The sequence below is a fragment of the Bufo gargarizans genome, chromosome 2, assembly GCF_014858855.1.
Source record: "Bufo gargarizans isolate SCDJY-AF-19 chromosome 2, ASM1485885v1, whole genome shotgun sequence".
Classification (NCBI taxonomy): domain Eukaryota; kingdom Metazoa; phylum Chordata; class Amphibia; order Anura; family Bufonidae; genus Bufo; species Bufo gargarizans.
In genome coordinates this window covers 707792016-707864104 of record NC_058081.1, presented here as the reverse complement: position 1 = coordinate 707864104, position 72089 = coordinate 707792016, and the positions used below count along the sequence as shown (strand labels likewise).

Sequence of the window (72089 nt, the reverse complement as noted above, 5' to 3'; positions counted from 1 at the left end):
GTATATATATATATATATATATATATATATATACATATATAGATGGAACATTCTTCACCAAGCTAAGTGATGGATTCCCACAGGAAAGACTTGTTCCAAGTCCTTCCCATTTAAGATATGGTCTAGCAAAGATTCTAGATCCCTGTTATTTGTCTTAATATTCTTACCAAAGTCATATGTGTGAAAATAGTCCAGGATGGGACGGAAGGATATAGTTATCTCTTCTAAGTTATATCCTTGAATGGATTTGCCCATTCTGGAAGTCATGTGATATGTAGTAGGTTAGAAGGGGCCAGAACGCATTTAGCATTCTATATTGATGGGATTAGACATGCCCATCTTGATATAATGAGGTTTTCTCTGAACAGAAGTAATGTATCTTCCTATTTTGATATCCTAACCTAATAATAGCTTGGTTTTAATGTGACAAGTTATTTCCACTCACATGTATTGTTAAGCTTGTAATGCTTTATATTAATGCTATATATATTCATTTGCATGTATCATTGTGTTTATTTACTTATGTATGTTTATAACCTTGTAACCAATAAATCTGCATATTTTTATAATACCTGTGTATTATTGTATAATGTAGGACTACATTTTTATCATTAACGTCATCTCACGTCAAAAGAACTTATTTATCTGAGCAAATAGTCGGACTCAGATGTGAATTGTATCGATTAGTTTGTCTACAATTCACCAGGTCATGATTTTAAGAATTTATTAAAATTTTTATAATTTTTTATATTTTTTATGGTTAATTACTTTTATGACCATAATTAATAATTCTTGATTGAATTATTATCACCCGACAATATCTGGGCATAACGACAGTGAGGGAGGCACATATCTGGGCATAACAACTGTGAGGGAGGCACATATCTGGGCATAACTACTGTCAGGGCCACATATCTGGGCATAACAACTGTGAGGGGGCACATGTCTGGGCATAACTACTGTGAGGGAGGCACATATCTGGGCATAACTACTGTGAGGGGCACATATGTAGTGTCCCACTAGGTAAATGTGGGCACTACACAAGGGTCAATTGGGCCACATTGTTCTCCAACTACTGAGGAACAGTGGCATTGTATTTTACAGTCCATTTTAATGTATATTGCTATGCTTTTATGTGTATTTTTCCCTGTTATGTGTGTATCAGGCCTGTTAGAGTGTAGTTCCTCCTCCTAGACAGTAGAGGGAGCTAGGGAACCCCTAGTATAAATATTCAGGTCCTGTTCAGGGAAGGGTGTTGTGTAGTCAGGAGTCTGTGCAGAGCCAGATGAGTGTGTGCACTTTAGCCAGAGAGGAGCTGAAGGCCACCTCCTGACTTGCAGCTAGACAGCCCAGGCTTCTAGTTGCCACCAGGAGAAGAAGTTGCCTCCTGAGAGAAACCTGAAGTCCCCATAACCTGTAATGCACCGAGCTGTTTTGCGAGGATCTCAACTGCGGAAGCGATTTGCATTAACCAGTGCACAAGACCCAGAACGAGAGTGAGGGTATAGATCAGGTTCAGTGGTGGATTCCCAGGCGGTTTTTGGGGTTCTGCTCCAATGCCTATGGGAAAAGGCTTCCGTAGGAGCATGCACGGCGCACACTCCAAATTAGTGGAACGCCGAGCATAGCTCCCTCGGCGCTTATATCGGGTTGCTCCACCCTGTGGGAGGAGCCCCTGACGTCATCGCGCACGCTGCGTTCCAGCCTGGAACGCAAACGCCGCTGTGTGATGTTCGGAGCTGGTGCTGCGCTCCAGATGGAACGCAACCTGCCGATCCCTTACAGCACCCCCCTCCCAAGGGAACCCCTCCGGGGTACCCTAGAAGGGGAGGGCCGGTCGGGGAACCTGCAGTGAAACTCCCTTTGCAATTTTGGAGCGTGGACAACATCGGCCTCCTCCCAGGAATCATCTTGGGGACCGTAACCCTTCCATCGTATGAGGTACTGGAGTCTCCCCCTCCTCCTTCTTGAATCCAACAGCTCCTCAACCTCGAACTCTTCATACCCTTGGACGATGACCGGAGGTGACGGAGCAGGGTTCCCGCCCGGGAAAGGGTTAGGACGAAAAGGCTTCAGCAGGGATACGTGAAAAGTGGGGTGTACCTGAAATCGAGGAGGTAGAATGAGTTTCATCGTGTTGGGGTTGACGACCTTCTCGATTCGGAATGGTCCCAGGAACTGTTTCCCCAATTTTTTAGAGGGAGTACCCAAGCGGAGGTTTTTGGTGGACAGCCAGACAGAGTCCTCTGCTTGATATGGGGGATTCGGCCTTCTGCGTCGATCATAATAAAATTTTTGTCGAACTCTAGCTCGGAAAAGGTTTTCTTTAAGCTCCTTGAGGGTCTTCTGTAATGTGGAGATGTAATCTTCAGTAGCTGGCACGTTAGTAGGGATACTCATCGGAGTGAGAGGAGAAGGGTGAAATCCGTAGTTCGAAAAGAATGGAGAGTGAAGAGTGGAGGCACTTTTGGAATTGTTATAGGAGAATTCCGCGAGAGGAAGCAGGCGCTCCCAGTCGTCCTGGCGATATGAGCAGTGACAGCGAAGGTACTGCTCGAGGCATTGGTTTACTCTCTCGGTTTGTCCGTTTGTCTGCGGGTGGTATGCACTGGACATCCGATGGTCTATCTGGAGTTTCCCACATAGAGCCTTCCAGAACTTGGAGTTAAATTGTGAGCCTCTGTCCGATATCAGTTTAGGAGGCACTCCATGTAGATGGACGATGTTTGTCACGAAAACCTCAGCAGTCTCCTTCGAGGATGGTAATTTTTTCAGGGCCACAAAATGTGCCATTTTTGTTAGTAGATCAACAACAACAAGTACTGTATTATGACTATGTGAGGGGGGAAGATCAACTATAAAATCCAGTGATACCCACTCCCAGGGTCTGGAGGGTATCGGGAGATTCATTAGTAGGCCGTAAGGTCGCTTACGATCATGTTTGCAGGTGGCACAAATCTCGCATGAGGCGACGTAGTCCTCAATTTCCTGTATCATGTTGGGCCACCAGTAATATCTGCAGACTAAGTCCAACGGTTTTGGAGGTGCCCGGATGACCCGACATGGGAGTATCATGGCATAGTTGAATTACTTGTGTTGTAACGTTTGGTGGTATGTATAGATGATTCTCCTTATAATAGAACCCTTCATCATCCTTACGGAGTCCTGGAGGTCGATCCTTTTCATTTAGGGTTAAACTGTCCTTGAGTCTTTGTCGTAGAGCTACAGTGGCGATAATTTTTTCAGGTGGAATAACCCATGAAGGAAATTCTGCCCCTGGATGGGGTTCATTCAAACGAGATAGCGCGTCTGCTTTTCCGTTTTTTGAGCCTGGTCTGTATGTGATTTGAAAATCGAAGCGGTCGAAGAAAAAACTCCACCTTACTTGGCGAGAGGATAATGTCTTACCGGTCTTTAGATATTGGAGGTTGCGGTGGTCTGAGTATATGGTGATTGGGTGTTTCGAGCCTTCCAATATATGTCTCCAATTTTCCAACGCGTTTTTTATTGCCAGAAGTTCCTTTTCCCCTATGGGGTAGTTAACCTCGGCTGGATTGAGTGTCCGGGAGAAAAACCCTACCGGGTGTAGGGGTGTCATTAATGATGAACGTTGAGATAAGACAGCTCCTACAGCATTTTGGGATGCATCCACTTCGAGGACGTACAAGTTGTTAGGGTCAGGTATGGTGAGAATGGGAGCGGATGTGAACCTGTCCTTCAGTAGTTGGAATGCTTCCTGAGCTTCTCCATTCCATATGAACCTCGTGTTGATGCTTGTAAGTCTGGTAAGCGGTTTTGTAGTCGCAGAATAATTCTTGATGAATTTCCTATAGAAGTTAGCGAACCCCAAAAACCTTTGAAGTGCCTTCCTGGATCTTGGAGTGGGCCAATTTTGTATACATTCAATCTTTGTCTGGTCCATCTGAATCCCCTCGGGGGAGATGATGTAACCCAGGAACGGTAGGGTAGTCGTATCAAATACGCATTTCTCGAATTTTGCGTACAGGCAATGGGCTCTCAAACGTGCTAATACCCAACGCACATGTCTTCTATGGTCTTGGATGTTGTCTGAATATACCAATATGTCATCGAGGTAGACAATGACACAAACATCCAGTAGATCTCGAAAAATATCATTTATGAAATTTTGGAATGTTGCAGGTGCATTGCACAGTCCGAACGGCATCACTTGGTACTCAAAGAGTCCGTAGCGGGTGCGAAAGGCGGTCTTCCACTCGTCTCCTTTTCTGATCCTTATCAAGTTATAAGCTCCTCTAAGGTCCAGTTTGGTATAGACAGTGGCAGTGCTGAGGCGTTCAATCAGTTCGTTAATGAGAGGCAGTGGGTACCTGTTCTTTACCGTCACTTTATTTAAGGCTCTATAGTCGATGATAGGACGGAGGCTGGAATCCTTGTTCCGAACAAATAACATTCCCGATCCTGCGGGTGAAGTAGAGGCCCTAATGAATCCCTTTTTCAGGTTTTCCTCTAGATACTGTTTGAGGTGGTCTAGCTCAGGTTTCGCCAATGGGTAGATCCTCCCCGTGGGTATTTCACTTCCTGGAAGTAGGTCTATGGGACAGTCGTATGTCCTGTGGGGCGGAAGCATCTCCGCATTCTTTAAGCTGAACACGTCGGCAAAGTCCTGGTAGTGGTCTGGTATCTGGGTGCCCCCAACCAGTAATATGGAGTTTGTAGGATAGCAGGTTTCCTGGCAATACCCCGAATCTAACCCTACCCTCCCTTGGTCCCATAGTAGTGTTGGTCTATGTAGTTTTAACCAAGGTAGTCCTAGTATGATAGGAAATAAAGGGGAGGGTATAATATCAAAGGACATGAATTCGGTGTGGTTGTTTTCACACGTTACCATTATAGGTAGGGTTTGGTTTTGAACTGGGCCTGAGGCCGAAGTAGTGCCGTCAATAAAACTCACGGACAGCGGGGAATTCTTTTTGATCAATGGAATTTTATTTCGCTTAATCAACAGCGTATCGATAAAATTCCCGCAGGATCCTGTATCCACCATTGCGTCAACGGTAAGTCGATTTTGGTCCCACTGTAGAGTAAGAGAGGTGTATAAGTAACCCGGGGTTCTGATCTGGGGAACTACGATTTTACATAGAGAGCATCGCTTACCTTCGGACTTCTTCCGTATTACCGGGCAATCTTCTACCCCATGGCCTTCAGAAGAGCAATATAGGCAGAGATTCAGGTTGCGTCTTCTGGTTTTCTCTCTCTCTTTTAGAGGGCCCCTGAGGGCACCTATCTCCATCTTTTCTTCAGGGGGGTGCATCTCGGTTTGTCTACTGGGGGGTACATATCCATAGCACCGCTCTGCTCTGCGTTCACGGAGACGCCTGTCGAGGATGGTGACACGTTGCATTAGATCTTCAAGGGTGAGGGGCATGTCTCCTCTTGCCAACTCATCCTTCAGTGCTTCGGATAGGCCGAGACGAAACTGGTTTCTGAGACTGAGATCGTTCCACTCAGTCTCCCGAGCCCACCGCGTATATTCAGCAATAAAATCCTCAACAGGCCGTCTGCCTTGTTTTATGCTCCTGATGGCGCATTCCGCCGTCAGCTGCTTGCTGTGGTCTTCATACAAGAGGGCCATGACTGTAAGGAATTGGTGGTAGTTGTCTAGGACGGGGTCCTCCCTCTCCAAATAGGTATTTGCCCAGGCTCTGGGCTCCCCCCTAAGAAAGGAGATCATTGTGAGGACTTTTATCCGGTCTGTAGGGTAAGTCCTAGGACGAAGCTCAAACATTAATTTGGAGGCATTAATGAAATCTCGGAACTGTTTACGATCCCCTGAGAATAGTTCCGGAGGACTGACATTTGGCTCAGGTCCCTCCCTTGGGGGGTTCGTGTTCTGTGCGACAAGGTCTCGCAATGTCTGGTTCTCTAGTTGCAGGTTCTGAACATCCTCTGAGAGGTTCTCAACCTTCTGTGAGAGGATGACGATGTGTCCTGCTAAGTCCGCTGGATCCATTGGGGTTCCACTAATATGTAATGCACCGAGGATCTCAACTGCGAGGATCTCAACTGCGGAAGCGATTTGCATTAACCAGTGCACAAGACCCAGAACGAGAGTGAGGGTATAGATAGGTTCAGTGGTGGATTCCCAGGCGGTTTTTGGGGTTCTGCTCCAATGCCAATGGGAAAAGGCTTCCGTAGGAGCATGCACGGCGCACACTCCAAATTAGTGGAACGCCGAGCATAGCTCCCTCGGCGCTTATATCGGGTTGCTCCACCCTGTGGGAGGAGCCCCTGACGTCATCGCGCACGCTGCGTTCCAGCCTGGAACGCAAACGCCGCTGTGTGATGTTCGGAGCTGGTGCTGCGCTCCAGATGGAACGCAACCTGCCGATCCCTTACATAACCAGAGCAGAGCACAGCAGAGGCAAAGTGTTTCCAGCCAACCTGAGAGCTGAAGGGCAGAAGGATTTTACTTAAAGCAAGGAGATATATACCTGAGGAAGTTTACCTTAACCAAGGATAAAGCCAGCTATAGGGCATACGGGCCTTGGGATAAAGACAGACAGGATTCTGAGGAAAAGTTCAACCTGATCTGTAAGTGTTTAACCCTCTGAGTATCTTGCAAGAACAGTATGCCTGACATTTGTATAAGCCTGCTTGTGACTGCTGCTGACATATGGAACTTTGCCAAAAGACTGTAAATAGTTAACTGTTTCCAGTAAAAGGAAGTTTTGGTTCACCACAACATCGTGTTCCTCAATTATTCCTACCATAAATCAGTGTGCCACCGTTACCGGCACTGGCGTCACAAATTTAAAAGGATCCTGCCACCGGCACCTTAAAAACACCTGCAACATCCAGGGTACCTCATCTACCATCAGGCCTGGTCCCTATACACAGAGAGTGCCCCAGAGGACGCCTGTGCCAGCCGCTCCATCACTGCTGTACGTCTGCCCAGGGTATATAAAAGACTGTGAGTACTATAACTACCCTCGGTTAGTAACTACCCCTGTGACCTCACCATTTGCCTCACCCTGCAGGGCGGCTTACTGCACATACCTGGGCATTACTGTGAGGGGCACATATCTGGGCATAACGACTGTGAGGGGGCACATATCTGGGCATAATGACTGTGAGGGGGCACATATCTGGGCATAACGACTGTGAGGGAGGCACATATCTGGGCATAACTACTGTGAAGGGCACATATCTGGGCATAACTACTGTGAAGGGCACATATCTGGGCATAACTACTGTGAGGGAGGCACATATCTTGGCATAACTACTGTGAAGGGCACATATCTGGGCATAACGACTGTGAGGGGGCACATATCTGGGTATAACTACTGTGAGGGGCACATATCTGGGTATAACTACTGTGAGGGGCACATATCTGGGCATAACGACTTTGAGGGGGCACATATCTGGCATAACGACTGTGAGTAAGGCACATATTTGGGCATAATTACTGTGAGGGAGTCACATATCTGGGCATAATGACTGTGAGGGGGCACATATCTGGACATAACGACTGTGAGGGGGCACATATCTGGACATAACTACTGTGAGGGAGGCCCATATCTGGGCATAACTACTGTGAGGGGCACATATCTGGGCATAATGACTGCGATGGGGCACATATCTGGGTATAACTGCTGTGTGGGGCCACAAGGAGGACATAACTATTTTGACGGGTTAATTACTGTGAGGGGCCACAATGTGGGCATTAGTACTATATGGTAGCACTAGATTACCCTGCTATACATTGGGATGGCTCAGTCTTACAGGCCAGCACAGCGTCCCCTGCTGGCGATTTCACAGGGGCAGTCACCATCCCTTCCTTATGTGATTATTCTTTTTCTCTATCACCACAGGGACCTTGTTCTGGATCCAGTGGACGTCACGCCAATGCCAGCGACACCTTGGATGAGGTAGGACCAGATTTTATTAGGACTGGGTGAGTGTAGCCATGCATTGGGCTTAGGGCTCTTTCACACAAGCGGATGCCGTGCGGGTAATCCACTGCGTGAAAGAGAGCCAAGCCCCACTCCGGACAGCAGAGACACGGAGCATTAACATGATTGATAGTGCTCCGTGCCTCTCTGTGATCCTTTTACTACAAAATCTCAGTGACACTGTATGTTTTGTATTGCTATAAGTAATGTTAGGATGGAATTGGTTATTTTGAGAACTTGGCTTGGAGGGGAGGGGGCCCAGGCACATTCTTTGCATAGGGGCCCTCTGCTGTCTGTGTCCGCCCCTGGTTGTTCCCTGTGGTTGTCTTTCCTTCCCCGTACTGCCCGTGACATTATTAGCCGCCGAATACCGTTACTGTTTCCCCTGCTCCTTGTTGTCATGGATCCTGTCTCTGCACTGGTGGATCGCATGCAGGGGTTGTCGCTGGAGGTAGCAGACCTCTGTGAAACTGTTGCAAGATGCCAGGCATCTGTCTCCGCCAGTGGGGTCCAGACCTGCTCTGAACCTAAGATCTCCCTCCCGGACCGATTTGCCAGAGGAAGTGACAACTTTGTTCGGTTCAGGAAGTCATGTAAACTTTATTTTCTCTTACGCCTTCACTCCTCTGGTGACGAGAGTCAAAAGATGGGCATCGTTATTTCTCTATTGAAAGGTGACCCTCAATCTTGGGTCCTTTCTTTGCCGACGGGATCTCAATCCCTCCGGTCGGTGGATAGTTTTTTCAGAGCCCTGGGACTTATTTATGATGACCCAGATCCAGTTTCTCTGGCTGAATCTATGTTGCGCGGCTTGCATCAGGAAAATCGGTCTGCTGAGTCCTACTGCTCTGAATTCAGGAGGTGGGCAACTGATTCTGAGTGGAATGACCCTGCCCTCCGGAATCAGTTCTGTCAGGGGCTTTCTGAGAGACTAAAAGATGCCTTAGCACTCCATGAAAATCCTGTTTCATTAGAGGCTGTCATGTCTTTTGCGGTACGAATTGATAGACATCTGAGGGAAAGGTGCAAGACTCCATTCTCTCAAGACGTATTACCTAAAGGGAGGTCGGTCCCCTCTGACACTCGGGGTACTGAGACACCTGAGCCCATGTCTGGAGATAAACCTATGGAATTGGGACGGGTCTCTCCAGACCTTGGTGATAAGAACTTCAGGGCTAGAAAAAGACTCCGTTTTTTTGTGGTAACGGGGGTCATTTTGTTAATGTTTGTCCCTATGTAAATATGTAGGCGAGAATAAAATAAAAGAAGGAGTTACCAAAAATTTTGTTTTCCGACTCTTGGCAGAGTAGTTGGGGAACCTGAGAACATGCTCTTGTCTTTTACCGGTAGTACCCGTTTTCTTCTGCCTGCCTGGGTGGCGCTAGATTCCAAAAATATTGATGTGGAGGTATTTTTGGACAGCAGGGCAGGGGTTAACCTTGTGGATTACCAGTTTGTCCTGATGCATGGTTTTAAATCTAATGCACTGGACAAAGAGATCTCAGTGTTCGCTATTGATTCTGCCCCCCTTTCTCAAAAATCTTTGACTCACATGGTGCAGGATATCCAGTTAAGGGTGGGGGATTTTAATGTTGAGGGTATTTCTTGTTTTATCATGAAGGGTCTGCCGGCCCCTCTGGTGCTAGGGTTGCCATGGTTGTCCAAACATAATCCTGTCATTAATTGGCAAGCGAGACAGATCAAGGGCTGGAGTGATTACTGTATGGACATCTGTCTCGTCACATCTCTTACTGGGATATCCACAAAGATGTTGCTCTCATTTCTCTCTGTCTCTCTGATGTGTTTGCTGAGGGTGTGGATCAGGAGTTACCCCCTCATAGAGAATATGATTGCCCTGTCAATCTGATTCCCGGAACTAAGTTGCCAAAGTCTCGGTTGTATAACCTGTCTGAACCCGAAAGAGTTGCTATGCGAAAGAATATTACTGAAAGTTTGGAAAAGGGACACATCAGACCATCTAAGTCACCTATGGCGGCAGTGTTCTTTTTTGTAAAGAAAAAAGATGGGACATTGAGACCGTGTCTAGATTTCCGAGAGTTGAATTGCATCACTAGCCGTGATCCTTATCCCCTTCCCCTGATCCCAGATTTGTTCAACCAGATTGTTGGAGCTAAGGTGTTTTCTAAATTAGACCTAAAAGGGGCATATAATCTAGTCAGGATCAAGGAAGGGGATAAATGGAAGACTGCGTTTAATACCCTAGTGTCATGGAACCATGAACCAGACGTACAACAAGAGATAAGTGGAAATAAGAAGGCTTTATTGAAAATCAAGCTGTAAGCAAAAGTCCAAACGGATGGCTAAACCGAGGCAGGGTCTTGCGTAGACAGAGGTCAGGAACCAGGAGGGTGGTCAGACGAAGCCTGGATCAGGAACCAGCAGGGTAGTCAGATGAAGCCAGGATCAGGAACCAACGGGGTAGTCAGACGAGGCCAGGATCAGGAACCAGAAGCAGCAGCAGTCTTAGAAGCATGTGAACACAGGAGGACCAAGCAAGGAACTGAAGCCACAGACCTCCTATATATATGAGCTAGGCATCCAGCTCCTCCCAGTGGGAAGGAGAAGCCGCAGGGTGGGAGGCTACAAGAAACCCAGAAACCAAGATGGCCGCCAGCACATGTCAAACGAAGGAGAACAGTAAGAAGGTAAGACCATGACAGTACCTCCCCCTCAAGGGCCCCTCCTCCGCGGAGTAAGGAACGGTTTCTGAGGGAAGCGTGCGTGGAAGGCTCGGAGCAAAGCAGGAGCATGGACATCTGCGGAGGGAACCCAGGAACGCTCCTCTGGACCATAACCACGCCAATGGACCAAAAACTGCAACCGACCGCGGACCAGGCGTGAGTCCAGGATATTGCTCACCTCATATTCCTCACGATTGCCCACTTGGACCGGACGGGGCCGAGGAACCGAGGAAGTGAAACGATTACACACCAATGGCTTCAACAGGGAGACATGAAACACGTTGGAGATCCGCATGCCAGGAGGAAGCGCAAGGGCATAGGCTACCGGGTTTACCCTGCGAAGCACTCGGAAGGGACCAACAAAGCGAGGCGCCAGCTTGGGAGTGGGCACTCGAAGGTTGAGGTTGCGGGTGGACAACCATACACGGTCTCCGACCTGGTAGGAAGGAGCGGGCGCTCGTCTGCGATCAGCCTGGAGTCTCTGGCGCTGCGCAGAGACCTCAAGGGACCTCTGGATCTGTACCCAAGAAGCACGTAGGACGGAAAGGTGATCCTCCACAGCCGGAATATCCTGGGGAGAGAATAACTCCGGTAACACGGCAGGTTGGAACCCATAATTGGCCATGAAGGGAGACGTCCCAGAGGAAGAGTTCACCGCCGTGTTCCTGGCAAACTCAGCCCAAGGCAGGAGGTCAACCCAATTGTCTTGGTGATCGGAGACATAGCAACGAAGGAATTGCTCCAAGGCCTGATTGGATCGTTCTGCGGCCCCATTGGAGTGAGGGTGGTAGGCCGAGGAGAAAGAGAGATGAATCCCCAACTGGGAGCAAAAGGCGCGCCAGAACCTGGACACAAACTGACTACCCCGATCCGACACAATCTCCTTGGGCAAACCGTGCAACCGGAAGACCTCCCTGGCGAAAATCGTGGCCAACTCTTGTGCAGAGGGTAACTTCTTGAGAGGAACACAGTGGCACATTTTGGAAAACCGATCCACAATCATGAGAATGACCGTATGGCCTCGGGATGCAGGGAGGTCCACAATGAAATCCATCCCCAGGTGTGACCATGGGCGCTCCCCGGTGGCTATGGGTTGCAAAAGGCCCAACGGAAGGTGCCGAGGGGACTTACTCTGGGCACAAACGGAGCATGCCGCTACATATGCGGCGATGTCGGAACGTAGAGAAGGCCACCAGAACAGACGTGAAACAGCCCAGGACAGCTGATTCTTTCCAGGATGCCCCGCGGCCTTGGAGTTATGGTAGGTTCGCAACAACCGCGTGCGCAACTCCTCAGGCACAAAACACCTGCCGTTGGGTCTCCCAGAGGGAGCACCAGATTGAGCCGCCAAAATCTGCTCACCCAGGGGAGAGGTCAGGCTGGTGCGAATGGCGGCCAGGATCTGATTCGGAGGTATGACCGAAGTCGGAATCGACTCCTCCCCGGACAGCTCGGAGTACTGCCGTGATAAGGCATCCGCTCTGATGTTCTTGGAACCGGGTAGGTAGGAGACCACGTAATTAAAACGTGACAAGAACAGAGCCCATCTGGCCTGATGTGGTGTCAATCTCTTGGCCTCAGAAAGGTAGGTCAGATTCTTGTGGTCCGTCAGGATGAGAACCGGAACCACCGAACCCTCGAGCAAGTGCCTCCATTCTTTAAGGGCCTGCACGATGGCCAATAACTCCCTGTCACCAATCTGATAGTTGCACTCCGCGGAAGACAGTCTCCGGGAGTAAAACCCACAAGGAAGCAGAGGACCCTCTGGTGTTCTATGCTGAGACAGAAGGGCGCCTACTCCCGTCTCAGACGCGTCCACCTCGAGGACAAAGGGCAACCCAGGGTTGGGATGCGACAGAATCGGAGCCGACACAAAGGCGGACTTTAGAGCCTCAAAAGCTCGGATGGCCTCGAGCGGCCAGACCTGGAAATTACTGCCCTTCCTGGTCAGATCCGTGAGAGGCTTGGCTAGCATAGAAAAGTCCCTGATGAACTTCCGATAATAATTGGCGAAGCCCAAAAAGCGCTGCAGGGCACGGAGACCACTGGGCTGGGGCCACTGTAAGACAGCCGAAACCTTCTCAGGATCCATGGAGAACCCCTCAGCGGAAATGATGTAACCTAAGAAGGTTACCTGGGATCGGTGAAATTCGCATTTCTCAAGCTTACCGAACAGCCTGTTCTCTCGTAACCGTTGCAACACTCGTCTGACATCCATAATGTGGGCCTCCATGGATTCAGAATATACCAAGATGTCATGCAAATAGACCACCACACACTGCTGCAACAGGTCACAGAAAACATCGTTGATGAATTCCTGGAAGACTGCGGGCGCATTGCACAACCCAAAGGGCATAACCAAGGATTCATAATGACCGGTCCTGGTGTTAAACGCGGTCTTCCACTCATCGCCCGCCTTGATCCTTACCAGGTTATATGCCGCCCTCAGGTCGAGTTTGGTAAAGACCGTGGCCCCTTTGAGGCGATCGAACAGCTCGGAAATCAAGGGTATCGGGTAAGCGTTCTTGATCGTGATGCGATTGAGACCCCTGTAATCGATGCAAGGCCTCAACTCACCGCCCTTCTTTTTCACAAAGAAAAATCCAGCCCCTGCCGGGGACGAGGATTTGCGAATGTGTCCGTTTGAAAGCGCCTCCCTCACGTACTCCTCCATGGCCTCATTCTCCGCTACCGACAGTGGATAGACTTTGCCACGAGGAGGAACGGCACCAGATTGTAACTATATGGCACAATCGTATGGACGGTGCGGAGGTAGGGCAACCGCGCGCACCTTATCGAATACATCCCGGTACTCTTCGTATTCAGGAGGCAACAGAGAGTCCGAGGAAGTACACAGCAACTTGACAGGCCCATGGATGCAACTAGCCCCACACTGCGGTGACCACGAGAGGATCTCGGCCGATCTCCAATCGAAAGTCGGATTATGCTTCTGGAGCCAGGGGTACCCCAAGACCACCGAGTAGTGTGGAGACGAAATCACCTGGAGACAGACCGACTCTCTGTGAACGGCACCAATGGCTATCCCCACTGGAAGGGTCTCATGAGTCACGTGTGGCGGCAGAAGGGGTCTGCCGTCTATCGCCTCAAGAGCCAGTGGGGAACCTCGAGGCTGCAGAGGAATGGAATTGGCGGCAGCGAACACACTATCAATGAACAAACCACCAGCACCAGAGTCCACCAACGCCTGGGTCGTCACCGAGCCCCCGACCCAGGAGAGGACAACAGTGATCAGTGGTTTGTCAACACGGGAAACCGGGGACGAAGAGACTCCACCCAAGATCTGCCCCCGACAGGATCTCAGGTGCGAGCGTTTCCCGGACGGTTCGGACATGCCAACCGAAAATGCCCACCGAGACCACAGTACATGCATCGGCCCTCGCGTCTCCGGAGTACCCTCTCCCCCTCGGACAGGCGAGCAAACCCCAGCTGCATGGGTTCACCCCCAGACAAGTCATCCCCAGGAGGCGTGGGAGGAGAGGGAGGCACGGGTGGGACAGCAAACGTAGGCGCCAATCTGTTAGAAGACCTCCGCAGGCTCTCCTTAAAGGAAGGTCTCTCCCTGAGTCTGGTGTCAATCAAAATCAGGAAAGAAATAAGAGACTCGAGCTCCACTGGTAGGTCCTTAGCTGCAACCTCATCCTTCAAGGCATCCGAGAGACCATGAGAGAAAGCAGCGACCAGAGCCTCATTATTCCAGCCCACCTCTGCTGCCAGGGTACGAAACTCAATGGTGTATTCAGCTACGGATCGTGAACCCTGTCTGATGGACATAAGGAGCTTCGCAGCAGAGGCAGCACGAGCCGGCACATCGAATACCTTCCGAAGAGAAGCAACAAAACCGGAAAACTCGGCAACCACCGGATTGTTGTACTCCCATAAAGGGCTGGCCCAGGCCAAGGCCTTGTCCGAGAGCAGCGAGATCAAGAAGCCCACCTTTGATCTCTCAGTAGGAAAGGCATGTGGCAGCAACTCAAAATAAATGCCCACCTGGTTAAGGAAACCTCGGCACTGAGTTGGCTCTCCCCCAAAGCGCTGTGGAAGGGGGGCAGAACCGGTCATACCCCGAGACACCGCAGGCGCAGCAACAGGTGTCGGGGTAGACTCTGGCGCAACAACCGGAGCGGCAGTAGGAGCGGGCCCAGGAGCGACAACCGACCCATCGGCAACGGAAGCGAAATGAGCCGTGCGTTCAAGCAGGGTTTGCAACGCCACAGCGAACCGACCCAACAGGTGATCCTGCTGATCAAGTCTGGCAACCAGCGTAGGTAGCGAGGATGGCCCTGTACCGTCAGAATTCATGGCTTGGTCCTAATGTCATGGAACCATGAACCAGACGTACAACAAGAGATAAGTGGAAATAAGAAGGCTTTATTGAAAATCAAGCTGTAAGCAAAAGTCCAAACGGATGGCTAAACCGAGGCAGGGTCTTGCGTAGACAGAGGTCAGGAACCAGGAGGGTGGTCAGACGAAGCCTGGATCAGGAACCAGCAGGGTAGTCAGACGAAGCCAGGATCAGGAACCAACGGGGTAGTCAGACGAGGCCAGGATCAGGAACCAGAAGCAGCAGCAGTCTTAGAAGCATGTGAACACAGGAGGACCAAACAAGGAACTGAAGCCACAGACCTCCTATATATATGAGCTAGGCATCCAGCTCCTCCCAGTGGGAAGGAGAAGCCGCAGGGTGGGAGGCTACAAGAAACCCAGAAACCAAGATGGCCGCCAGCACATGTCAAACGAAGGAGAACAGTAAGAAGGTAAGACCATGACACCTAGATGGTCATTTTGAGAACTTGGTCATGCCTTTTGGTTTGACCAATGCCCCAGCAGTATTTCAACATTTCATCAATGACATTTTTCATCATTTGGTGGGATGGTTTGTTGTCGTATACCTGGATGACATATTCATTTATTCGCCCGACATGGAGAGTCATCAGGATCATTTGAGACAAGTCTTGCTGGTCCTCCGGGAGAATAAGTTATATGCCAAAATAGAAAAATGTGTTTTTGCTGTTCAAGAGATTACTTTTCTGGGTTACCTGCTTTCTGCTTCGGGCTTTCGCATGGATCCCTAAAAAGTCAGTGCGGTCTTGGAATGGGATCTGCCCGAGAATCAGAAAGCGCTTATGAGGTTTTTGGGGTTTACCAATTACTAGAGAAAATGTATCTTGAATTATTCCACTGTTGTCAAACCTCTGACTGACATGACTAAGAAAGGGGTGGATTTCTCAGTCTGGTCGAAAGAGGCGTTACATGCTTTTTCCACTATAAAGAAATGTTTTCTTCTGCTCCCATTTTGGTGCAGCCTGATGTGTCTCAGCCATTTATTGTTGAGGTGGGCGCTTTAGAAGTGGGAGTTGGTGCAGTTCTGTCGCAAGGTCCTTCTCCTGACAAATGGCGCCCTTGTGCATTTTTTTTTTCGAAAAAAAAAATCTTTTGCCGAGAGAAATTATGATGTTTGGCAATAGAGAGCTGCTGGCCATTAAGTTGGCCTTTGAGGAATGGCGTCATTGGTTAGAAGGAGCGATTCATCCCATTACTGTGTTTACCGATCATAAAAATCTGGTCTGCCTGGAGTTGGCTAAACGTTTGAACCCAAGACAAGCCAGATGGTCTTTATTTTTTACCAGATTTAATTTCGCCCTGGGGTCAAGAATGTCAAGGCGGATTCCTTGTCGAGTAGCTTCCCTGGGGGGGGGGCGGGGGGGGGGGGGGGGGTGATACTGAGGATCCTGGTCCGATTTTTGCTGATGGGGCGGTTGTATCCGTCCTCTTTCCTGAGGTGTTAGAAGTTCAGGGAGAGGCACCTGATTCCTGTCCCCCAGGGAAGTTGTTTGTTCCTTCTATGCTTCGTAACAAGGTGTTTAAGGAACATCATGATACTGTCCTTGCTAGACACCCTGGGAGCAGATCCACTGTTGATCTTATTTCTCGGAGATTCTGGTAGCTGGGTTTACGTAAGAGTGTTAAGGGGTATGTGGCAGCTTGTGAGACCTGTGCACGTTCCAAGGTGACTCATACTCGGCCTTCAGGATCTCTTCTTCCTTTGTCCATCCCATCCAGTCCCTGGACGCACTTGTCCATGGACTTTATCACCGATTTGCCCAGTTCTTCTGGGATGATTTTGGTGGTGGTCGACCACTTCAGTAAGATGGCACACTGTATTCCATTTTCTGGTTTACCCAATGCCAAAACTCTGGCTCGGACATTTGTTGATAACATTGTGAAATTACACAGCATTCCCTCTGATGTGGTGTCTGATAGAGGGATTCAAGTTGTTTCCAGATTCTGGAAGGCTTTCTGTACTCGCCTGGGGATTCGTTTGTCCTTCTCTTCGGCTTTTCACCCTCAGTCGAACGGACAAACTGAATGCACCAACCAGAATCTGGAGATATATTTGAGATGTTTTGTCGCTGAGAATCAGGAGGAGTGGTCCTCATTTTTGTCGTTGGCTGAATTTGCTTTGAATAACCGTTGTCAGGAGTCCACTGATAAGTCACCATTTTTTGGTGCATATGGGTTTCACCCTCAGTTTGGTACATTCTCTGGGAATAATTCCTCTGGTATTCCTGATGAGGAGAGATTTGCTTCTTCTTTGTCATCCATCTGGCGGAAAATTCTAATCAATTTGAAAAAGATGGGAGACAGGTATAAATGTATGGATGACAAGAAACATGTGTCTGGTCCGAACCTGAATGTGAGTGATTTGGTGTGGTTGTCCACTAAGAACATTAAGTTGAAGGTGCCATCCTGGAAGTTAGGTTCAAGATTTATTGGTCCATACAAGATCTCTGCCATTATTAATCCGGTTTCTTTTCGCCTTGAACTTCCACAGGCTTAGAAGATCCATAATGTCTTCCATAAATCTTTGTTAAAGAGTTATGTGGAACCTGCTGTACCATCTCCCTTGCCACCTCCACCTGTCATGGTTGACGGGAATCTGGAGTTTCAAATTTCCAAAGTTGTTGACTCTCGCGTCCTTTGTGGTTCCCCTCAATACGTCATTCATTGGAAGGGTTACGGTGCGGAGGAGAGAATGTGGGTCCTGGCGACTGATGTGAATGCCAGTCGGCTGCTGAGGGCCTTTCACAGAGCCCACCCTGATAAAGTTGGTCCTGGGTGCCCGGAGGTCACTCGTAGAAGCCCCCCTTCTACGGGTTACCTCCGGTCACCCAGGACCAGCCGTCACCGCCGGCTCTGGGAGAGATCTTAGAAGTTCAAATAGACAGAAGACTCAGGAGTCGATCTGACAGATCTCTATTGTTTTCATTGTTGCTAACAGGTTTCCACCCCTTCGCAGGTGTTGCTCATTATTAGTCAGGTGGCCCCTTCCACTGGTTTCCCTGTGGTGAATAGTTCTTCTGAAGAGTGCTCTGCTTGTGTGGTGATTCTCCTGTTCCAGTTGCTTCTCAAGCTAAGTCCTTTCCCTTTTCTTGTTGTGTCTTTCCTGACTAGGCCTCAGGGTGACACTGGCTCCTTCAGGTTGGAAGGAGACGATTGCTTCAATCCCTGTTCCCTAAGCTGAGGGTTTGGTGCAGTGTGTCAGCAGTCTCAGGTTCCAGTGCATGTGCATTTCTACCTTTGAGATTTGCACATGTGGTTAGCAGCTTAGGGAGAGAGTCAGGGTTTGCCAGGAGGTGACCTCTTTATTCCCTAGGCTTGGGTCATAGTCTGTAGTTGTTTTGTTGTTGTTCCCTTTGGTTCTCTTTCCTTCCCCGTACTACCCGTGACACCAGGTAGATGCTGTAGAATGTCACGTCGGCCACCGTCCGGGTCATCTCTTGCAATTTGTCCTGTAAGATTTTGTTGGAGAGCCCCACTATGAACTGGTCTCGTAGTAGCCGGTCCACTTCCCAGAAGGCTTTCTTGGCCTCTGGGTCTCGCCGCTGTATTTCATTTAGCGTCTCCTGTAGGGCATTGGAGTACTGCATCAGTCTCTATTACTGTTCTCTAGAGCCCTCTAGAGCCCCCAACGCAACCTCTGCCAGCAACTCAGGGGTCAGGTTACACATTTTAACTGCACTTCGCACCATTTCAGTCCAGTCCTACAACATCATGTTTTAATTGTCAAATTTTGGCAGATAACGCAACAGCGCCCCCACGGGGATGTACCCTACTGCCTCATCCCTAAAAATAATCCATATCCTTCATATGTCTCGATTGTGGAGCTATAGTTGTAACACCCCAGAGTGATGTTACCACTCCTGCACCCGGCTACTGTCTTTTATGGGATAATATGACTGTCATCTATGTATTTTATTGCAGGTCCTCCACAATGTGCATTTGTATTAATGTTATGTAACTGTTCACATGTACTGTATTGTGCCTGGTTCACCAGCAGGTGGCAGCAAACACAGCAGAGCTGTAAGTCTAGAGAATGGAGCCTTCCTTTTCATTCTACCCCCTCTGAAGAGAGTCCCACTTCCTACAGTAAGGGTGGAGACCAGTTTCTAGGCAGTCTAGTTGACCCCTAGCAAGGGGAAGGGTGTGCAAGGGCATGTCTCTGCAGGATGTGTCCACGCCAACCAGAGCACCCTAAGCTCTGTTGACCATGGAGGAAAAAGCCTAAAGCCTCAAGAACCAGATTAGTTCCTCCGCTGAAGATAAGTCAGACTACAGAGTGAAGTGCAGCATCAAGAAGAAGCTGAGTTATCCAGTCAGCTTGTCAGTACAGCAGTGAGAGAAACAGATATAGCAAAGTTGAGTTTGCCTGCCAGTTTCATACTAAAGCCTGCTGGAACCAAGACAAAGCCTGCAAACCGTTTGAAGAAACGTTTATTTAATTAAAGCTGCCATTTAACTTCATCTCAAGGTCTGGAATCAAGTTATTCCTCAATCCCTCAATTATTCCCCCTATTTATTGCTTCGGAGCCAAAGCCTGAGGTCCATTCGTATCCAGGTAGGAGCACTGTGACTCATAAAGAGACATTTAGGCCGCACTATACCACTTGGCCTTCCTACACCTGGGATGCTATATTTAGAAAGGGCCCTGGGGTGAGGCGTCATGTTGCATAGTAATGGTATACCGTCAAAAATCCTTGTAGAGTGATGGTACCGAGTCATGTACCAAATTTAACAATGCTGGTTGTGCCATAGTGTGGTTGCATAAAATACCGCCCCAGCAGCACTACATACCTCTTACATCCAGTAATGGCTCCTGTGATGTAGACAGCCTCTCTCCTCAGCTTCTCACTTTAGCCCAGAGCACTATGACTTCTTTTAGCCGTGACTCATCTTTGCAGAGTTTGCAACACAGACGTCTTGGCTTCCTCACTTTTTCATAATCATCTCCACCTTCTCAACACAAACTCTTCATACTGGTGCCAAAAGTGGAATCATGCTGCCACCTCCAATACTGTGTCTGCAGTGCTTTGCAATGCCCCCAAATACTATACTATTGAAAAAAAGTGCCCCCAGTAGTAATAATGCCCCTATAGTGACCCCAGTAGTAATAATGCCCCAAGTATTAATAATTCCCCCTATAGTGCCTTCAGCAACAGTAATGTTCTGTTGTTGAACCCCCAGTAAAAATAATGCCCTTAACCCTTTAAGGACCCTTAAGGATCCCTAAACATGGCGCCCGCTCGCACGTGCAGCGAGCGCCTTAGATGTAGGGTTTCTGCTATTTTAAATAGCAGAGACCCACGGCACATGTATGCGATCAGCCATAAGGCTGACCGCATACATCTTACCCTTCAGATGCCGTGGTCAAATGTGACCACGGCATCTGCGCAGACCGGAACCGGAAGTCGCGTTCCATTCCAGTAACAGTTTTCCCAGGCTGAGAGAGGGGAACTTGTTAACTTGCGCTAATTGACCGAAGCCTCAAGCAGGCTTCAGAGTCAATTAGATGTATATATCAATACAGGCCACCAGGTGGCAGCCTTGAATTGATATAGTGCAAATGAAGTCTTCAATGATGGCAATTTAGCCATCACTGAATACTATGGGCAATCAAATAATTGCCAGTTATTGTCACCCAAGGTGAAAAAGTAAAAAAATAAGTAAAAAATAAAAAAATAAAAAAAGTTCAAGTCACCCACCTTTCCTTAAAATATAAATAAAATATAAATACTTAACCAATAAAAAAAACAAAAACATCATGGGCATCGCCATGTGCGAAAATGCCCATACTATTAAAATATAACAATATTAATGGCATACGGCAAATGGCATAGCGGGAAAAAAATTAAAAACAGCCAATTTGCCATTTTTTGTCACTTCAATTACCCAATAATTTTTTTTATAAAAAATAATCAAAAAGTCGTACACACTTAAAATTGGTATTACTGAAAAGAACAGATCATTAGGCAAAAAATTAGCCCTCACACAGCCCCGTACACATAGCTACAAAAAAGTTATAGGGGTCAGAATATGAAAAAAATGAATTTTGGCTCAAAGGACTTACTTTTTTTTTCAGTATTAAAACGCAAGGAAAATTATACAAGTGTGGTATTGTTGGAACCGTATTGACCTGGAGAATGAAGATAACAGGTCAATTTTACCGCATAGTGTACAGTGTAAAAAATAAAAGAAAAACATTTATCAAAATTGCATTTTTTCCCAATTCTACCCCATTTGGAATTTCTTTCCCGCTCCCTACTACATGGTATGCAACCGTAAATGGTGTCATTAGAAAGTACAACTTGTCCCGCAAAAAATAAGCCCTCATAAGGCTATGTGAATGGAAAAATAAAAAAGTTAGGACTATGGTAATGCGGGGATTGAAAAAAAACCCTGCAAAAATGGAAAATCCCAGGGTCCTTAAGGGGTTAAAATACCCTTATTTATAATAGTGCTCCTACAGTATCCCTGCTAATAATAATTCCCCTATAGTGCTTCCAGCATTAACACTGCACCCCAATTCTACCCCAGTAATGATACTGCTGAGCAGGGGCGAAGCTATAGGGGGTGCAGAGGTAGCAGTCACTACCGGGACCAGGAGCCTGAGGGGGCCCAAAGACCCTTGTGCCACATAGGAAGACACTGATATGGAAAGTGCTTGCTGGTCAATTTACGCCTCTTGCTGGAGGGAAGGGATTAGGTCAAGAATTTGTCATGTGGGGTGCCGCCGTTTCAATTTTTAAATTTTTGCCTCCCTGGTCACAAAGCACTGAGGGAAGGGGGCCCAAGCTGAAATCTTGCACAAGGGCCCATGAGCCTTTAGCTACGCCTCTGCTGCTGAGAGTTGTAGTGTTACATCTAGGAGACAGTGCCCCAGGGGTGCCTCAGTAGTACCCCTTTAGTGCCCTACATAATGCAACTTATAGTGCATTAGTATAGTATAGCATTAGTATAGTTAACTGCTTCAGTAAACAGAAGTTTCGGTCCACCACAACATCGTGTTCCTCAATTATTCCTACCATAAATCGGTGTGCCACCGTTACCGGCACTGGCGTCACGAATTTAAAGGGATCTTGCCACCGGCACATTAAAAACCTGCAACATCCAGGGCACCTCACCTACCATCAGGCCTGGTCCCTATACACTGAGAGTGCCCCAGAGGACCCCTGTGCCAGCCTCTCCATCACTGCTGTATGTTTGCCCAGGGTATATAAAAGACTGTGAGTACTATAACTACCCTCGGTTAGTAACTATCCCTGTGACCTCACCATTCGCCTCACCCTGCAGGGATGCGTACTGCACTATGGTCAGTCTGCCCCTGCCAACAACCAGAATGGAGTAAGGCCTGAATATATAAAGGCTAGACAATCAGCAACTCCACTTCTAATCAACAAGACAAAGCTAGGCGACAACTAAGCCCAGATCCAGATGCAAGACAGTTGCATAAAAACTGCTAAAACAAAATTAGTAAGGCTGAGTTCACATCAACGTTCAGCCTCTCAGTTCTTCTGCTCCATTATAGGAGCAGGAGAGCGGAGAGAATGGATTCGGCACAACACTGAGCCAAACTGAGCCTACAGACCCTATAGACTATAATGGTCATGCAAAAAATCCTTCCTCTGAACGGAAAACTAACGGATCCCATTATAGTCCATGGGGTCTGTAGGCGCAGTTTGGCTCAGTTTTGTGCCGAATCCGTTCTCTCCACTCTCCTGCTCCTATAACAGAGCAGAAGAACTGAGAGGCTGAACGATGATGTGTAGAGTTTAGCGGACACCTGGATGTTCGGGTTCGGCCAAACTTCACAAAAAAGTTCGAGTTCGGGACCCGAACTTGACCCCGAAGCCCATTGAAGTCTGCTTTTGAGCACTAAAATGGCTGTAAAAATGTCATGGATAGGGCTAGAGCGCTGCAAATGCCAGCAAAATGTGGTTAAGAGCATGGCAAGTGCTCTGCAAACAAAAGTGGATAGGGAAATGACCTTAAATAACATAAAATACGTATAAATAAAAAATAATAATCTTGATCTAGGAGGACGAGGTCCATATGGAGTAGGAGGTTGAGGAGGCAGTAGATGTGGCTGTTTAGGTGGAAGCAGCGGTGGAGGAGGAGGAGGAGGTAGCCTACACTGGTTTTTTGGTTTTAAATTTATTTATATTTTTTTAATTTACGGTTCGATGTTCTTTTCTGAGCCTACCATGTTCATCACGGTTATCAGCGAATCAGGGTTCCACGTCAGAGAGGGAGCACGAGAAAGAGAGACCACATCCAAGGGAGGTTAATTGTTTCAAATTAAATATGATAGAGTGGAAATGTGGGACAAAGTATTAAAGCAGAAGGATCAAATGAAAGGGCCAATTAAAGACGAATTTTAGAAATTTAAGTCCCTGTCACCTATGCAGAGCAGGGGTTTTTCATCGCCAGAAATGGGTTAATGTCACCCCCTAATGGAACAGATTATTTTAAAAAATTTCTGTCCTTGTCACCTATGCAGAGCAGGGGTTTATTCACGTCTAAAATTGTAAAATGTCAACCGAAGAATGTAACAGAAAAATTAGTGAAATTTATTAACCTGTCTACTTGGTAGAGCAGGGATCTATGACAGAAAAAAATGGTGAATCTCACCCGAAAATGTAACAGACAAAGTAGTGAAATTACATAAAATAAAATAAAATACGCACAAATAAAAAATAAAAATAAAATGTGATTTATGATGTGGAGTTCCATATGGAGTAGGAGTTTGAGGAGGTGATGGATGTAGCGTTGTAGGTGGAAGCGGCGGTGGAGGAGGACGAGGTAGCCAACACTGGTTTTTGGTTTTAATTTATTTTTTAAATTAGGGTAGACTCCAAAAGAGTGTGAAATATCCAAAATACAAGAATGAGCAATTGCGCTGCAGTATAACAATGGCTGGTTAGTGCCGGTATACATGTCTATTCTGCACAAGGTACTGAGAGATCCATGCCTGGTTCATTTTAATGAACATGAGCTTGTCCACATTGGCTGTGGACAGGCGGCTGCGCTTGTCTGAGATGACACCCCCTGCCGTGCTAAACACACGTTCAGATAATACACTGGCTGCAGGGCAGGCCAGCACCTCCAAGGCGTAAAGGGCAAGCTCAGGCCATGTGCCCAATTTGGAGACCCAGAAGTTGAAGGGGACAGACCCGTCATTCAGTACGTGTAGGCGTGTGCACACATAATGCTCCACCATGTTGGTGAAATGCTGCCTCCTGCTAAAGCCTGGTTCACACCTGAGCGTTTTACAGCGCGTTCCTACGTACGAACACGCTGTAAAGCGCCCTACGCCCAAAGAAGTACCGATGCTTCTTTGGGGCGTATTGTCACGCGTTCGCGCCCATAGACTTCAACGGCAACACAGCAAAATTTCTCCTTGTGTGCACATAGGTTATCGTACATGGCCCAGAACTGTCCTCTTTGCTTTCGGTTCACAATCACAGGATGGACCCAGAACCGTCGCCTGCTCAGTCTCCTTCTCCTCAAACGCATTATATCCACTGCTGCAACTATTGCTGCAATTCGTCATCGTTTGCAGAGATCCATAACAGACTGCAACCAACACACTCTCCTCTGTACATAAACACACAGGAAAGGGTGATGGTGCTCCACAGGAAGTCTCTTTCATTGGACACCTCAGTGTAGACATGGCTGTTTTTCATTGGAGAGGTGTATCGTCTGTGTCCTCTGTATCCCCCAGCCACGCACCACTGATGGCCATGAGCTGGTCTGGGTGCCACCCTGCTGTGAACACGGTTCCTCCTCCTCCATCTCCTCATCCTCCAGAACTGTGGCCTGGCTGAACAATTGTGTACCTTGGGTTTGTGGGTGCAGGAACCCACCCTCGGAGCCACTTGTGAATGACTGGCCGGAAACCCTACGAAAGGATCCCTCTTCCTCCTCCTCCTCCTGTGCTACATCCTCTTCCATCATCGCCAGCAGCGTTTTTTCAAGGAGGCATAGAAGTGGGATAGTAACGCTGAGAACGGCGTTATCGGCACTGGCCATGTTGGTGGAGTATTCGAAACAGCGCAACAAGGAACACAGGTCTCGCATGGAGGCCCAGTCATTGGTGGTGAAGTGGTGCTGTTCCGCCGAGCAACTCACCCATGCGTGCTGCAGCTGCAACTCCACTATGGCCTGCTGCTGCTCGCACGGTCTGTCCAGCATGTGCAAGGGGGAGTTTCACCTTGTGGGTACGTCGCATATGAGGCGGTGAGTGGGAAGGCCGAAGTTACGCTGTAGTGCAGACAGGCGAGCAGCAGCAGGGTGAGAACACTGAAAGCTCGCACAGACAGCCCGCACTTTATGCAGCAGCTCTGACATATCGAGGAAATTTTTAAGGAATCTCTGCACCACCAAATTCAGCACATGCGCCCGACAAGAGCTGCTACGAGATTTCGACAATTATCGCACACCACCAGGCCGGGCTTGAGGCTCACTGGCACCAACCACTCGGTCTGTTGTTCAAGGCCCGTCCACAGCTCCTGCGCGGTGTGGGGTTTGTCCCTTAAACAGATAAGTTTTAAAACTGCCTGCTGTCGTTTACCCCTGGCTGTGCTGAAGTTGGTGGTGGAGGTGTTACGCTGACCGGATTAGGAGACGGTAGAGGATGAGGAAGCGGAGTAGGAGGAGGAAGCAACAGGAGGCAAACTGAAGCTCCCTGCAATCCTCGGTGGTGGAAGGAAATGCGCCAAAATGCTATTCGCCTCAGGCCCAGCCGCCACTGCATTTACCCAGTGTGCTGTTATGGAGATATAACGTCCCTGACCGTGCTTACTGGTCCACGTATTCGTAGTGAGGTGCACCTTGCCACAGATGGCGTTGCGCAGTGCACACCTGATTTTGTCACCTACTTGGTTGTGCAGGGAAGGGATTGCACGTCTGGAAAAGTAGTGGCGGCTGGGCACGACGTACTGTGGGACAGCCACCGCCATAGTGCCTTTAAAACTCTCCATCTCCACCAGACGGAATGACAGCATTTCAAAGGCCAGGGATTTTGAAATGCTGGCATTCAGGACTAGGGATTACAGGTGGGTAGGGGATACTTCCTCTTCCGCTCCAGTGTTTGGGAAATGGAGAGCTGAACGCTTCCGTGGGACATTGTGGAGATGCTTGGTGACCCTGGTGGTGGTGTTGCTGGCAGATCCTCTGTTTGCGGTGTGGCAGGTGGCACTGTTACTCCAGAGGTGGATGAAGAAGCCGAGACTGCAGCAGAAGAGGAAGCAGGAGGAGCCAGGGACCTTTCTTGGTTTTTGAGGTGTCTACTCCACTGCAGCTCGTGCTTAGCAGTTAAATGCCTGGTCATGCAGGTTGTGCTCAGGTTGAGTTTATGCCTCGCTTCAGGCTCTGATTGCACAGTGTGCAAACCACTCGTGTCTTGTCGTCAGCACATGTAGTGTCCCACTACGTAATGGTGGGCACTACTCAAGGGTCAATTGGGTCATGTTGTTCTCCACCTCTTGTGGAACATGGTCATGGTATTTTGTATTGCATTATAATGTGTATTGTCATGTTATCTCCTGTGTATCAGGCCTGCTAGGGGTGTAGTTTCTCCTCCCAAGCTCTAGAGGGAGCTAGGGAACCCCCTAGTATATATAGATAGGTCCCAGTCCAGGATAGCGTGTGTGTGGTTAGAAGCCAAGTGTTCACTTTAGCCAAGTAGTAGCTGAAGATTCAGCTTCTAACATGCAGCTAGATAGCCCAGGTTCCTAGCTTGCCTCCAGGAGAAGAAGTTTCCTCCTGAAGTGATCCTGCATCTTGCAAAGTACAGAGCAATGCTAATCTTATCCAGCCAAGTAGAAAGCTGAAGGGAAGAAGGTTATTGACAGCAAGAGGATTTATACCAGAGGAAGGTTTCCCTACCCAAGGATAAAGCCAGCTATTAGGCATACGGGCCTTGGAGAAAGTCAGACAGGATCTGAAGAAAGTACAGCCTGATCTGTGAGTTTTATTCCCTCTGAGTTACCTTGCTAGGATTCTACCTGCCATTGATGTAAAACCTGCCTGTTATCAAATATTCTTCACATGGAACTGTCTGAAGATTGTACATAGTTGAACTGTTCAGTAAAGAGGAATTCTAGTTCACTACAACCGTGTGTACCTTCATTATTCCTCCTAACAATCGGTGTGCCACTGTTACCGCCACTGACATCACAAACTGTAAGGGATCTAGCCATAGGCATGCTAAACCTACAACACCCAGGGCACCTCACCTATCACCTGGCCTGGTCCCTATATCCAGAGAGTGCCCCAGAGGATCTACGTGCCAGCCTCTTCACCACTGCTGTACGCCTGCCCAGGGTATACTACAAACTGTGAGTACTAAGAGCAACCCTCGGTCTGTTAACTGACTCCCGTGACCTCACATTCGCTCACCCTGAAGGACTGGCGGACTGCATATTTTGGCGTCACAAACAGGATGCAAATATTTCTACGCCATAGTGGAATCTGAACTGTGTGCCATAATTGCCTACTAAGTGATAAATGCCCTATCTGTTTATTTGAAAATTTGGGGGCCAAAGAACTGTGGAAAATTGCGGTGTGAAACTGTATATTGTGGACTGTCAGCCGAGCCACCGCTTGCTGTCAGTGAATTGACAGCGTTATATTTTAAGATGGCCGCTTAAGCTGACTGGAATTATTGCTGCGCCATCTCTGTATTTTGTTGGCGGGAATAATTTGGTGCCTTCCACTGAGAGAGCGGGAACGACTGTGTTTTCGCGCCACCGCCTCTGCATTTAATTTGCACATATGCCAAGATGGACTCCGCCTCCCCCATGTTGGACTACCTAGGGGGCAGCCTCCTGGAGCAGTGGGAGGTCTTGTGCGAAGTCCTGTGTGCAGCCCTGCCGTGTGCAGTAGAGGGATCGGACATGTCGCAGAATGGAGATTCTCCTGCCGGAATGGCATTACCTGCGGACAAGAACCCGGAGCCTGAGATGGTCAGAGAGGGAGAAGAGCCACCCGCTTATACTCCGGGACCGGAGAGGCCACCTTGCTCCCCACCGCGTCCGCAGCCCGAGCCTTGCCCTGGCTCGCGTGGAGGGATGGTTAAGCCTTCTGCGCAATGGCCCTTCTGATGGCCGAGATACGCGCCGCCGCAATACGCAAGACTACTGCCAAGAAGAGATACTTCGAGGAGCTCGCAAAGACTGTATTCGCGCACCATTCAAATACCCAGCCCCGTCTGGAGAGAAGGTGGGGAGTGGTCGTGACTTTCGATAAATGCCGAGGTTTCGGGTTTATAAAGGACTTCTCTACCGGCCGAGACGCCAGGGAACTCCTTGGAGCTGGCTTTGGTGTGCTTGGTCCCTTGCTGCGGTGGACAGTAGCAGGCGTACTGTCTAGGGGACGGCCGCTCCGCTTTTGCACCCTGCTCCCTCTTCTGCTGTGCTGGTGGCTCTGTGCGACCACCGCCTCTTCCTCCGAACTACACAGGTCACTCGCATGACCTTGATTCCATGTGGGGGCGAGGACCTCATTGTCCTCCACATCATGTTCGACCCAGTCTTCACCCCTGCCCTCCTTGTCAGTCTGCACACTTTCGAAAGCCCCAGCAGTTGGCACCTGTGTTTCGTCATCATCCGAGACGTGCTGCGATGGTCCTCCCATGTACTCATCTTGAAACATAAGTGGTTGGGCATCAGTGCACTCAATCTCTTCCACTTCTGGGGCACGGCTAGGTGGATGGCCCTGGGAAACCCGTCTAACAGAGTCATCAAAAAGCAGAAGTGACTGCTGCATGACTTGGGGCTCAGACTGCTTGGCTGATTTGCAAGGGGGTGAGGTGAAAGACTGATGGACATCTGCTGCAGGTGCCAACTGTGATCTTTCAGCAGGAGACTGGGTGGGAGACAATATATAGGAACTGGAGGCACTGTCAGCAACCCAATCTACTATCGCCTGTACTTGTTCAGGCCTCACCATTCGTAGAGCCGCATTAGGCCCAACCAAATACTGCTGCAGGTTCTGTCTCCTACTCGCACCTTAGGAAGGGGTTTTACTTGTGCATGTAGCTGGCACAGATCGACCACGTCCTCTCCCTGCAACAGGAGCTCCAACAGCAGCACCACGACCGGGGCCACATCCCTTATTTGACGCTCTCCTTATATTTCCCAAATTTAGGATCTTGCCCTAAATGGGTGTTTAATTAATAGCAGAATAGAACAACAGTATGTAAAGGTTGTATATCACACGTACAGATCCAGACTAGGCCGCAATTAAAGTTTTTTGCCCAAAATGGGTGTTTGTTTAATGACAGAATACGACAGCAGTATATAACCATTGAATTTCACATGTGCTGATGCAGCAAGGGCTGTAAAATTGTGGATTTTGCCCAAAAAGGGTGTTTTATTAATAGAAGAATATAACCATAGTATCTAAAGTGTGTATCTCACACGTACAGATCCAGACTAGGCCGCAATTTAAGTTTCTTGCCCAAAATGGCTGTTTTTAAAATAACAGAATAGAACCACAGTATATAAAGTGTGTATCTCACACGTACAGATCCAGACTAGGCCGCAATTTAAGATTTTTGGCCAAAATAGGTGTTTTTTTTTATAACAGAATATGACAGCAGCATATAACGCTTGAATTTCACAAGTGCAGATGCAGGAAGGGCTGTAAAATAGTGTATTTTTCACAAAAGGGGTGTTTTTAAATACCCAGAAAATTATAGCTGTATTTCTAGCTTGAATTGCACACTGACTAATCCTGCAAAGGCAGAAGATGTTGGATATTGCCAAAAATGGGAGTTTTTTTTAAAGCCAGATTATTATTGCAGTATTTCAAGCTTGGATTTGAATGTCACTAAAGCACAGATGCAGTGCTGGTGAATGAGCTTGCATTATTTTTCTGTGTCACTGGGCTCAGGGCAGGGTAAAAAGATTGTGCACTGCACCCACACAACTAAATCTATGTAGATCGCTGAGTTCAATTGCAGTTCTGGTCACAGATTCTGTCCTATTCTCTCCCTCACAGCAGCAGCATCCTCTCCCTACACTAAGCACAGCAGAGTGACGTGCAGCGCTACGTGACTCCAGCTTATATAGAGGCTGGGTCACATGCTGCACTGGCCAATCACAGCCATGCCATTAGTAGGCATGGCTGTGACGGCTTCTAATTTCACACAGTTAAACGCTTGTTGATTTGCTGCTCTGTGGCCTTTCAAAAAGCGCTAAGAAATCGCCGAACACCGAACCCAAACCCGAACTTTTACTTGTTCGGGTTCAGGTCCGGGGTCCAAAAATCCTAAGGTTCGGTACAAACCCAAACTTTACAGTTCGGGTTCGCTCAACCCTAGTGATGTGAACTCAGCCTAATTAGTTGAACATGAAGCAATAGACATGTTGCTTGTAACACCCAATTTATTAATTGCAGATTAGACATCACATCATAAAAAGACTTGGTCTCCTTAGTCACACCATGGACAGAACATGATGTCTACCGCTGACACAGTTACATAAATTATGTGACCAAAAATAAATAGAGTAAAAATATAAGAAAAGGACAAAATATATACATTCAATAAAAAAATATAAATGTGATAAACATAAAATATAACATACAGTAAACATAATTAATAAAAATCATAAACATGAACTAAAAACAAATAAGTAAAGCCCTGTTCAGATAATGTGTCCTAGTATAAAATGCCACTGTACAGAGCCCTCCATATAACATAACCCTTCTTTGTTGCTTCAGTAGATGCCCCTATAGTGCCACCTAATAATGTGCCAGTAAAAAGTGCCCCCAATGATGCCCCCCGGCCTTAATGTCACATTACTCCCACTCCATGTCACATCACTCCCTCCTTTTTACATCACCCCCTTTATGTCAAATTTCTTCCCCCTCCCCTCCATGGCAGGACTCCCCCCCTCCCAATGGCACATTTCTCCCCTTCCATGGGCCTGGCAGCAGCACATCTTACCCCCCCAATGGCACATTTCTCCCCCGACCACCTCCATGATGGCACAGTGGCACTGGCAGTGGCCCCCTTTGAGCCCTATGTGTGCACGTCTCTGCAGAACAATGTACTGTGTAAGAAGATGGAGAAAGGGGCAAACACAGTTCATTATTTATGATAAAATATTTTGAATTATGTTAAAGGGGTTGTCCAGAATTGGAAAAACATGGCTGCTTTCTTCCCAAAACAGCAGCACATCTGTCCTTAGGTGTTGTGTGGTATTAGAGTGAAGAACTCCGCCAGGCCCTTTCTGCTACAGCTCTCTCCTTGTAACTGCTAAAGCGTCTAACAGAACATATGGCTGGTGGCAGTTGTAGATTTGAACTGAGCGCGTTCGAGCAGCTCAGTGAGACGGACAAAAAATAAAATAAAACAGCAGGTGGCGCTGTACAGATACATTTTATCCTACATCTCAGTGGCTATGCTGAATTTTTTATTACATGAAATGACGAGAGTTTTCAGATCCAGGCGCTGGTTTGAAAAATTTGGAATATGTTTCGGAACAGAAGCCATTAATGAAGAAATCAGAAATGATTATAATTTTTGTAATCAGAAACTAATTATAAGTTAATAATACACTAGGTTAATGATTACATAATAATTTGGTCATTGCATGTCACAATGACAGTCATCATAAATTGTATTTAGGTCACAGGTCACACCCGTAACACTCTTATACCCTCACTGTATATATAATAGAGCACCAGTAGTATCCCTGCTTCACCTGAAGACCATACTCATCATCCTACGTACATCATCCAGGTAGGTACCAAAGCTTTTACTCTTATCTAGACAAAAAGATACTGCCCCCATTGTGAAGAGACTGTCCTCAACCTTGGGGCAACGTTTTTGGGTGACAACTAAAAACATCTTATCTTGTTTTTCATGCTTCTGGTGAAAGACCCATAGAGTAGATAGAGTCCTTAGCTAGCATCTCAGTGGTGACCCGATGCTATGGCAAATATGAAGTGTCCAGTGCCTGTTTGACTCTATCCCATTCCTTCTAGGGGGTAAACGTTATACGTGTCCTTTCAGGGCAGAGGATGCAGGTTTCACTTGAAGAGACTTGAACGTCCTTACTTATTCCACTGGGGCGGGGAGTCATTGACAGATTCACTCCCTATACAGAAGTGAAAGATGGCTTATTACCGTCCTTACCTTCCTGATGGCTACAGTTACAGGTTCTGTGCTGTAAGGGAGAGTATGAGGTTCACCCCTACCTTCCTCCTTGCACTTTGCCCAATGTACATTAACAGTGGGGGAAATTTTTATAGGGGTTGTCCACGCAATCATTCATGGCTTATCCTCCAGATATTCCATCAGGATCTGATTGGCAGGGGTCTGACTCCTGTACTCCGACAATCAGAGGCTCTGATTCACTTTAACCAACTCTGTCCACTGTGAAATGGATGGAGATGGGTAGTTTAGGCAACAACTTCCAGTGCCTGAGCTATTGCTGCTAATCAGTGAGGTGCAGAGGGTCAGACTCCTACTGATCAGACACTGGTGACCTATCCTGATAGGACATCAATAGTAAATTAGTGAACAGCGTCTTTTGCTTCACCGTAAATTATGAGATCCAGAAATAAAATAGGCTTGACAAGGCTTAGGTGCATAAAACTTTAGTATAGTATGATCTCTCATCTCCAACTATTTATTGAAACAAAAACCAACACCAGTGGTGGGTATACCCCCGCAAAAATGTCAGGGTCTCAATAACTTGTCATATGGCCTTGAGCATCAATTATAGCTTGACAACAACATCTAATGCTGTTCACAAGTCGCCTTATTGTCTGCTGAGGCATGGCACCCCACTCTTTTTAAAGGGCAGCTCCCCAGTCATTGAGGTTCTGGGGTACAGAGTTACGAGCCTCTACACGGCAACTCAGCTGATCCCATACGGTTTCAATGGGATTCAGGTCTTGAGAAAGTGTAGGCCACTCCATTTGACGTCCCCCAGTCTCCAGCAGTGTCATCCATGAAGATAAAATTAGGCATGTGTTGATCATGCAGAGGCACAATGACTGGATTAATGTTGTTATTGAAGTAGTATAGGTTTGTCACTGGACCATTCAGAAAGTGTAGGGCAGTTCTGTATTGACTAGACACACCTGCCCACACTGTAACACCACCACCTAAAGCTTGTCTGGTGACAACAGAGGCTGATGCAAAATGCTCTCCTTGTTGTCTCCAAAATTGTTTTGGAGGAAATTGTGGCCATCATTTCTCCTCAGCGTGAATCGACTTTCATTAGTGAACAGCACTGAGGCCCACTGTTCCCAGCGTAGATGACAAGACGATGACGCTTGTGCCTGGTTCTGCGGTCAGACACCATATCACGTCGTCTAGCACGCAGACCACGCTGATGTAAATGGCTCTGAATGGTCTGACGTGACACTTGGGTGCCTCTCACCTTCTTTAAATGTGCCTGGAGTTGTGAGGCATTCATCATCCAGTTCCACAGTGCATTGTTCACATTGAAGCGGTCTTCCGTGTGGGATGTGGCCAAAGGATGTCCACTTCTATGCCTTTTTGTGACTCTTCCAGTCTCTCTGTATCTCTGATACAACCTGCTGATGACACTCTGTGACACTCTAAGCTCGGTGGCCACTTCAGTCTGAGAACATTCAGCTCGAAGCCTCGCAATGATGAGCTACTGTTCATCAATTGTTAGGTGTCGTTTTGGTCTCATGAAGTCAAAATGTGAACAGCATGATGAGGAGGACTGTTTAAATACCAATTCTGTTTCAATAGTTTTTATTGAGGGTTTAATTTCAAACGGTTAAAGAAAGTACATTACAGGTTGATTTGTTACAGCGTCAAGCAGAGTACCATTCTAATCAGGTAATTAAAGGAGAATATAAATTCCAATCTAATACAATTATTCAGATAACATTATTTTATGTAAAGCATCATCCTATTCTTTATTGTGCTTCAATGAAGCAACCTTCTATTTGGTAATTGCTTTGTGTGGCCAAAAAGTATTGTGTACTGTATGTAAAGTGTAGAAGAAACGGGGTAGATGCGGGTAGAGACAAAATAAACAAAAAGATATATAACTAGAAAGAACTTAGAAAAACCTATTTAGGTCCCTTATGCAAAGGAAAAAATGTACATCACAATCTAATCTAACGTATTTTCTTTTTGTGTCCGCTCCATTTTTTTGGGCGGACCGTATGCGGGACTATTCACTTCAATGGGTCCGCAAAAAAACCCAAAACGGATGTTACTCCATGTGCATTCCGTTTCCGTATGTCCGTATTTCTGTTCTGCAAAAAAATAGAACATGTCCTATTATTGTCCGCATTAGGGACAAGGATAGGACTGTTCTATTAGGGGCCAGCTGTTCGGTTCAGCAAGAATACGAAATGCAGACAGAAGTCATCCGTATTTTTTGCGGTTCCGTTTTTTGCGGACCGCAAGATATATATACGGTCGTGTGCATGAGCCCTAACTGTCTAATAATGAGAAGTACCTCGATGAAGACCACGGTGTCCAAATTTCTGTGTATTTATTAAGTGTATTGTTGCTTCTGGCAATCATTTTTTCAAAGCTACATTTACCTTCCTTATTATTTCAGACATGTGAGGAGTTGATGAGGATTTTCAATTTTGCGCTATACATTGACGAGAGGCTGTTAAAATATGACAGAGAACAGTCCTTTGGGGGACTGAGTACCTATCGATATCAAGTCTTAGCAAAAAAGTGTCAGGGTTAACTGGTAGATTGATGTTACGTGAAGAGTAGATTAGAAGGACAGTTTTTTTTCCAGAAACCTGTAATAATTGGGCATTGACAAAATAAATGTCGTAATGTGCCGACTTGATTACAGCCTCTCCAACGTAGATCGTGGGAATCTTTATATATTTTAGAGAGTCTGTATGGGGTGTAATAACATCTGAAGATTAGTTTGGACTCGGGGTAAGCCTCATGTGAGAAATGTGTGAATCCAGATAGGGTCCTGCTAATCTCCCTTTCAATGATTTATTTATTTGATTATTCAATATTACATAGGAGGGAGGGATTTTAGGGGGTGAGAACTCATTTTTATTCAGGAAGGTACGTATTTGGAGATTTTTATATAAATCTGATTTATCTAGTCCGTATTTATTGCTCAAGAATAAAAAATTATGAAGTATTGGGCCTTTGTAAAGATCTTGTATGGTCTTAATACCTGATTGTATCCATGAGGAGACTGATATTTCCGGGATGACAATATCGAGGACTTGGAGGAGAATTTCCATTGTTTTAAGGATTGGTAGATTTGAGCATATTTTGATGTAAGGTTTCCATGTTTGGAGAGTGGATTTGACCGTCGGCAGTAAGTTGGTATTATTTATATTGCCCACATTAGAGGCCAGTAAGAGAATGTCTAGTCTTTCAGTCTGACTAGTATGTTTCTCTATGTTCACCCAGAGTTTGTCAGATTGGGGAGTCCACCATGCTGTTGATTGATCAAGTAGCGAAGCAATATGATATGAGTTAATATCTGGGAGGCCCAAACCACCATGGTTTTTATGTATGGTCAGTACCCCAACTGCGATTTTAGGGTGTTTGTTTGACCAAATAAGCATGCTGTGGCCAGGGCTGAAAGGAAACACTGGCAGCAGATCACCGCTGAACATGGCGCCCGGGAGCGCGGCGGTAAGCAGGGGGTTTTCTGCAGCATTTCCTTAAGTTCTGGCCGCATCACTTCCTGTACTTTATGGGTTGGATCATGTGACCTTGCTGACCAATCCTAGCCCTCCTGCAAATATATAAGTTACTCAGCGCCCTTCCCAGATGCCTCAGTGTCAAGGTCCTTGTGTCCTGTTAAGGTTCCCGATATCTGCTTGTGTTCAAGACTCGTACTTTTATTCCTGGACTCTGCTACCTGTTTGATCCCTTCCTGCTTGCCTTGACTCTCCTGTTGCCGATCCGGATTGCCTGACCTGTACCTGTTTGACTTCTCCTCTGCCTCATCCTTTGGTCCTGCACTGTTGCTCCTGGTTATGAGTCAGCCTGCTGACAACGCCTGTACCTCTGGCACATTTCTTAGGTACCTCCTGGTCCGCCTGGACCAGCTGCCTCGTGTGCCTATCCTCCTCAAGAGGTAGCGACCTGGTGTTCCCCTCGGGAAAGTCTATCCCCACCATCAGGGGTACTGTGAAGATCGAGGGGTTCACTTAGACAACGCCCTTAGAGGAGGTGGGACACGTGGCACAGTGTGTTCACACCCGCTGGTTCATGACAGATGGATTCTAAGAAAGACTTTATCACATCTTGTTTGGGTTGTGTTGTTGAATTGTCATCTTTTAAGTTATATAATGAGTTATAATAATTCCTAAAGTGGTTCATAAGGGCTCATGCACATGACCGTATTGCGGCCCGCATATGGTGGGTCCACAATACACGGGCACTCACTTGAATGAGTCCGCAATCCGGGATATGCGGTGCGAAAGCCGCACAGATGTTGCCCGTGCATTGGGGACAGCAAATTGTGGTCCCCAATGAACGGAACGGCCTCACAACGGCTGTGTGCATGAGCCCTCATATGTAGGGGGTTCAGTAATTTACCATTGGTTGTTGTATCTGTGAGGTGACTGCGTCAGTGCAAGGGTTAATGCGCTGGCATAGATGTTTTCACCCATGTCGGCGCATACAGCAGGGGTCCGGGTATCAGTGACTGCCGGACCCCTGCAGCTGATCAGTACGGCGCTGGGATTTGTGACCCTGATACCAGCGCCGTACATGTACAGTGCTGGTATCCTACGGTATCCTCCGGCTAGTAGTGTCTAAGGCTGGATTAGTTATAATGTTAAGGTCACCAAATATGAATAGATGACCCTATTGAACTTTTGCAAATTTTTGGACAAATTTGTTTAAAAAAGAAATCTGCGAAGCATTGGGGCCATATAAATGACATATTGTGTATAATATTCAGCTTACATACCAAGACAAGAAACCTTCCCCTGTTATCTTTCAATAGACATACTTTCCCAAATGCTATGGAGTCTGTAATTGCAATGCATACACCCGCCTTTTTTGTGGTTGAGCACGAGTGGTAAAAATATGGGGGAAATGTTTATGCTTCATTCTAGGGGCATCTTCTAGCAGTAGATGGGATTCTGGAATGCAGATAATGTCTGCTCTATTGTTTTTTGCTTCCCTCCAGAGAGAATGGCGTTTATATGGATGATTAAGTCCTTTTACATTTAAGGAGAATACTTTAATAGTCATTTTGTGTAGTTGTGAATAGCTTGCGGTTGTAGTAGATCCTTGGGAACGGACTGTAAGGCCCCTTTCACACGGGCGAGTTTTCCGTGCGGGTGCGATGCGTGCGGTGAACGCACTGCACCCGCACTGAATCCTGACCCATTAATTTCTATGGGGCTGTGCACACGAGCGGTGATTTTCACGCATCACTTGTGCTTTGCGTGAAAATTGCAACATGCTCCTCTTTGTGCGTTTTTCACGTAACGCAGGCCCTTTAGAAATGAATGGGGTTCCGTGAAAATCGCATGCATCCGCAAGCAAGTGCGGATGCGGTGCGATTTTCACGCATGGGTTCTAGGTGACAGTCCATTCACTGTATTTTTTTCCCTTATAACATGGTTATAAGGGAAAATAATAGCATTCTGAATACAGAATGCATAGTAAAATAGTGCTGGAGGGGTTAAAAATAATAAAAAATTTAACTCACCTTCTCCTCTTGTTCGCGTAGATCCCGGTCTGTTCTTTAGCTGTGGGCTAAAGGACCTGTGGTGATGTCAGATCACATGCTCCATCACCATGGTGATGGACCATGTGATTGGAGCATGTGATCTGACATCACCTCAGGTCATTCAGCCCACAGCTAAAGAACAGACCGGCATCTACGCGAACAAGAGGAGAAGGTGAGTTAACTTTTTTATTATTTTTAACCCCTCCAGCACTATTATACTATGCATTCTGTATTCAGAATGCTATTATTTTCCCTTATAACCATGTTATAAGGGAAAATAATACAATCTTCAGAACATCAATCCCAAGCCCGAACTTCTGTGAAGAAGTTCGGGTCTGGGTACCAAACATGCGCGATTTTTCTCACGCGAGTGCAAAACGCATGACAATGTTTTGCACTCGCGCGGAAAAATCGCGCATTTTCCCGCAACGCACCCGCCTCTTATCCGGGCAAAAAACATGACGCCCGTGTGAAAGAGGCCTAAGTCTTTGGTTTGGCTTGACTGGCATAAATCAGTTTGGTTTGAAGGTCTTCTGAGGACGAGTTGTTGTTGGGGTGGCCGTCTGGTTGTCATCTAATGTTGGTTCTAAAAAGAAACAAAGCAAAAACGCAAACAAAAACAGTAGAACTATTCCTTGTGGAAGTTATCTGGGCAATCAACAAGTGTATGGGGACAGTCATTGTGGACTTGTTCTCCTCATGTGTTGTGAGGTTCAGGCCTCCTTAGAGGCAGGGATCCATTCCTCCTGAATATTCGTTGTTCCTTTTTTCCTCATGTTCTGCGATTATTAGTTGCCACTGAGTAAGTAGCTTCTTCCCTTGTTCCACGTTTAGTATGATGTGGGTTTTCCCTTCTTTATGGAGAATTAGCTGGTGGGGAAGCCCCATTTGTAAGGGATTTTGTTTTCCCTTAGACATGCCATAATAGGGTTAGATGTTTCCTTTCTAATATAGTCGCTTGTGAAAGGTCTGTAAAAAGCGCTACTTGTTCATAGGGCCCCGGTAGAGTGTGTTTTTTTTCTTGCCACTGCCATAATTTCTTCTTTAATGTGGTAGACGTGGATGCGGGCCAGGACATCTCTAGGTTTGTTTTCGGGTATAGAATTAGGTTTAGGGAGTCAGTGTGCCCTGTCCACTATGAGACCTAAGGGTGTCTCCTTTGGGAGAAGGGTTTTCATTATATTCTGAACATATTTAGTCAGGTCACTGGGGGGAATTGCTTCAGGAATCCCTCTGAACTTGACATTATTTCTTCTGGAGCGATCTTCTAAGGCCTCTTGCACGCGAAGGTTGTGCATCCGTTCCGTGCATTAGGGACCGCAATTTGCGGTCTCCAATGCACAGGCAATGTCCGAGCGCCAGCCGGGACAGATCGAGACCCATTCAACTTGAATCGGTCCATGAGGCATGGACAGAAACATTAAGGAGTGCTTCCGTTGGGTTCCGATCCGTGCTTCCGTTCCGCATCTCCGTGATTGCAGACCCATTCAAGTGATCCACGATGTGGAGTGCACACGGGCCGGTGACCGTGTATTGCGGACCCGCCGTATGCGGACCGCAATACGGGCACAAAACGTTCGTGTGCAAGAGGTCTAAGTCTGCTATCTTTGCTTTAGTGCTTGTAACATCATCGTCCAAGGAATTATGTGCGTCTACTAATGTGTTACGTACTCCAGTGTATTCCGCCATTTTGTTTTCCATATGATCTGCCCTGTCTCCCAGTTCCTCTATATTTGCTGAAAGATTGCTACACATTTTAGTTATGTCTTCTTTAATTGAGCTTTTTAGGGCTAAGAGCATCTCCTTCATAAGGTCAACTGTGATAACCTCATTAGAGGTGGGAATGTAGGGGAAAAAAAAGCACCAGCCTACGTGCGCTCCCGGCCACCAGAGAGGCTGACGCTTTTTAATATAGTGTGCAAGTACGACCAACGCTGATGGATTGCAGGGTGGTCATAACCATGGAGATGAGTAGTGTATAATGTGATGGAAAAATGTATCCAGCCAGCGAAGGAATTAATACGGATAATAAAAATACATTAGTAAGTGGCTTGTGTTAACTTTCTCTACATGATAAATGCAACTTGAAGTGAGACGACCCCTTTAAGCTCATTGTTAGAGAACAGCAAGTTGTGCAAAAACTAGTGAAACACTGAACAGTTGGACGTGTGCATTCAAAAGGTTAGAGAAGGTCACATTAAGTTCACATGTAAAGGTTAGAGGGCATTTTAGGTTCATCCTGAAATTTCACCCACAAGCCAAATACCCCTAACTTTTTGTGAGTAGTGTGTATGTACTGTGTGTATATATAAATAGAGAGAGAGAGCAGTGGCGTCTCTAGCTTTCAAAATTTGGGGGGGCACACTGGGGGCCAGGACAAAAGTAGGGGGGGCAGCTATAACAACGATACATTTACACAAGTATGCTTAGAAATGCTGCGATACCTAAAACCGCAACAGGGAAGAAAAGTCCAGCTGTCTGTGGATGACACTTTTATAGAGAGGGGGATCTGTGGATGACACTGCTATGGGGGGGATCTGTGGATGCCACATACCGTGTATAGCATCTTATGCTATATGTGTCATCCACAGATCCACCCCATGACAGTGTCATCCCCATTTCCCCCTCCATAACAGTGTCATCCACAGATCCCCCTCCCCGCCTCTCACAGGAGTGTACATTTGACATTTCTAAACTGTAATCCATATCCTGCAATAACTTTAACTTTAAATCAGGATTCAGCAGCCGCTCATCTCTACTAGTACCTTAACCTTACACCACTCGGCTAGCTTCGGTAACAGGGCCAGGCTACAGCCTACAGGTACTGCCTGTTAGTTGTTACCGAGCGAGTGCTGATTTCTGCAGGTCAGAGGATACGGATTACAGTTTAGAAGAAATGTACACTTCTGTGAGCGGTGGCGGATCCAGAGCCTGGTCTCGGGAGAGGCACTTCCAGATTATTTTCTTTCCGCCGCCACAGAACAAGGGTGCTTATAGAACAGACTCCACAGTGTAGCGGTATACTGTATACTGTGTGGCACAGTGTAGAGGTATACTGTATATCGTGGGGCACAGTGTAGAGGTATACTGTATATCGTGGGGCACAGTGTAGAGGTATACTGTATATTGTGTGGCACAGTGTAGAGGTATACTGTATATTGTGGGGCACAGTGTAGCGGTATACTGTATATTGTGGGGCACAGTGTAGAGGTATACTGTATATTGTGTGGCACAGTGTAGCGGTATACTGTATATCGTGGGGCACAGTGTAGAGGTATACTGTATATCGTGGGGCACAGTGTAGAGGTATACGGTATACTGTGTGGCACAGTGTAGAGGTATACTTTGTGGCACAGTGTAGAGGTATACTGTGTGGCACAGTGTAGAGGTATACTGTGTGGCACAGTGTAGAGGTATACTGTGTGGCACAGTGTAGAGGTATACTGTGTGGCACAGTGTAGAGGTATACTGTGTGGCACAGTGTAGAGGTATACTGTGTGGCACAGTGTAGAGGTATACTGTGTGGCACAGTGTAGAGGTATACTGTGTGGCACAGTGTAGAGGTATACTGTGTGGCACAGTGTAGAGGTATACTGTGTGGCACAGTGTAGAGGTATACTGTGTGGCACAGTGTAGAGGTATACTGTATATTGTGTGGCACAGTGTAGAGGTATACTGTATATTGTGTGGCACAGTGTAGCGGTATACTGTATATTGTGTGGCACAGTGTAGCGCTATACTGTATATTGTGGGGCACAGTTTAGAGGTATACTGTATATTGTGGGGCACAGTGTAGAGGTATACTGTATATTGTGTGGCACAGTGTAGAGGTATACTGTATATTGTGGGGCACAGTGTAGAGGTATACTGTATATTGTGTGGCACAGTGTAGAGGTATACTGTATATTGTGTGGCACAGTGTAGAGTTATACTGTATATTGTGGGGCACAGTGTAGCGGTATACTGTATATTGTGTGGCACAGTGTAGAGGTATACTGTATATTGTGTGGCACAGTGTAGAGGTATACTGTATATTGCGTGGCACAGTGTAGAGGTATACTGTATATTGTGTGGCACAGTGTAGAGGTATACTGTATATTGTGTGGCACAGTGTAGAGGTATACTGTATACTGTGTGGCACAGTGTAGAGGTATACTGTATATTGTGTGGCACAGTGTAGAGGTATACTGTATATTGTGTGGCACAGTGTACAGGTATACTGTATATTGTGGGGCACAGTGTAGCGGTATACTGTATATTGTGTGGCACAGTGTAGCGGTATACTGTATATTGTGTGGCACAGTGTAGAGGTATACTGTATATTGTGTGGCACAGTGTAGCGGTATACTGTATATTGTGTGGCACAGTGTAGAGCTATACTGTATATTGTGTGGCACAGTGTAGAGGTATACTGTATATTGTGGGGCACAGTTTAGAGGTATACTGTATATTGTGGGGCACAGTGTAGAGGTATACTGTATATTGTTGGGCACAGTGTAGAGGTATACTGTATATTGTGGGGCACAGTGTAGCGGTATACTGTATATTGTGTGGCACAGTGTAGGTTATATGTCTATAACATAAACATATTTCACATGAACACTCACAGTTACTTGGCTTGGCCCTTGGGGATCTCGGACGCCACTTCCACACTTGGCCGGGGGCTCGGCGGAGCTGATGAGTTTTATCCTAATGAGAAAGATTTTAATATTAAGGATTTGGAGAAGGGGCAGAGGGATAGCAGAGCAGGGAGAGGCCGGTGCTGCTACTAGGGGGTCATACCATGGGGGAGTAATAAAGCCCACCATTATGCCCCCCAGTAGAAATAATTCTCCTTATAATGTGACAATGCAAAAAATACCCCCTTATGCCCCCAGTTGAGCTAATGTCCCCCATAATGTGCCAGTATAAAATACCCCTATATAGTGCCCCCAGTAAATGCCCCCATAGTGCTCCTCTCCCCCTTCCTCCTAGTGCCCCCCATAATGTACCAGTATAAAATGCCCCAGTAGATGCCCTCAGTGTCCCCCATAATTTTGCAAGTATAAATTACCCCTTCTTAGTGCCCCCGTAGATGACTCCATAGTACTCCTCTCCCCCCTTCCCCATAGTACCCACCATAATGTGTCCCAGTATAAAATGCTACTGTACAGAGCCCCCCATATAAAACACCCCTTCTTTGTGTTGCCTCAGTAGATGCCCCTATAGTGCCCACCAATAATGTGCCAGTAATAAGCCCCCCATTACGTGCCAGTAATAAGCCCCCCATTACGTGCCAGTAATAAGCCCCCCCATCATGTGCCAGTAATAAGCCCCCCCATCATGTGCCAGTAATAAGCCCCCCATTACGTGTCAGTAATAAGCCCCCCATTACGTGCCAGTAATCATGTGCCATTATTAAGTCGCCCCCCATTACGTGTCAGTAATAAGCCCCCCATTACGTGCCAGTAATCATGTGCCATTATTAAGTCCCCCCCATCATGTGCCATTATTAAGTCCCCCACCATCATGTGCCATTATTAAGTCCCCCCCCATCATGTGCCATTATTAAGTCCCCCCCATCATGTGGCATTATTAAGTCCCCCCCATCATGTGGCATTATTAAGTCCCCCCCATCATGTGGCATTATTAAGTCCCCCCCCATCATGTGCCATTATTAAGTCGTCCCCCCCATCATGTGCCATTATTAAGTCCCCCCCATCATGTGCCATTATTAAGTCGTCCCATCATGTGCCGTTATTAAGTCCCCCCCCCCGTCATGTGCCATTATTAAGTCCCCCCGATCATGTGCCATTATTAAGTCCCCCCACATCATGTGCCATTATTATGTCCCCCCCATCATGTGGCATTATTAAGTCCCCCCCATCATGTGGCATTATTAAGTCCCCCCCATCATGTGGCATTATTAAGTCCCCCCCATCATGTGGCATTATTAAGTCCCCCCCATCATGTGGCATTATTAAGTCCCCCCCATCATGTGGCATTATTAAGTCCCCCACCCCTTCAGTATCACTTTTGTAAGAAAAAAAAAAAAAAAAAAAAGAACACTTATACTTACCTCAGTGTCAGCGATGCGATGCAGGCCTCTTCTGGTCTGTGTCCCACGCTGTATGGCTCAGGCAGCGCGATGACGTCATCGCGCCGCCTGTGCCGGCCTCTGATAGGCTGCCGGCCTAGTGCCGGCAGCCTATCAGAGCAAGGGGAAGGGACACGCCTCTCCCTCCCCTGCACCGCCGCTGGCACAGGCAGTAGTAAGGAGATGAGCGCAATGGAAGCGCTCATCTCCCTGTGCCCGGCGGCGGCGGCGGCTCACTTGGGGGGGGGGGCGCATTTTAGTTGGGGGGGCACATGGGGGGGCCGAGCATGATGTTGGGGGGCCGTGGCCCCCTCTGGCCCCCCCCCTGGCGACGCCACTGAGAGAGAGAGAGAGAGAGCGAGAGAGATAATGATATATATTAAAAAATAACAGTCATCTGGGCCGTGAACAAATGAGCAAGCTCCCCATCGACCAATTCCCAACAAGGCATCTGGCCGTCGCCCATATAATACAACGAGCGGTGCTAATCACAAGAGTTTTTACCTGCTCGCAGGGCCGTCTTTAATATTGATTGGAGCCTGGGCAAAAATTTACTTGGACCCCCTGGATCCCACCTTCCCACACCCTAGCATGCAATCACGCCCTCCACCACAACACACACAAAAAAAATCCACACACCTGGTAAAGTACAGTGAATGACTGTAAATACTTCCAGTTCTGAAGACTCCAGCAGCTCAGGATCAGTGCTCTGGGCAGCTGGGCTCAGGCTGGAAGTGGGCACCACTCTGCAAGAAGGAGACCAAGGCTCGGCTCGCCCTAGCGTTACAGTGCACCCCAGCACCCCACAGTATGCAGTATAGCACCCAATAGTATACAGCACTCCACAGTATGCAGTAAAGCACCCAATAGTATACAGAACCCCACAGTATGTAGTATATCACCCTATAGTATGCAGCACCCCACAGTATGCAGTATAGCACCCTATAGTATACAGCACCCCACAGTATGCAGTATAGCACCCTATAGTATACAGCACCCCACAGTATGCAGTATAGCACCCTATAGTATACAGCATCCCACAGTATGCAAGCAGTATAGCACCCTATAGAATACAGCACCCCACAGTATGCAGTAGAGCACCCTATAGTATACAGCAACCCACAGGATGCAGTATAGCACCCTATAGTATACAGCACCCAACAGTATGCAATATAGCACCCTATAGTGTACAGCACCCCACACTATACAGTATACAGCACCCCACAGTATATAGTAGAGCAGTATAACACTCCACAGTATACATCAACCCATACTATACAGTATACAGCACCTCACAGTATACAGTAGAGCAGTAGAGCACCCCACAATATACAACATCCCACAGTATACAGCACCTCACAGTATACAGTACCCCAAACTATACAGTATACAGCACCTCACAGTATACAGTAGAGCAGTATAGCACCCCACAGTATACAGCACTTCACGATATACAGCACTCAAAACTATACAGAATACAGCACCTCACAGTATACAGCACCCCAAAGTAATCAGTAGAGCAGTATAGCACCCCACAGTATACATCACCCCATGTATACAGTAAATAAGTATAGCACCCCACAGTATACAGCAACCCAACGGTATACAGCATCCCACAGTATACAGCACCCCACAGTATACAGTAGAGCGGTATAGCAACCCACAGTATACAGCACCCCACAGTATACAGCACCCCATAGTATACAGCACCCCATAGTATACAGTAGAGCATTATAGCACACCACAGTATACAGCATCGCACACTATACAGCACCCCACAATATACAGCACCCACAGTATACAGAATCCCACACTATACAGCACCCCACAATATGCAGCACCCCACAGTATACAGTAGAGCAGTATAGCACCCCATAGTATACAGTACCCCACAATATACAGCACCCCACAGTATACAGTAGCTTACAGTATATTAGCATAACAGCCTCTGTCACCTTTTCCTGATGTAATCTTCACAAAAAAAGCTCCACAATTAAGGCAAACTTCTCCTGCTGCAACACTCCTGGTAGAAAGAAAGGACCTTTGATTACCTCATAGCCATGTGACCAGTAATATTGCTAGGTTTCTGGTCACATGGTGATGATGTCATCTAAGGTTCTTTAGAATCACATCTCTCATGGTTCGCTGCCTGGAGTGCTGGCAGGCAGGCATGGCAGCACCCCCCTGTGTAGCTGAGAGCCTGACACCCGGGGCAGTGGCCAGCAGGGCTCAAGAGGCAGCGGCCTTGGGCCCCCCAGGAGCAACTGGGCCCGGGGCAGCTGCCCCTTTTGCCCCTTGTTAAAGATGGCCCTGCCCGATTGATGCCATCGGTGCAGCTTAGCTCTTTGTTATATGCCTAGAAGTTTCTAACCTCCTCGCTGCTTCCAAAGGTCTTCAGTGTGCAGGATGCATGTACAGCTGCTTCAGACCTTAGGAACATGGCCTGGTACCACTAACCACCTACATTACAAGGAACAAAGGGAAAGAACCACTAAAATAAACATTGCCACACACCTTTAAAGGGGTTGTTCCACAGAAAAAAAATCTACAGTTTTTACAAACCAGCTCCTGCATCTGAATACTTTTGTAATTGCGTGTAATTAAAAACTTAGCATAGCCACTGAGTTATTCACGGACATCTATCTGTATAGCGCCACCTGCTGTTTGCTCTTTTTCAAAATTCTTTGTCCTGCCCACTGAGATGCATTAGTTCTGTCCTTCAACTGCCACCAGCTGCAGTAGAAAGGGCACACCCCCTGAGGAAGTGCACACCCCATAAAGCTGTCCACTTGAAATAAATCTAGCAGAGCAATGAATGTGGAGACCTCTGGATCCTTGTGAGGTACAGGGCTGGTTCTAGCTTTGTTAGAAAGAGATTGCCGCGTACTATAGGATGTCTCGTTTTCATTTTTACATTATTCATGGGATAACCCCTTTAAGTATAGAGGTTTGAATCATGTGAATACATTTGTTGAATGATCTCTGATTACGTTTTATAATCAAATCAATTATTTACAGGAAAAAGTTTGAACCTAAAGATGTCGCGAACATCCGTGGTGCTCATTTCATCCTTGAGTGAGTTGCACATATTATCGGTATACTGTTGAATACAACGTATATAAAAAAATGTTCCATACAATATACAAAAAGTGATTGTCACACATTAGTAGTTACACATTAGAAATCATCCGTTTTATTTAACCTCTTAGTGACCACCCATACGCCTTTTTACGACGGTCACTAAGGGGCCTTAGGCTGGGCCACCGCTTTTTTACAGCAGCCCCATCTAAGCGCTGCACGGATCCCCGTGCAGCGGGGAGCGGGGGCTCAGCTCTCATATGAGAGCTGACCTCCTGCTCTAATAGCCCAGAACGGCTGGCTGTTTAACGCTATACATGCTGTGGGCTGGGGCCTGGTATAGGCCCCAAGCCTGCCTTGAGTAGTTTCCAGCAGGAAAGTTGCTCACCACATCACCCATATGTCCTCTAAATACAAACCGGATTCCAAAAAAGTTGGGACACTAAACAAATTGTGAATAAAAACTGAATGCAATGATGTGGATATGGCAAATGTCAATATGTTATTTGTAATAGAACGTAGATGACAGATCAAACGTTTAATCCAAGTAAATGTATCATTTTAAAGGAAAAATACGTTGATTCAGATTTTCACGATGTCAACAAATCCCCAAAAAGTTGGGACAAGTAGCAATAAGAGGCTGGAAAAAGTACATTTGAGCATAAGGAAGAGCTGGAAGACCAATTAACACTAATTAGGTCAATTGGCAACATGATTGGGTATAAAAAGAGCTTCTCAGAGCGGCAGTGTCTCTCAGAAGCCAAGATGGGTAGAGGATCACCAATTCCCACAATGTTGCGCAGAAAGATAGTGGAGCAATATCAGAAAGGTGTTACCCAGCGAAAAATTGCAAAGACTTTGCATCTATCATCATCAACTGTGCATAACATCATCCGAAGATTCAGAGAATCTGGAACAATCTCTGTGCGTAAGGGTCAAGGCCGTAAAACCATACTGGATGCCCGTGATGTCCGGGCCCTTAAACGACACTGCACCACAAACAGGAATGCTACTGTAAAGGAAATCACAGAATGGGCTCAGGAATACTTCCAGAAACCATTGTCAGTGACCACAATCCACCGTGCCATCCGCCGTTGCCAGCTGAAACTCTACAGTGCAAAGAAGAAGCCATTTCTAAGCAAGATCCACAAGCTCAGGCGTTTTCACTGGGCCAGGGATCATTTAAAATGGAGTGTGGCAAAATGGAAGACTGTTATGTGGTCAGACGAGTCACGATTCAAAGTTCTTTTTGGAAATCTGGGACGCCATGTCATCCGGACCAAAGAGGACAAGGACAACCCAAGTTGTTATCAACGCTCAGTTCAGAAGCCTGCATCTCTGATGGTATGGGGTTGCATGAGTGCGTGTGGCATGGGCAGCTTGCATGTCTGGAAAGGCACCATCAATGCAGAAAAATATATTCAGGTTCTAGAACAACATATGCTCCCATCCAGACGTCATCTCTTTCAGGAAGACCCTGCATTTTTCAACAAGATAATGCCAGACCACATTCTGCATCAATCACAACATCATGGCTGCGTAGGAGAAGGATCCGGGTACTGAAATGGCCGGTCTGCAGTCCAGATCTTTCACCTATAGAGAACATTTGGCGCATCATAAAGAGGAAGGTGCAACAAAGAAGGCCCAAGACGATTGAACAGTTAGAGGCCTGTATTAGACAAGAATAGGAGAACATTCCTATTTCTAAACTTGAGAAACTGGTCTCCTCGGTCCCCAGACGTCTGTTGAGTGTTGTAAGAGGAAGGGGAGATGCCACACAGTGGTGAAAATGGCCTTGTCCCAACTTTTTGGGGATTTGTTGACACCATGAGATTCTGATTCAACATATTTTTCCCTTAAAATGGTACATTTTCTCAGTTTAAACTTTTGTTCCGTGATTTATGTTCTATTCTGAATAAAATATTAGAAGTTGGCACCTCCACATCATTGCATTCAGTATTTATTCACGATTTGTATAGTGTCCCAACTTTTTGGGAATCCGGTTTGTAATAAATTGTGTGAGGTGCTCCCCCTCACACAATGTATAAAACTGGCTGCCTGCAGTTACCACTAGGGGGAGCTGAGTGCATAGGAATTTATACAGATACTATTAAATATAATGGCAGCTGTAAACATTTCTTTGCGCGTTCCCTAGTGACAGCTGCAGTAAACCGTGGTACATTTTTGTTGGAAGCAGTGGAGTGGTCTGCCTCCACATGTGTACTGCCAGGGTGCCATTTACAACCTCTCTCATTATATATGTTCTATGGACTTTGCTCTGAATATATCAGAGACGTTTGTGTTCTTGTTTTGCAGGTCTTCTCATATTAATATCTGCCCAGGGATCTGATGGTAAGTATTAGACCCCCAATAAAGGGTGTCTCCGATGTTTATCTATTGATGACCTTTCTGCTCCCATTCAAATGATAACCCCTTTAACTGGTTAATGGATTGCGTAGTCCCATCAGTCATTTATGTGCGAGCTCCTGCACACAGTGCCACAGGCAGGAACAGGTCCTTAGGGAACCCTATGACATCACTGATGACATCACAGGGATCCTCTGTGGTAGAGGGGGCTGGAGAGCACAGAATGGCTGCCACAGGACTCTCATATACATTAGACTATTGTCCGAAACCACAATTTTTTTACTTCGGATTTCATTTGCGGATTCTCTGAAAAATACACAGTGTATCTGTCCAGGGCAAATGTGACTCATGTGAACATAACCTTTAAGAGACTGAGCGAAAGGGAAGACCCCTCTATCAACCTGAACCGTCCCCTTCCAAACCATATACAGGACTCAGGTCCAGTGCTTCCATACATTACCCAGCATTCATTACCACATACAACAGTATACACATACAACAGTACACACATACAACAGTATACACATACAACAGTACACACATACAACAGTATACACATACAACAGTATACACATACAACAGTACACACATACAACAGTATACACATACATAACAGTATACACATACATAACAGTACACACATACAACAGTGCACACATACAACAGTATACACATACAACAGTACACACATACAACAGTACACACATACAACAGTATACACATACAACAGTACACACATACAACAGTATACACATACATAACAGTATACACATACATAACAGTACACACATACAACAGTGCACACATACAACAGTACACACATACAACAGTGCACACATACAACAGTATACACATACAACAGTGCACACATACAACAGTGCACACATACAACAGTACACACATACAACAGTGCACACATACAACAGTATACACATACAACAGTACACACAACAGTACACACATACAACAGTGCACACATACAACAGTGCACACATACAACAGTACACACATACAACAGTACACACATACAACAGTATACACATACAACAGTGCACACATACAACAGTATACACATACAACAGTATACACATACAACAGTACACACATACAACAGTATACACACACAACAGTATACACATACATAACAGTACACACATACATAACAGTATACACATATAACAGTACACACATACAACAGTATACACATACAACAGTACACACATACAACAGTATACACATACATAACAGTATACACATATAACAGTACACACATACAACAGTACACACATACAACAGTATACACATACAACAGTATACACATACAACAGTGCACACATACAACAGTATACACATACAACAGTGCACACATACAACAGTATACACATACAACAGTACACACATACAACAGTATACACATACAACAGTATACACATATAACAGTACACACATACATAACAGTATACACATACAACAGTACACACATACAACAGTATACACATACAACAGTATACACATACAACAGTACACACATACAACAGTGCACACATACAACAGTATACACATACAACAGTACACACATACAACACTATACACATACAACACTATACACATACAACAGTGCACACATACAACAGTACACACATACAACAGTACACACATACAACAGTACACACATACAACACTATACACATACAACAGTATACACATACAACAGTATACACATACAACAGTACACACATATACAACAGTACACACATACAACAGTGCACACATACAACAGTGCACACATACAACAGTACACACATACAACAGTGCACACATACAACAGTATACACATACAACAGTGTACACATACAACAGTACACACATACAACACTATACACATACAACAGTATACACATACAACAGTACACACATACAACAGTATACACATACAACAGTATACACATACAACAGTATACACATACAACAGTACACACATACAACAGTACACACATATACAACAGTATACACATACAACAGTACACACATACAACAGTACACACATACAACAGTATACACATACACAAGAGTATACACATACAACGGTGCACACATACAATATTATACACAACAGTAAACACATACAGCAGTGCACATGTTCAACAGTATACACATACACAGTGGTACACTTATAGGAATACACATACACAGCGGTATACACATACACAGTGGTACACATATAGGTATAGACATACATAGCGGTATACACATAAACAGCGGTATACACATACACAGCGGTATACACATACACAGCAGTATACACATACACAGTGGTACACATACACAGCGGTATACACATACACAGCGGTATACACATACACAGCAGTATACACATACACAGCGGTATACATATAGGTATACACATACACAGCAGTATACAAATTCAACAGTATATATGTGCACATACACATGCAGTGGCCGGGTTTGGGGTGACCCCAATGATGCGCTGGGTCCCCCGTTCACCGTCGAGGTGTCACCATGTGTTGCTGCTCCCCGGAATGGATGGTAAGGCGGGGTGCACCCCAGTGGGAAACAAGTCCAGAGAGTCGGGGTCTGCAGTAACCAGTTCTTTACTGGAGGAGCTCCGGTGCAAAATAAAACAGGTGAGACACTGAGTGGCCTCTCCGCTCTCCTCCCCGGCAGAAGAAGGGTTTGATGCTGAGGAAAGGCCCGGGCTAGCTGTCCTTCTCTCTCAGGCTACTTTCACACTAGCGATTCGGCAGGGATCAGCAAAAACGCTTAAATCATAATAATACAACCATCTGCATCCGTTATGAACGGATCCGGTTGTATTATCTGTAGCATAGCCAAGACGGATCCGTCATGAACTCCATTGAAAGTCAATGGAGGACGGATCCATTTTCTATTGTGTCAGATTGCTTTCTGTCCGCATGCTGCGGTTTGCTCTCCGGTATGAGAAAATTTTGGAGCATTCCGTTCTGTTCATTGACAATGAATGAGGACAAAACGGAAGCGTTTTTTCCCCGCTATTGAGACCCTATGACGGATCTCAATACCGGAAAATGTTAACGCTAGTGTGAAAGTAGCCTTAGTAGTCATAGGATCTCAATAGCGCTTCCGTTTTATCCCCATTCATTGTCAATGGAGACAAAACTGAACTGAAGGGAACAGAGTTCACCAGAATGCATTCCGTTCCATTTGGTTGCGTCCCCATCACGGACAGAATAACGCTGCAAGCAGCGTTTTTATGTTCACGATGTGGTGCGGAGCAGTGGCGTAACTACCGGGGAAGCAGGGGAAGCAGCTGCTTCGGGGCCTGGCGCCCCGGCAGCGTGTGTGACAGCACTGCGGAGCAAGACAGATTTGTCCTGACACACAATGTAAGTCAATGGGGACGGATCCGTCATGGCTACAGAAGACATAATACAACTGGATCTGTTCATAACGGCTGCAGACGGTTGTATTATCAGAACGGAAACGTTTTTGCTGATCCATGATGGATCCAGCAAAACCGCAGGTGTGAAAGTCGCCTAATCCTGCCTATAATGAAACCACCTCTGTGTACAGATAAGAAAGGATCCACCATTCACAATAGGTGATTGTCACATCTTGTACAGTGACCTCACACCAGGCCTAGAAAACTCTCCCATGTATGGGCTCTTTTGCCCCCGGAAGTTTTTCCGTTTTTGTTTTGCGCTCCCTGCCTTCCCGGAGCCATAACTTTTTTATTTTTCCATTCACACAGCCGAATGAGGGCTTGTTTTTTTGTGGGACAAGTTGTACTTTCCAAGACCACCATTTAATATTGCATTGGATGTAGTGGGAAGCAGGAAAAATATTCCAAATGGGGTGGAGTTGGAAAAAAAGCTATTCCACCACAGCTTTACGGGTTTTTTATTTACAGCATTCATTGTGAGATAAAACTGACCAGTTACTTTCATTCCTCCAGGTCAGTATGAATCCGGTGATATGTGTAGTTTTTCTTGTGTTTTGATACTGATAAAATAATAAAAACCTTGAAAAAAAATCTGTAATTTTTTCTTCTCCATATTCTGACTCCTATAACTTTTTTGTAGTTATGTGTACAAAGCTGTGTGACGGCTCATTTTTTTTCGGGGCGATCTTTACTTTTCATTGATACCATACTGAGGTATGTATATCTTTTGACCAATTTTTATTTAACGTTTTGTGGGAAAGCGACCAAACGGTGTATCGGCCATTTTTTATTTTTATTTTTTACCATTAATCCATTTGCCATATGGGGAAAATATTTTAATATTTTTATAGTATGGGTGTTTTTTCACGTGGTGATACCCATGATGTCACAATCAATCACTAGATTGCTATTCTCATAGACTCCAATGCATTGGCTTTGGAGTCTATGAGAAATGCACTAGTTTCCTATTGAGCCTTATTACAGGCAAAGGCTCCATAGAAACTACTATGCAGCATCCTCCTGTCATTCTCTATACAAGCTCTGGCCCCTCCGATCGCCACCGAGTGGGGCTGGAGCATTACCGGAAGCATGTGCTTCTGAGTTTTCGCGCGCACGGATGCCGTGGTCAGGTTTGATCACGGGATCTGAAGAGTTAAGTGTCAATGATGGGTCGCAGACATAAGCTGCGGGTGGCTGCTGTATGAAACAGTAGGCACCCCCTCCTCTCCGCGGCTATGGCGCTACGCTCTGCTCAGGGGCGGGTGCCATCTTTAAGGATCCGGCCAGCGCTGCTGGTTGGAAAGGAGTTAAATATCTGGACTGCATGGAAAATTAAAAACAACATCATCAAAAATACTTTAAAAATATGTGAAACATATAAAAAATTATTTAAAAAGCTGGTCATTTTCTGAATACATTCCCTTTAATCAATCCCTGCAAATTGGTGACTGGTCGCCATTGTGGGATTCCCAGAAATCCTTATATAAATCAAAATTATTGTTCAGAATAAATATATATATTTTTTTTTTAAAGCCACCCCTATATTGAATTGGTGACACAACCCTACTGAAGTGAATGCAGCAGAGCTAGTGCACCTAGGTGCGGGGGTGGTGCTGGTCTTGGTAATCATGGCCGCCCTTTCATTCTTCTTTTTTCTTTTTTTTGCAGTCAATGATAAACCTTGTACGGGTGGCAGAGTATATGACTGTAGGCTCCCCTGTCCGCCAACCTGCGATAACCCAAATCCTATGTGTGATCCTGCGGAGTGCCGCCCAGGATGTTTCTGCCCATCTGGCACTGTAGAAAGTGGCAACGGGAAATGTGTGAAGATAGAAGAATGCTGCAAGGGCAACACGACAAATGGCTGCAGCAATGACTGCCTCGATAGCTGCGAAAAAAAGCCTGATACGATGTGTGAAATGTCTTGTCAAATTGGCTGTTCCTGCAAACCTGGCTACTTGCGCCCGCGCAACAGCAAACGATGTGTCCTTCCTCAGGACTGCCCCAAAGCTGGCTAAAACAATTAAACCGGCCCCTGCGCCTTATTAGCTATGATCAAAATGTAAAGAGACCTACTGTATATGGAGTCATGTCTAATGGAAATAAACGGATTGTAAAGCTTGTTTTCATTCATTTTTATTGATTTATAAAGCGATCAGGATCTGACCAATCAGATCACAATCAGCCAAAACTGACTGTTTCCTGTCTCGTCGGCATTTCAGTCTCTCTGAATTAGGGCTCATTCAGACGGCCATATGCTGTCCGCAAAAATACTGAATGCTATCCGTTTTTGGAGATAGTATTCAGTATTTTTGCGGACCCATAGACTTTAATGGGGCCATGTCCTGATTTTCACGGACAAGTATAGGACATGTTTGATTTGTTTTGTGGAACCGTGGAATAGAAAAGGGCCCCATAGAAGTGAATGGGTAAGCATCTAATCCGCAAAAAAAAACGGATCCGCATTTTTACGGATTGCATACGGCCATCTGAATGAGCCCTTAGTGTAGATGTGTCTAGAAACTGAGCTCTAGCATGCAGATCAGACCTTTTACATAAGCAGATTGCCCAAATGAACGACCGAATAAACGATCATTCATTACTTACGATTGTTTTTGCTGCTGATTGTTCCCGACAGTTGCTTTGCTCGTCAGTGGAGGTGACCACTACATTTACACGCAGCGATCTCCTCCTCAGTATGGGAAGCAGAGATTGCTGTTTAGATGGCATGACCTGCTGCTGGTAAACGATGCTTTAGGAGACCGCACCAACAATCCTATTACCCAACGAACGAACGTTTTGTTAAAATTATTCATTGGGTAATCCTTGGCACCTTTACAACCATCGGGCAGTGTAAATGCAGTACGCCAGTCCTTCAGGGTGAGCGACTGTGAGGTCACAGGGGACAGTTAACAGACCGAGGGTTGCTCTTAGTACTCACAGTTTGTAGGATACCCTGGGCAGCCGTACCGCCGTGATGAAGAGGCTGGCACGTAGATTCTCTGGGGCACTCTCTGGATATAGGGACCAGGCCGGGTGATAGTTGAGGTGCCCTGGGTGTTGTAGGTTTAGCGTGCCTGTGGCTGGATCCCTTACAGTTCGTGACACCAGTGCCGGTAACGGCACACCGATTTATTGTAGGAATAATTGAGGTACACACAGTTGTAGTGAACCAGAACTCCTTTTTACTGAACAGTTCAACTATATACAGGCTTCAGTTAGTTCCATATGCAAAATCTTGGTAACAGGCAGGCTTCACATAAATAGCAGGCAAAATCTTTGCAAGATACTCAGAGGGAATAACACTTACAGATCAGGCTGTACTTTCTACAGTTCCTGTCTGGCTTTCTCCAAGGCCCATATGCCCTATAGCTGGGTTTATCCTTGGGTAGGGAAACCTTCCTCTGGTATAAATCCTCTTGCTGTAAATATCCTTCTGCCCTTCAGCTTTCTACTTGGCTGGTTAACACTGGCTCTGCTCTGTACTTGGCACTAGGAACAACACCCCTAACAGGCCTGGTACAGGAGATAACAGGAAAATATACATTAAAAGACAATACAAAATACTATGACCATGTTCCAAAAAAGGTGGGGAACAACGTGACCCAATTGACCCTTGTTTAGTGCCCACATTTACGTAGTGGGACACTACATAAAGTACCCTTTACTTGGATGGATTATTGTCTGGAGCAGGGGCATTACTATAATCCTCTAGGATCCAGAGCAAATTTTTATCTTGGGGCTAATTAAATAGACAAGCAGTTCTAATCTTGAGTGTTATATCACATCACAAAAGCCAATATAAAAGTAAAATAGAAATTTCTTGCCATTGTTTATGCAACGTGCCACCCCCCAGGGTTGATCGTGTCCCAGGTTTATCGGAATGCCGAGTGGTGTGGTGCGGCCTCAATAGTTTTGTGTGTGTCACGGTGCCCCTACTTGGATTCTGTCGCTCCCCAGGGCTTAGTTCCAAATCAATAAAGGGACGAGTAATGGTGGAGAGTAAATCGAGTCCAGACCTTTTATAAAGTTCAACAGCTTTACTTGCATCAATTTGTATCCAGACAATATTCAGGCTTTCTCTTGGTTCCAGCAGGTTTTGGCATATACTGGCAGGCAAACTTGAATATTCTGCTTCTCCTTCTCTGCTGTGTTAAACTCGGCTCGATTCTGGCAGTTGGACTTTAGGACTGTTTTGGTATCTTTGGAGTGGGGTGCCTTTGGATGTTGACCCACTTGTGACACTCTGTAGGTGAATCTGCAAGGAGTCCTAGTGCTCTATGAGCTGCTTCCCTTTTGACACTTCTGCTGCAGGATGGGGACCTCCCTTCGCTGTGACGTCTTGGTACATCTTTTCAGCTCCACTGTCTAGACTAGACTGGAATAAACTAGAACTGTAAACCCCATTTTTTGGTAGGAAACAGGACTGGCCCACTTCTGCCCAAAAGGGTGAGAATGGAATGGTAAGTTCCATTCTATCTAAGGCTACTTTCACACTAGCTTTCGTTTTGTCCCCATTCATTGTCAATGGGGACAAAACGTAACTGTACAGAACAAAATGTTGGTTGCGTTCTTATACAGGAGAGCAGCAGCATGCTGCGGTTTTCTTTCCGTCATGACCCACAATGCAAGTCAATGGGGACGGATCCGTTTAATTCTGACATTATCTAACACAATAGAAAACAGATCCGTTCCCCATTGACTTGGCTATGTTAAAGATAACACAACCGGATCTGTTCATAACGGATGCAGACGGTTGTATTATCAGTAACGGAAGCATTTTTGCTGATCCCTGCTGAATCAGGCAAAAACGCAAGTGTGAAAGTAGCCTAAGGATCTCTCTGTCTATGCCAGATACACACCTCCATCTGCTGGACAACCAGGAACATTACATGAACATAACAGTTTAAGAGCAACATTATGATGGACCTGGAATAAGTACAAGAATTACACTATGGGTTAGCAATTAAAGACAGTAGCAGGGTGTAGGAATGGTAATTCCACTCTGGGATATTACATTTACTTAACTTGTTAAGAACTGAGATGAGGATCACTACATCAGTGTCTTGCTTTCGTAATTATGGTGTCTCCAGGGTCCCTAGACTGATAGTTGCCATGTCCTTAATAAAAGTCATTTGTGCTGCCCCCCACAGGAGGTAGGCACAATGTCCTCCACAAAGCGCTCTAAAAGGCAGCCAGATGGGACCTTACAGTGCAACAAGATGGAGGTACACAGTCTTTCATGGAAGATTCCAACACTCACATGGAATGGTGTGGCTGAGCGGGAGCACGGTTCCCAACTCTCTGGGTGCAATTCCTCTGCTATGTTTCTTCAAGCCGAGAGGCAGGGGCGTAGATATAGGGGAACCGGCTGCTTTGGGGCCCTGATCTAGAAGGGGCCCATCCAGGAGGAGGAGGGCTAAAAGATTTTGTAAGGGCCCCCTCAACAGTATTACACAATGAAATGATATACAATGGAACAGCTACTGGCCCTGGTCTGAGAAAATGATCTTTACTAGCCACAGGAATGGGGGCGGCATAAAAGGAAGGAGTTGCGAAAAAATGACTGGGGGATTTATTTTACGCTTCTTCAGTTCCTACAGAATGGTGCTAAGCCAGCCAGGAAGGATAAGTCCATGTTATGACGTCCAGAACTTAAGTGTTCTCCTCACAGACTGCATCACACTCCAACTGAACAGAGTGCAAAACCCAACTAGTTTAGCTCTGCCCTCCTTCCATAGGATTCTACACACCCAAGACATACTGCAGGATATTAACAGCATGATAGCTTTAGCGCTCATGCACACGAACGTATCTTCTTTCCGCGTCCGTTCAGTTTTTTTCAATGGGTCCGCAAAAAAAACTGAAGTGTATTTCTGTATGTCCGTTCTGCAAAAAATAATAGAACATGTCCTATTATTGTCCGCATTACGGAAAAGGATAGGACTGTTCTATTAGAGGCCGGATGTTCTGCAAACTACGGAATGCACACGGATGTCATCCGTATTTTTTGCGGATCCGTTCTTTGCGGACTGCAAAATACATACGGGCGTGTGCATGAGGCCTTATTCTGTGGCTCGCTACGATTATGGAGATAACAAAAACCTTATAAATTTGGTAAGTTTTACAGCTTTAAAAAATTAAAGCACTTTTTAGAAAAAAAAGATTGCTTTGTGCCGCCATTCTCTAACATCGATAACTGTTATTTCCCTGCTGAGCGGTGAGGGGAATCTGTTATTGGGGTATGAGCTATAGAGATTACATTAATACCATGTTGGTTTACATGGGACCTTTTGATAATTTTTTAATTTTTTTTTGGGGGGGTGAACAAAGAACTGACAATTCTAGGATTAGGGATTTTTTATTTGTTTTACAGGTTAAAGTTTTTTTTTAAGTTGATGACCTATCCTCAGGGTCGATCCTCAGGATAGTCCACCAATTTGAAAATCCCCGGAAACCCCTTTAATCTCTTAAAGTAACACTCCGGACAAAATGGAATCACCAGACTATTGCTTGTGTAGGGGCTAAAGGGGGCGGAGAATGAGCTTTCTCAACAAAAAATACCAGCCAAGTTAAGCCACACCCAAAAGGGGCTGTGGTTGTGGGGGCGTGGCTTAGCACAGGGTGTTAAGTTGCTATCATACTGTGGCTCTCAATAATATTAATGCCCCCAGAATTAATAATGCCCCACATTAGTGTCCCCAGTAATATTACTGCCCCCATTAGTGCACCCCAGAATCAATGCCCCCATTAGTGCCCCCCAGGAAGAATAATGCCCCCATTAGTGCCCCCCAGGAAGAATAATGCCCCCATTAGTGCCACCTAGGAAGAATAATGCCCCCCACTTGTGCTCCTAGGAAGAATAATGCCCCCATTAGTTCCCCCCAGTTAGAATAATGTCCCCATTAGTGCCCCCAGTTATAATGCCCCCATTAGTGCCCCCAGTTAAAATGCCCCCATTAGTACCCCTAGTTTGCTTCTGCAAAAAAATAAAATAATAAGCACTCACCTCCTTCATTTGCTCGCACTGCGGTGAACATTCGCTGCTCCCTGGAAGCTCAGGACAGGACCTGCGATTAAGCATGATGACGTCTCACAGGTCCTGTCCTGCACATCCAGTCAGCAGCAAATGGCGGAGGTTAGTGATTTTTATTTTTTTATTAACATGGGGGGGGGGGGGGGGGCGCTAGTTTGGTAAAGGTTGCACTAATGAGCGATCCACAATGGAAACGCTCATTAGTAGCAGTCCGCAAAGGAAAATACCGGCAATAGAAAAAAATTACCGGCACCGGCAGGGCCACTAAATTACCGGCCTTGCTGGTGAGATACCGGCCGTGTGGCAACCCTAAGCATGACATGGCGCCTCAGTTTTTATGCTTTGTCCCCTAAGCCTCCACATTTGCCATGACAGTGTCAGTGTCACATTGAGTGCTCCTTCCCCCCTGGTGCTAACACTCCTCCTACTTACAGGGTTGGCGCCGGGTACCAGTTTCCCATTCACGTTCACCAGGCACCTGGCAGCCGAGTCCTGGTTGGGAAATTCTACGAAGCAGTAACCGGAGAGTTCACTGGAACAGAGGAACCAAAACACATCGTCACATGACTGTACAGCATAAAATATAAACAGCCTCCATTACACATCTCCCACGTTGTGTACACAGCTCCTGCGCAGACCCATGTGTCTCCACAGATACAAACCCCGTCTGATCACGTGCAGTCCCCTCTTCTGCTGTCTGACTGACAGGGCCTGTTCTAGGCGAAATGGGGCCCTGGGGCGAAAAACAATAAGGGCCCCCCCATGACACTTGATGACTATTACAGAAGAAACGGTATATTGTGTGGCACAGTGTAGGCTATATGTGTATAACAAATATATTTTATATGACATTTTATATTACAGTTACTTGGCTTGACCCTTAGGGATCTCGGACGCCACTTCCACACTTTGGCCGGGGGGCTCGGCGGAGCTGATGTGTTTTATCCTAATGAGAAAGATTTTATAAAAAAGGATTTGGAGAAGGGGCAGAGGGTTAGCAGAGCAGGGAGGGGTTGGTGCTGCTACTAGGGGCTCATACCATGGGGGAGTAATAAAACCCACCATAATGCCCCCCAGTAGAAATAATTCTCCTTATAATGTGACAGTGCAAAAAATACCCCCTTGTAATGCTCCCATTTGAGCTAATGTCCCCATTGTGCCCCCATAATGTGCCAGTATAAAATACCCCTATATAGTGCCCCCAGTAAATGCACCCATAGTGCTCCTCTCCCCCCTCCCTCCTAGTGCCCCCCATAATGTACCAGTATAAAATGACCCATATATAGTGCCCCAGTAGATGTCCCCCATAATTTGTAAGTATAAAATACCCTTTCTCAGTGCCCCCGTAGATGACCCCATAGTACTCCTCTCCCACCTTCCCCATAGTACCCACCATAATGTGTCCCAGTATAAAATGCCCCTATACAGAGCCACCATATAAAATAACCGTTCTTTGTGGACTCAGTAGATGCCCCTATAGTGCCCACCAATAATGTGCCAGTAAGTGCCCCCAATGTGCCAGTAATAAGTGCCCCCATAGATGTCCCCTAATAATGTGCCAGTAAAATGTGCCCTCATAGATGCCCCCCAATCATGTGCTAGTAATACGAGCCCTCCCACCATCATGTGTCAGTAACAAGAGCCCCCCCATATCATGTGCCCGTAGCCAGAGGACCCCCCATCATGTGCCAGTAGCCAGAGCCCCCCCTATATCATGTGCCAGTAGCCAGAGCCCTCCCTATATCATGTGCCAGAGCCCCCCTATATCATGTGCCAGCAGCCAGAGCCCCCCCTATATCATGTGCAAGTAGCCAGAGCCCCCCCTATATCATGTGCCAGTAGCCATAGCCCCCCCATCATGTGCCAGTATCCATAGGCCTCCCTAGCATGTGTAAGTAGCCATAGGCCCCCCTATTATGTCCCAGTAGCCATAGGCCCCCCTATCATGTGCCAGTAGCCATAGGGCCCCCCATCATGTCCGAGTAGCCATAGGGCCCCCCGATCATGTGCCAGTAGCCAGAGCCCCCCATCATGCGCCAGTAGCCAGAGCTCCCCCATCATGTGCCAGTAGCCTGAGCCCCCATCATGTGCCAGTAGCCTGAGCCCCCCATCATGTGCCAGTAGCCATAGCCCCCCTTATCATGTGCCAGTAGCCATAGAGCCCCCCTATTATGTCCCAGTAGCCATAGGGCCCCCCTATCATGTCCCAGTAGCCATAGGACCCCCCTATAATGTGCCAGTAGTCATAGCCCCCCCTATCATGTGCCAGTAGCCTGAGCCCCCCATCAACATGTGCCAGTAGCCACCAGTATTGACAAAAAAAAACACTTATACTTACCTCCTTGGCAGCTATGCGATGCAGGCCTCTTCCGGCCTGTGTCCCGCGCTGTACGGCTCAGGGCTCAGGCGGCCGCGATGATGTCATCGCGCCGCCTGCGCCGGCCTCTGATAGGCTGCAGGCGCTAGGCCGGCAGCCTATCAGAGGAAGGGGAAGGGACACACCTCTCCCTCCCCTGCCCTGCTGCACAGCCATCTGTATCGCTGTCCTGAGGGCGGCGATACAGATGACTGGAGATGAGCGCTTCCACAATGGAGTCCTCATCTCTGTGTGACTGTCCTGCCTATAGTTAGTTGCGGGCCGGCGCAGGGGGGTCCCTAAGGACTCGGGGGCTCGGGGGCAATTGCCCCCTTGCCTCTATGGAAGCGCCGGCCCTGCTGACGGGGCAGAGTAACATACAACGGCACGATATGACTACACAGGGTTATCTGTAGTCTGTAACCATGGAGACAGGTCTGTGGTGTATGCCCAAAATGGTAGAACATTTTTGATGAAGACGATCTGTAAAGTTGCTGTGTTTTTTTTCTATTTTAAGTGCACTCAAGCAATAAATACAAGCCTAGTTGCAAAAGTCTACACACTCAACATATTAGAAAAGATACAGCAGGCACTTTTGCGGGTGGAATGACACTTAAAGGGGTTGTCCCATGAAAAATATTTTACAGTTTTTAAACCAGCCCCTGGATCTGAATACTTTTGTAATTGCATGTAATTAAACATTTAACATAGCCACTGAGTTATTCAATAAAATGTATCTGTATAGCGCCACCTGCTGTTTATTTTCTTATTTCATTTGTCCAGCCTGAGTTGTGAGTTGTGATAGCAGAGCATAGACACGCCCCTTGAACTGCAGCTGAAAAGACACGCCCCCTTGAGCCGCCAGCTTGATATAAATCTAGCAGAGCAATGAATGAGGATATCTCTGGATCCATGTGAGGTACAGGGCTGATTCTAGCTTTCTTACAAAGAGATTGTCATGTCCTATATGATGTCTGATTTTCCTTTTTTACATTAGTCATGGGATAACCCCTTTAAGTCATGTGGGTTGAGAGGCAGCCCATGGGCGTGACAGCAATGACTGAGGTCACAGTGGCCACATGGAGTCTCTGGGCTGATGGGGATGCACAGTGAATGAAGTCCCCATGTCTCTACGCATATCCCATTTCTCAACACAAACTCTCCGTACTGATGCCAACAGCGGCATCATACTGCCATACCCAATACTGTGTCCATGGTGCTCGCCAATGGCCCCAAATACTAAACTGTAGAAAAAATTCCCCTAGTAGTAATAATGCTGCTATAGTGATCCCAGTAGTAAAAATTCCTCTATACTGCCCCAAGTATTAATAATGCCCCCTATAATGCCTTTGTGAGATGGGGAAACAGTTCTCCTTGTCTGAACACTGTGTAGATTAAATTAAATGATCTGGACTGACATTCTGCTGTTTGGCCACAAGATGCCGTTGTTTCCTAAACACAGCCCCAGACTGCATATTTCCATATTCATGAGAGGTGGAGCTACACACAGAGCCTGGAGAGGAAGAGAAAGGGAACATCCATCTTAGAGGGAGCTGAGACAGAGGAACTATGTCAGCAGAGGATCCAACGGCATCCAGGTGTGGGAGCATACATCAGTGACCAGAGCTGCAGCTAAGTGAAGCTGATCGGGTCCAAGACCCTGATCCTGTCCAGAGGAATGAGGATTGCTTCCAGGAACACTAATGAGAGCTGAGGAGCAAAGCAACATACACTGCGGTACCGCATGCTTGTTGGAGAGGCATTTGTTCTGTTCAGAGTAGAGCAAACGCGGGTTGGTAAGATCGTGCACACACCTCATTACAGTGTTGGCGCCTAGAGACTGAGACCAGGCAGTTAGTTAGTTAGAGTCTCTGTTTGTGCCAGGCCACAAGTGTTACTACTGTCCATTGCAAGGACTCCATAACTTAAAAGGGACATTCACACTGGAGATCTGATAAAATTCCCACAAACTCAAGCCAGGCTGCCGTTTTGCTCAGGAGGAATATTCAGGCACGTGCTACAGGACCAGTTATGGGAGGGGGAATACTGTAAAACTTTGTAAGATTGTAAGCTGTTGTGCTGCACCTCAGGCTAGCCCATACCACACACCCATACAGTGGTTCTTGTTCTTTTAGGGTAATAACAGATAAAACAACTCCACCACCAGCTTTTGTCAAAACAGAATTTTACTTAAATGTGGCAATGAGCACAACCACAAATGCTGGGAACATACAATAAATTTACATAGACCCAGCCCGAAGGCTGAGACCCTTGTGCTGCACTGTGAGGCGCCCTCCGATGGATGCAGGAGGAAAACGTGGTAATTTACCTACTGACGGGCACAACTAAACTGACACACCTCACCTGTTATTACCCTAAAAAAAAAATGTATATATTTGTAAATACTGTAAATATTTGAAATAGATAATAAACTACACAAATTAAATGGATATGCATGCTACCTTTCACTGAATGCTCCTCAGGAGATGATGAAGACGAGAAGATGACCCTTTATAGCTTTGCTCTTCTAACCAGGAGACTGAATATTTTGGGAAATTTTTATGAGCTTCCTCCAGGTGGGACTAATTACAAGTCTCATGGACTGAAGACAATTCTAATAATTTAGGCAATCCATTACCCAACAGGTGTAATTACACTCTGAGTCAAATATTTGGTAATATAGAATGCCGCCCTGTGCCCTATATGAGTGCTGTTTTACCTGAACTTCTTATCCATAACCTACTACACCACAATGTTGTGTCTAATCCAGGCATGCTTAACCTGCGGCCGTCCAGCTGTTGCAAAACTACAACTCCCATCATTCCCAGACAGCCTGCAGCGATCAGCCTACAGAAGGGCATGGTGGGAGTTGTAGTTTTACAACAGCTGGAGGGCCGCAGGTTGAGCATCCCTGGTCTAATCTAATGAAGATTTGGTATAAATATCAGGTCAATTCCCTTACTCACAAGTATGTTCTATTTCTTGGATTAATCTGTCTGGTTGTTAGCTCATGTAGATTTTGCCTTCCTCCAAAAAAAAGTTCCTTTTACCAACCCAAGTTGTTAGTTAACTTAAAATGAAATATACCCTACCCTAATTCCAAGTGAATGTAAAATCAAATGGTGTCTGAAGTGTATTACCCCAGACCTGGGGGTATCTGCAATTGTTATGTTTTATATTTTGTGTCTTGTATGTGTATTCATGTTTTCACAGTTCATTCCAGCAGAGGAAGTACTGGTTGGCAATGGTTTCCACTGGGAATAGGGCCAATCACCCTGTTCTTCCTCCCTACCTATTGGTAGGGCTAATCTTACTTTCTGCTTGGATGGAGGAGTCCTAGTCCAGACAGTAAAGCAGGGGCGGCCAATCTTACAGACACAAAGAGCCCCAAAAAAACCGTATGACTATGAGGAGCCACAAGCTACACATTTACACACGAGTCACCGTACTTTTCGCCCTACAAGATGCACCTAGGTTTTACCAAAGAAAAATAAGAGAAAAAATATATTTTTCATCAGACCTCAGATCAGACTCCTAAATCAGATCCCCAATCCTCATCTGACCTAAAATAAGATCCCCAAACCTCATCAGACCTCCAAATCAGACCCCCAAAATAAGACCCCCATGCTCGGATCAGACAACACAAATCAGACTCCCAGTAACAGACCCTCAGTGCTCAGATCTCCCCCCCTAATGCTCAGATCTGCCCCCTCATGCACAGATCTCCCCCCAATGCTAAGATCTCCCCCTTTCTCAGATCTGACCCCCGATGCTCAGACCTGACAAACCCATGCTCAAACAAGAAAACCCCATGCTCAGACCTGAACCCCCATGCTCAGACCTGAACCCCCATGCTCAGATTCCCCCCCCCCCCTCATGCTCAGATCTAAACCTCATGCTCAGATCAGACCCCCATTGCTCAGATCGGGACCCCCTCATGCTCAGATCAGACCCCCATTGCCCAGATCAGGACATACCCCCCATGCTCAGATCAGAACCTCCTATGCTTAGATCAGACCCCAATGCTCCTGATCAGGCACTGGGCTCCTGCTCGGGCACCTGCTACTCTGCAGGTCTGACACGCTCGCCACTGTGACCTGATGAGCACAACGTCAGGTCATAGTACGTGTCTCCAGGTACTACATTCTCACACTGTGTGCATCAGGATGTAGTGGAGAGTGAGCTGGAGCTGCAAAGTAGCAACAGTGCCCAATCAGGAAAAGAGATCTGAGCCTGGGGTGGAGAGTGAGCCGGCCTGACTGCTTCCAGCTCCACAGCTAGAGCTGCACTTGAAGAAGCAAAGAGCCACAGGTTGGCCACCCCTGCAGTAAAGAGTAAGGAAGCACATGCTGTACTCATATCGTTTCCAATTCCCCTGTGAGACCACACTGGCCAGAAGGATATGTTGTAGAAATATTAATAGTTGTAATTAGCTCGCATCAAAGTTTGTGTAAGAAAAAAGGTAAATCCCAATTCCCTCAGCTGCAGTCAGAGACAGACCCAGGTGCTACCATTTTGATTGAATTCTGAGCAATTCCTCTTCCTCCCTGCCCAGCCTGTTCCTTTTATTTACTCACAAAAGGTGTAAAAGGGGCTGGCCGAAGACAAGGATACAGGAAGTGGTAACATACAGGAGGTGATGACATGTCAAAGGACAGGGAGGGGCAATCAATGTGGCTGTATAAGGAAGGATGAGTCATGTTCATTGACTGACCAGCCAGGTGGCCGCCCACCCTCCATCACTGTCACCATGGACCTAATTCAATACTGCTCAAAAGTGACCAGTATCTAATAAAGATCACTCTACTGGTTCTTATAGGTTTGAGATTATCTGCGAGACATTGCTACGGCTATTGTCAGTATGCGGTACGAGTATGCCGACAAGGCAGATATGCATGTCTTAAAAGCAGATATGTATCCAGAAAGGGATAGCGAAGCCCCAGCAGAGGTATAATATGCATCTCTCGTTATGCAGACTTCACTTCTCTAATGTGTATAGACATTTGAAGGGAAGAAGCCCAGTGCTTGAACTTAGTGCTCACAAGGACCCTATGAAGTTAAGGAGAAAGTGGGCCCAGTTGATTACAGGATATAACAGCCAGGACGGCGGAAGCCCGAACAGGTATATCATGTGAACCTACTGAAACCTTGGAGAGACAGAGAGAATTTTTTGGGAGACAGCCCGCCCTCTATCTGGACGGCATGGAGTGACCCGGGGTCACCAGGGGTTCCAGCGAACGCCGCTGGGGTGACGATAGGGGACGGACTGTCGACCAAACGGGCACAAGAGGAGAGAGAATTTGTTAGTCGGAATAGGAACGTATTCTCTGACCTTCCTGGACGTACCACCTTGATTGAGCATGACATTATTACCGAGCCCCGGGTGAAAATACGCCTAAGACCATACCGAGTACCGGAGGCTCGACGACAGGCCATTTCACAGGAAGTAAGATCGATGCTACGTCTAGGGGTCACAGAAGAGTCAAAGAGCGAGTGGGCTAGCCCGATTGTTCTTATTCCCAAACCAGATGGTTCATTATGGTTCTGTAATGATTTTAGGAAATTAAATGAAGTATCAAAATTTGACACCTATCCCATGCCTCGGTTAAACGAGTTGATAGAGCGGATGGGAAAAGCCAGATATTTTTCGATCCAAGATCTCACGAAAGGATACTCGCAGGTACCTCTGACGGAGGCGGCAAAGGAGAAGATGTCCTTTGTCACCCCCGGAGGGGCTTTTTCAGTATCGGGTGCTGCCTTTTGGGTTGCATGGCGCTCCGGCTAGGTTCCAGCGTCTGATGGATGTCGTCCTCAAGCACCATCACCAGTATACCTCCGCGTATCTGGGTGATATAGTCATGTTCAGCCCGGACTGGGAGGGTCATTTGTCAAAACTTTAGGCAGTGATAGATTCTCTCAGGAAGGCGGGGTTGACCGCCAACCCCAAAAAAGTGCTCAGTGGGGCTAGAGGAAGCTCCTTATTTGGGGTATGTGATCGGACGAGGAGTCGTTAGGCCCCAAGTGAATAAAGTTGAAGCAATCCGGAATTGGCCTAGGCCTTGTACGTCCAAGCAAGTACGGTCATTTTTGGGCCTAATTGGGTTTTATATGAGGTTCATTCCTCATTTTGCCACCTTGGCAGCCCCATTAACCGGACTCTTGAAGGGTAGAAAGTCGGTGATGGTTCGCTGGGGAGACCAGGAGGAGGAGGTGTTCTCCCATTTGAAGTCGGCCCTATGTGGGTCCCCGGTTTTGGTGACGCCCGACTTCAAGCAAGAGTTTTTAGTTCAAACAGATGCCTCGGGAGTAGGACTAGGGGCTGTGCTTTCCCAGGAGCTCAACGGGAAAGAGCACCCCGTTGTGTTTCTAAGCCGCAAGCTTATCCCAGCAGAAACCCGGTATAGCATCGTGGAGAGATAGTGCCTCGCCATCAAGTGGGCACTCAAGTCTCTCAGATGTTACCTCTTAAAGAGAAGGTTCCGTCTGGTGACCGACCACTCGCCTCTCCAGTGGATGAGTCGGGCTAAGGAGGGGAGCGCTCAGGTCACCAGGTGGTTCTTGTCCCTCCAGAACTTTAAGTTCACTGTTGAGCACAGGGCCGGCCGCTTACAGGGGAACGCAGATGCCCTGTCCCGGGTACACTGTTGTGCATGTGTTCATCCCCTCAGGCTTGAACAGTATGTTCAAGCCCTCAGGGGTGAAAAAAGGGGGGGGGGATATGTAGGAGAGTCCCCGAGATAATAATGGACGGACGATACGTGCCACCAGAGGTCCTGGCCTCGGTGGAGTAAGAACCGGATCATTGCAGTTACAGCGGCGAATGCTGCTGGCGCAGCGTGTCTGGGCCGGTTCTTACTGGGAACAGGTAAAGAGCAGGGTCGGTGCCTGTTCCCCACGGCCAGCCCAGGTTTTTGGTGGAGCTGGGCCTTTGAAGGGTGGGGTGTGTCTTGCTGTGCTGGAGACTTTGACAGACAGAGTCGGTGCTGGTCAAGGAGAGACTGGGCGCAGCAAACTGAAGGATAGCCCTGGGACCTATGGTGCCACTGCAGCACACCAGACCTGCAAGGTATTAGCGACAGTGAGGTCACGGTTATGGGCAATCGAGGGTTACTCACTTTTCTGAGGAGAACCCTGGGCAGGCATGCGGCAGTGAAGGAGAGGTAGACACAAGTTCCTCTGGGGCACACTCTGTAGATAGGGACGAGGGCTGATGGTGTGTGAGGTGCCCTGGATGTTGCAGGTATTTTGAGTGCCTTAGGTAAGGTCCCTTTAAGAATCGTGATGCCAGTGCCTGGCACACCGGTTTGCAGGAGGATTAATGGAGTACACAGTTAATAAACCAAACGTTGCTTTACTTTAGGAAACAGTCCAACTTCATACATTCAATTGCAGTAGTTGATAATGCAGCCCTTTACAGCACAAATGCACAGCAGGTTTACTTCACAGCACAGCAGGTTTCAATCTTGCAAGATACTGGGAGGGTAAACAGTTAATGCTTTGCAGTGCAATGCTGCTCTATCCCCTCAGCTATTCTAGCTGGCTGGATCCTAAGGCCCGGATGCCTAATTGCTGGCTTGAATCCTTGGTATATAAAATCCTTCCTCCAGTATTGGCACTTGCTTTAAATACTACAGTACCTTTGCTTCTTAGCTGGATTCTCTGCTGGATTGGAAAGGTGGCTGCAGGTTTCTCCCAGGAGGTGCTCTCCTACTACTGGGGTGTCTCAACAGAGCTAAGCTTAGCATCAGGAGCTTCAGGCTGACTAAGTGATGCTTCTAGTCCCCTGGCATACAGTCATGTGAAAAAATTAGGACACCCTTTGAAAGCATGTGGTTTTTTGTAACATTTTTAATAAAAGGTTATTTCATCTCCGTTTCAACAATACAGAGAGATTAAAGTAATCCGACTAAACAAAGAAAACTGAAGAAAAGTCTTTTCAAGATCTTCTGTAAATGTCATTCTACAAAAATGCCTATTTTAACTGAGGAAAAAGATAGGACACCCTTGCCCCTAATAGCGAGTGTTACCTCCTTTGGCTGAAATAACTGCAGTGAGACGGTTCTTGTAGCCATCTACCAGTCTTCGACATCGGTCTGAGGAAATTTTACCCCACTCCTCAATGCAGAACTTTTTCAGCTGTGAGATGTTTGAGGGGTTTCTTGCACGTACAGCCCTTTTCAAGTCACCCCACAGCATCTCAATGGGATTCAAATCTGGACTTTGACTTGGCCATTCCAGGACTCTCCATTTCTTCTTTTTCAGCCAATCTTTGGTTGATTTACTAGTATGTTTTGGGTCATTGTCATGTTGCATGGTCCAGTTCCGCTTCAGCTTTAATTTTCTAACTGATGGTCTCACATGTTCTTCAAGCACCTTCTGATACACAGTAGAATTCATCGTGGATTCTATGATGGTGAGCTGACCAGGTCCTGCTGCAGCAAAGCAGCCCCAAACCATGACACTTCCACCTCCATGCTTCACAGTTGGTATGAGGTTATTTTCTTGGAATGCTGTGTTTGGTTTACGCCAAACATGTCCTCTGCTGTTGTGTCCAAATAATTCAATTTTGGACTCATCTGTTCAAAGAACATTATTCCAGAAGTCCTGGTCTTTGTCAACTTTATCTCTGGCAAATGTCAGTCTGGCCTCGATGTTTCTCAAGGAAAGCAAAGGTTTCCTCCTTGCACACCTCCCATGCAAGTTAAACTTGTACAGTCTCTTTCTGATTGTAGAGGCATGTACTTCTACATCAACAGTAGCCAGAGCCTGCTGTAGTTCTCGAGATGACACTTTAGGGTTTTTGGAGACCTCTTTTAGCATCTTGCGGTCTGCTCTTGGGGTGAACTTGCTGGGGCGACCAGTCCTGGGCATGTTGGCAGTTGTTTTGAAAGCCCTCCACTTGTAGACTATCTTCCGGACAGTGGAATGGCTGATTTCAAAATCTTTTGAGATCTTTTTAAATCCCTTCCCAGACTCATAGGCTGCTACAATCTTTTTTCTGAAGTCCTCTGACAGCTCTTTTGCTCTCACCATGGTGCTCACTCTCACTTCAACAGTCAGGAGCACACCAAACTAAATGTCTGAGGTTTAAATAGGGCAAGCCTCATTCAACATGCAGAGTAACGATCTACTAATTATGTGCACCTGGTGTGATATACCTGTGTGAGATCTGAGCCAATTTAAGAGGGAATACATGTGAGGGTGTCCTATCTTTTTCCTCAGTTAGAATAGGCATTTTTGTAGAATGACATTTACAGAAGATCTTGAAAAGACTTTTCTTCAGTTTTCTTTGTTTAGTTGGATTACTTTAATCTCTCTGTATTGTTGAAACGGAGATGAAATAACCTTTTATTAAAAATGTTACAAAAAACCACATGCTTTCAAAGGGTGTCCTAATTTTTTCACATGACTGTATACTAACTCTCCCCTGTCTGGGCCGTCCTATATATATCTAGGGCTCTCTAGCTTCCTCTAACGTCTGGGAGGCTAAACTGCACCCTGACAGGCCTGACACCCAGATCATACAGGGAAATGCTACACATGACAGTAAATGCAATAAACACATTAACCCTTGTGTAGTGCCCACCTTTACCTAGTGGGACACGACACCACTAGCCGAAGGGCCTCTGGCCTGAAGGAGACAAAGGCAGGTAGCCTAGAAGCCTGCAGGACCGGTGTGGTCCTTACAGAACCAAGGTGACTCAAACCTGCTGTTTGTTTGCTATAGAAGGACTTTTTGTTCTATGCTTTATGTGGATACTCCCCTGTGTGGTCTGCACATTGCCTGTTGTGCCTTTGGTGTGAATAAAGTCACGGTGTACCACAAAGACCGTCTGTGATTGCCTCAATACTGCCGCCACTACCGTAGCCTACCACGAGCACACACCCACAATATACTTATATAATAGTGTTCCGACTCCCCTGCAACCTGAGAACCTTCCAGGAATGTCAGAGTGAGTGCCGCTGGAAGGAATTAACTTTAAGCGGGACTGTTTGGGATCATAATCTGCCTTGAAAAGCACCATGCTACTCCATATTAAGTTGTAACAAT

At 46.5% G+C, this 72089-nt stretch overlaps 1 protein-coding gene across 1 annotated transcript; it reads left to right on the top strand.

Annotated features, from left to right (window-relative positions):
• Positions 1–31659: 31659 nt before the first annotated feature.
• Positions 31660–54769, top strand: LOC122929079 (cysteine-rich venom protein 6-like). Its single transcript, XM_044282527.1, has 4 exons — positions 31660–31745; positions 46781–46837; positions 49157–49192; positions 54315–54769. Exons 2-4 carry the CDS (start codon positions 46801–46803, stop codon positions 54662–54664), a joined length of 423 nt encoding a protein of 140 aa, XP_044138462.1. The 5' UTR covers positions 31660–31745; positions 46781–46800; the 3' UTR covers positions 54665–54769.
• The last annotated feature ends 17320 nt before the right edge of the window (positions 54770–72089 follow it).

Coding starts and splice junctions, on each gene's coding strand:
- LOC122929079 (XM_044282527.1), top strand. CDS start 46,801: ATGTCGCGAACATCCGTGGTGCTCATTTCATCCTTGA. Junction 46,838..49,156: donor GGTGCTCATTTCATCCTTGA/GTGAGTTGCACA, acceptor CTTGTTTTGCAG/GTCTTCTCATATTAATATCT. Junction 49,193..54,314: donor ATCTGCCCAGGGATCTGATG/GTAAGTATTAGA, acceptor TTTTTTTTGCAG/TCAATGATAAACCTTGTACG.